The 72,089-nt window shown below is 37.1% G+C and overlaps 2 protein-coding genes across 6 annotated transcripts; one reads left to right on the top strand and one right to left on the bottom strand.

The window, feature by feature from the left end:
- Nucleotides 1-19,431: 19,431 nt before the first annotated feature.
- Nucleotides 19,432-49,142, top strand: rgs19 (regulator of G protein signaling 19). Of its 4 annotated transcripts, XM_022763342.1 has the most exons (6): nt 19,526-19,597; nt 27,617-27,727; nt 44,116-44,288; nt 45,525-45,611; nt 45,806-46,040; nt 48,489-49,142. In XM_022763342.1, exons 2-6 carry the CDS (start codon nt 27,713-27,715, stop codon nt 48,675-48,677), a joined length of 699 nt encoding a protein of 232 aa, XP_022619063.1. In that variant the 5' UTR covers nt 19,526-19,597; nt 27,617-27,712; the 3' UTR covers nt 48,678-49,142. The 4 variants fall into 4 exon arrangements, with proteins under 4 accessions (XP_022619062.1, XP_022619065.1, XP_022619063.1 ...); XM_022763341.1 differs by lacking the exon at nt 27,617-27,727 and having other exon boundaries at nt 19,432-19,597; XM_022763344.1 differs by lacking the exon at nt 27,617-27,727 and having other exon boundaries at nt 19,432-19,730.
- Nucleotides 49,143-56,054: 6,912 nt separating this feature from the next.
- On the bottom strand, nt 56,055-66,723 carry tcea2 (transcription elongation factor A2). Of its 2 annotated transcripts, none has more exons than XM_022763382.1 (10): nt 66,549-66,723; nt 62,059-62,121; nt 61,216-61,321; nt 60,584-60,677; nt 60,326-60,468; nt 59,795-59,851; nt 59,234-59,388; nt 58,696-58,842; nt 58,484-58,555; nt 56,055-56,120 (listed from the first exon to the last, which is right to left on the bottom strand). In XM_022763382.1, exons 1-10 carry the CDS (start codon nt 66,615-66,617, stop codon nt 56,112-56,114), a joined length of 915 nt encoding a protein of 304 aa, XP_022619103.1. In that variant the 5' UTR covers nt 66,618-66,723; the 3' UTR covers nt 56,055-56,111. The 2 variants fall into 2 exon arrangements, with proteins under 2 accessions (XP_022619103.1, XP_022619104.1); XM_022763383.1 differs by lacking the exon at nt 66,549-66,723 and adding an exon at nt 66,453-66,464.
- Nucleotides 66,724-72,089: the final 5,366 nt, after the last annotated feature.

Genomic DNA, 72,089 nt, shown 5'->3' with positions numbered 1-72,089 from the left:
TCTCTCTCTTTCTCTCTCTTTTTTCATCTAACCATCATACACCCGTCTTCTCTTCTCCTGAGACAGAAACTGGAAGAGATAATGGAGGATGGAGGATCACAGAGAACTGACATTGATTTAGAGCTGAGACCTCATAATGAACACACACACACACACACACACACACACACACACACACACACACACACACACACATTCAGAGAGATTTGGTCTGAGTGAGTTACACTGATAGCACTTAGCTTAGCCAGGCTCTCCACATTAAGGCTGTTGTGAGTAATATGTTAATGTGTGTCAGTCAGACTGAGACACAGAAGTCTCCTTTATCCTGTGCATCTTAAAGGTCTCATATACATTTTCCTGTGTGTTATTTGAACTGTTCAATCCATAAGAAGATATTTGTGGTTTAAGAACCAAAAGCCATCGGTCAGTCAGCCAATCAGAAGAGAGGCTCTGAGCCTCTCCTTTGATTGGCTGACTGTTTTCTAAATGATAAAATAAAAATATAGCAGATTTCAGGTAAACATTCAGAGAAACCAAATCCTGCATGGTTGGATAGTGGGTCCAGGTGGGCAGGGCTTGGGGCATGGCTGAAGTCCTGACAGCTTACTATACTATGACTTTTTTATGAAGTGGCATGGTGAAACAGTGATTAGAACTTTAGCCTCACACTGAGAATTATGGGTTCGAACCCTGGGATTGGGGCCATTCTGTGTCAAGTTTGCATGTTCTCCCTATGCCTGCATGGGTGTTGTCAACGTAATCCAGCTTCCTCCCGCATGCACATGCACATTAGGTAAATTTGCACCTTACTATACTATGACTTTTTATGCCTTACTATACTATGATTCTTTTTTACATAGTATGCCATGACATGTACATTAATTTTTATGACATACTATACTACAACACTTTTATGAAATACTGTGCTATAACATTCATTGACATAATACACTATGACATTTTCATCAGAAAGCCTGGGTGGCTCAGTTGGTAGAGCATCAGTCTTTTAATCTAAGGCTCCAGGGTTTAAATTCCTGTTCAAGCACCACTTAAAACCTATGTTAAAGCAAGTTGGTATAAGTAGAACTATGAGACAATTTTATGACAAACAATACTATGACGTTTTTATGACATTTTATGACATACTATGCTTTGACGTTTTAATGACATTTTGTGAAATACTAGTATACTATGATACTTTTATGACAATTTACGACGAACTATACTTTGACATTTTTAGGACGTTTTTATGACATTTCCATTCCATACTAAACTATGGCTTTTTTTGCCTTACAATATTATGATGTTTTTTGACGTTTTAATGTCATATACTATGACGTTTTTTGACTTTTTCATGACATACTATATTCATGCATAACTTTTCCATGACTTTATTTGACATCTCTGTCAGACCATACTATGAGGTTTTTGAAAAACTACAAATTGACTTTTTTTCTGCACAGCCTGCATATCTCGGTTCGTAAAGCAAGTTGTTTTCAATATTAAAATTAATGGTTCAAGTCTTGAAATAAATTAATATCACTGGAAATGGCGAAAAGTAAATTTACTGTGAACTGAAATCATTTTTTCACATACAATGAAGTTCATATTACTACTGATACTAAACTGTGACATTTCTTGAGATATTTTTCGTCATTTTAAGGCCATAATGTACTATGATGTTTTTTGTAATTTTTATGCCGTACTATACTGTGACATTTTTATGTGGTACTATACTATGACTTTTTATCCCATAATATACTGTTATGTTTTTTGACATTTTTATGCCTTACGATACTGAGATGTTTTTTTAACATTTTTGTACCATACTATACTATGACATTTTTTGACATTTTTAAGCCATACTATAATATGATGTTTTTTGTAATTTGTATGCCTTAGTATATTATGACTTTTTATGACATAATATACTATGACGTTTTTTGTCATTTTTATGCCTTACTATTCTGTGATGTTTTTTGTCATTTTTATGCCATACTATACTGTTACATTTTTATGTCATACTATACTATGACTTTTTATCCCATAATATACTATGACATTTTTTTACATTTTTATGCCTTACAATACTATGATGTTTTTTGACATTTTTATGCCATACTATAATATGATGTTTTTTTGACATTTTTATACCTTACTATACGATGACTTTTTATCCCATAATATACTATGTCATTTTTTGACATTTTCATGATGAATTATATGATGATGTTTTTTTTAAATGTTATAGTATGACATTTTTTGGCGTTTTTATGCCATTCTATACTATGATATTTTTTCACAATTTTAAGTCTTGATATACTATTACTTTTTATGCCATACAATAATATGATGTTTTTTAACAATTTTATGTCATACTACAATCTGCCTTTTTATGCAATACTATACTATGACGTTTTTTGACTTTTTTATACCCTACTATACTATGACGTTGTTTGACTTTTTCATGACTTTCTATACTATGACATATTCATGCATAACTTTTACTATGACATTATTTGACATCTCTGTCATACTGTACTATGATGTTTTTGAATTACTACAAATTGAGCACTTTTCAACACAGCCTGCATAGCTCAGTTGGTAGAGCAAATTGCTTTCAATATTAAGGTTAATGGTTCAAGTCCCCCTTCAGACAAAACCTAAAACCTATCTTGAAATAGGTTGACATCAGTGGAAATAGCAACAACTAAATGTCCTCTCAACAGCAAGCTTACTTTGAAGTTCCTATGACATACTATAGTATGATATTTTCTATGACGTTCTACACCATGAAGTTTTTATGACAAACTATACTATGACGTTTTTTGACATTTTTATGTCATACTATACTATGATGTATTTTGTCATTTTTATACCTTACTATACTATGATGTTTTTTGACATTTTTATGTCATACTATGTTATGCCTTTTTATACCATACTATACCATGACATTTTTTTTCATTTTTATGACAAACTATACTATGGCGTTTTTTGACATTTTTATGTCATACTATACTATGATGTTTTTTGTCATTTTTATGCCTTACTATACTATGATGTTTTTTGACATTTTTATGCCATACAATAATATGTCCGTTTTTGACATGTTCATGCCTTACTATACGATGTTTTTGAATTACTACAAATTGAGCATTTTTCTACACAGCCTGCATAGCTCAGTTGGTAGAGCTTTGAAGTTACTTTGAAGTTCCTATGACATACTATAGTATGATATTTTCTATGACGTTCTACACCATGAAGTTTTCATGACAAACTATACTATGACATTTTTTGACATTTTTATGTCATACTATACTATGATGTTTTTGACTTTTTTTATGACTTATTATAATATGAGATATTCATGCATAACTTTACTATGACGTTATTTGACATCTCTGTCATACTATACTGTGATGTTTTTTGTCATTTTTATGCCTTACTATATGATGTTTTTTGACATTTTTATGTCATACTATATTATGCCTTTTTATACCATACTATGCTATGATGTTTTTTGACATTTTTATGCCTTACTATATGATGTTTTTTGACATTTTTATGCCTTACTATATGATGTTTTTTGACATTTTTATGCCTTACTATATGATGTTTTTTGACATTTTTATGCCTTACTATATGATGTTTTTTGACATTTTTATGCCTTACTATATGATGTTTTTTGACATTTTTATGCCTTACTATATGATGTTTTTTGACATTTTTATGCCTTACTATATGATGTTTTTTGACATTTTTATGCCTTACTATATGATGTTTTTTGACATTTTTATGCCTTACTATATGATGTTTTTTGACATTTTTATGCCTTACTATATGATGTTTTTTGACATTTTTATGCCTTACTATATGATGTTTTTTGACATTTTTATGCCTTACTATATGATGTTTTTTGACATTTTTATGCCTTACTATATGATGTTTTTTGACATTTTTATGCCTTACTATATGATGTTTTTTGACATTTTTATGCCTTACTATATGATGTTTTTTGACATTTTTATGCCTTACTATATGATGTTTTTTGACATTTTTATGCCTTACTATATGATGTTTTTTGACATTTTTATGCCTTACTATATGATGTTTTTTGACATTTTTATGCCTTACTATATGATGTTTTTTGACATTTTTATGCCTTACTATATGATGTTTTTTGACATTTTTATGCCTTACTATATGATGTTTTTTGACATTTTTATGCCTTACTATATGATGTTTTTTGACATTTTTATGCCTTACTATATGATGTTTTTTGACATTTTTATGCCTTACTATATGATGTTTTTTGACATTTTTATGCCTTACTATATGATGTTTTTTGACATTTTTATGCCTTACTATATGATGTTTTTTGACATTTTTATGCCTTACTATATGATGTTTTTTGACATTTTTATGCCTTACTATATGATGTTTTTTGACATTTTTATGCCTTACTATATGATGTTTTTTGACATTTTTATGCCTTACTATATGATGTTTTTTGACATTTTTATGCCTTACTATATGATGTTTTTTGACATTTTTATGCCTTACTATATGATGTTTTTTGACATTTTTATGCCTTACTATATGATGTTTTTTGACATTTTTATGCCTTACTATATGATGTTTTTTGACATTTTTATGCCTTACTATATGATGTTTTTTGACATTTTTATGCCTTACTATATGATGTTTTTTGACATTTTTATGCCTTACTATATGATGTTTTTTGACATTTTTATGCCTTACTATATGATGTTTTTTGACATTTTTATGTCATACTATACTTTCATGCATAACTTTACTATGACATTATTTGACATTTCTGTCATACCATACTATGACCTTTTTTGTGATTTTTATGACATACTATAACATGTCATTTTTTAAAATTTTTATGCCTTACTGTACTATGACTTTTTTTGTCTTTTTTTTGTTTTTTGACATTTTTATGTCATACTATACTATGATGTTTTTTGACATTTTTGTGTCATACTATACTGTGCCTTTTTTTACCGTATTATAATGAATTTTTTTTCATTTTTATGCTATATTATAATATGACATTTTTTGACTTTTTTATGTCATACTATACTATGACTTTTTTTGTCATTTTTATGCCTTACTATACTATGGTGTTTTTTGACATTTTTATGTCATACTATATTATGTCTTTCTATACCATACTATATTATGACATTAATTTTCATTTTTATGCAATATTATAATATGACGTTTTTTGACTTTTTTTNNTTTTATGCCTTACTATACTATGATGTTTTTTGACATTTTTATGTCATACTATATGATGCCTTTTTATACCATACTATATTATAACATTTATTTTCATTTTTATGCTATATTATAATATGACATTTTTTGACTTTTTTTTTGTCATACTGTATTATGATGTTTTTTGACATTTTTATGTCATACTATATAATGTCTTTCTATACCATACTATATTATGACATTAATTTTCATTTTTACTATACGATGTTTTTGAATTACTACAAATTGAGCACTTTTCTACACAGCCTGCATAGCTCAGTTGGTAGAGCAAATTGCTTTCAATGTTAAGGTCGATGGTTCAAGTCCCCCTTCAGACAAAACCTATCTTGAAGTAGGTTGACATCAGTGGAAATAGCAACTACTAAATGTACTCTCCACATCAATCATACTCTGAAGTTCCTATGCCATACTATAGTATGATATTTTCTATGACTTTCTACACCATGAAGTTTTTATAACAAACTATACTATGACTTTTTTTTACTTTTTTATGACATACTATACTATGATGTTTTTTTGACATTTTTTTTGTCATACTATATTATGCCTTTTTATACCATACTATACTATGACATTTTTTTTTATTTTTATGCTATATTATACTATGAAGTTTTTTGACTTTTTTTATGACTTATTATACTATGAGATATTCATGCATAACTTTACTATGACATTATTAGACATCTACGTCATACTATTCTATGACCTTTTTGTCATTTTTATGACATACTATAACATGTCGTTTTTTGACATTTTTATGCCTTAGTATACTATGATGTTTTTTGAAATTATTATGTCATACTATACTTTGATGTTTTTTTTCATTTTTATGCCTTACTATACTATGTTTTTTTGACATTTTTATGTCATACTATGTTATGCCTTTTTATACCATACAATACTAAAACGTTTTTTGTCATTTTCATACCTTAATATACTATGATGATTTTTAACTTTTTTATGTCATACTATACTATGATGTTTTTTGTAATTTTTATACCCTACTATACTATGACATTTTTTGACATTTTTATACCTTACTATACAATTATGATTTTTGACTTTTTCTATGCCTTATTATACTATGAGATATTCATGCATAACTTTACTATGACACTATTTAACATCTTTGTCATACTATACTATGACGTTTTTTGACATTTTTATGCCATACTATATTATGCCTTTCTATACCATACTATATTATGACATTTATTTTCATTTTTATGCTATATTATAATATGACACTTTTTGACTTTTTTTTTTGTCATATTATACTATGATGTTTTTTGTCATTTTTATGCCTTACTATACTATGATGTTTTTTGACATTTTTATGTCATACTATATGATGCCTTTTTATACCATACTATGCTATGATGTTTTTTGTCATTTTTATGCCATACTATAAAATGTTGTTTTTTGACATTTTTATGTCATACAATACTATGATGTTTTTTGACATTTTTGTATCATACTATACAGTGCCTTTTTATACCATATTATAATGACATTATTTTCATTTTTATGCTATATTATAATATGACATTTTTTGACTTTTTTATGTCATACTATACTATGACGTTTTTTTGTCATTTTTATACCTCACTATACTATGATGTTTTTTGACATTTTTATGTCATAGTATACTTTGACTTTCTATACCATACTATATTATGACATTTATTTTCATTTTCATGCTATATTATATTATGACGTTTTTTGACTTTTTTTTGTCATACTATCCTATGATGGTTTTTGTCATTTTTATGCCTTACTATACTATGATGTTTTTTGACATTTTTATGTCATACTATATGATGCCTTTTTATACCATACTATGCTATGATGTTTTTTGTCATTTTTATGCCATACTATAAAATGTTGTTTTTTGACATTTTTATGTCATACTATACTATGATGTTTTTTGACATTTTTGTGTCATACTATACTGTGCCTTTTTATACCATATTATAATGACATTTTTTTCATTTTTATGCTATATAATACTATGATGTTTTTTGACTTTTTTATGTCATACTATACTATGACGTTTTTTGTCATTTTTATACCTCACTATACTATGATGTTTTTTGACATTTTTATGTCATACTATATGATGCTTTTTTATACCATACTATGCTATGATGTTTATTGTCATTTTTATGCCATACTATAAAATGTTGTTTTTTTTACATTTTTATGTCATACTATACTATGATGTTTTTTGACATTTTTGTGTCATACTAAACTGTGCCTTTTGATACCATATTATAATGACATTTCTTTCATTTTTATGCTATATTATAATATGACGTTGTTTGACTTTTTTTTGTCATACTATACTATGATGTTTTTTAACATGTCATACTATACCATGCCTTTTTATACCATATTATAATGACATTTCTTTCATTTTTATGCTATATTATAATATGACGTTTTTTGACTTTTTTATGTCATACTATACTGTGCCTTTTTATACCATATTATAATGTGACATTTTTTTCACTTTTATGCTATATAATACTATGATATTTTTTTACTTTTTTATGTCATACTATACTATGACCTTTTTTGTCATCTTTATAACTTACTATACTATGATGTTTTTTGACATTTTTATGTCATACTATATTATGCCTTTCTATACCATACTATATTATGACATTTATTTTCATTTTTATGCAATATTATAATATGACGTTTTTTTACTTTTTTTGTCATACTATACTATGATGGTTTTTGACATTTTTGTTTCATACTATACTATGATGATTTTTGACTTTTTTTATGCCTTATTATACTATGAGATATTCATGCATAACTTTACTATGACATTATTTGACATCTTTGTCATAGTATACTATGTCGTTTTTTGACATTTTTATGCCTTACTATACTGTGATGTTTTTTGACTTTTTAATGTCATACTATACTATGACGTTTTTTGTCATTTTTATACCTTACTATACTATGACGTTTTTTGTCATTTTTATGCCTTACTATACTATGATATTTTTCGACATTTTTTGTCATACTATATTATGCCTTTTTATACCATAGTATACTATGACATTTTTTTTCATTTTTATGCTATATTATACTATGATGTTTTTTTGACATTTTTATGTCATTCTATATTATGCCTTTTTATACCATACTATGCTATGACATTTATTTGTCATTTTTATACCTTACTATACAATGATGTTTTTTGACTTTTTATGACTTTCTATACTATGACATATCCATGCATAACTTTTACTATAACATTATTTGACATCTCTGTCATACTATAATATGACGTTTTTGAATTACTACAAATTGAGCACTTTTCTACACAGCCTGTGTAGCTCTGTTGGTAGAGCAAATTGCTTTCAATATTAAGGTCAATGGTTCAAGTCCCCCTTCAGACAAAACCTAAAACCTATCTTGAAATAGGTAGATATCAGTGGAAATAGCAACAACTAAATATACTGAACAGCAAGCTTACTTTGAAGTTCCTATGACATACAATAGTATGATATTTTCTTTGACGTTCTACACCATGAAGTTTTTATGACAAACTATACTATGACGTTTTTTGACATTTTTATGTCATACTATACTATGATGTTTTTTGTCATTTTTATACCTTACTATACTATGATGTTTTTTGACATTTTTATGTCATACTATGTTATGCCTTTTTATACCATACTATACCATGACATTTTTTTTCATTTTTATGACAAACTACACTATGGCGTTTTTTGACATTTTTATGTCATACTATACTATGATGTTTTTTGTCATTTTTATACCTTACTATACTATGATGTTTTTTGACATTTTTATGTCATACTCTATGATGCCTTTTTATACCATACTATGCTATGATGTTTTTTGTCATTTTTATGCCATACTATAAAATGTTGTTTTTTGACATTTTTATGTCATACTATACTATGATGTTTTTTGACATTTTTGTGTCATACTATACTGTGCCTTTTTATACCATATTATAATGACATTTCTTTCATTTTTATGCTATATTATAATATGACATTTTTTGACTTTTTTATGTCATACTATACTATGACGTTTTTTGTCATTTTTATACCTCACTATACTATGATGTTTTTTGACATTTTTATGTCATACTATATTATGCCTTTTTATACGATACTATACTGTGACATTTTTTTTAATTTTAATGCTATATTATACTATGACATTTTTTTACTTTTTTTTGTCATACTATACTATGATGGTTTTTGTCATTTTTATGCCTTACTATACTATGATGTTTTTTGACATTTTTATGTCATACTATACTATGCCTTTTTATACCATATTATAATGTGACATTTTTTTCATTTTTATGCTATATTATAATATGACATTTTTTGACTTTTTTTATGTCATACTATACTATGACATATCCATGCATAACTTTTCTATGATATTATTTGACATTTTTATGACATACTATACTATGATATTTTTTCACATTTTTAAGCCATAATATACTATGACTTTTTATGCCATACAATACTATGATGTTTTTTAACATTTATATGCCACATTATAATATGATGTTTTTTACATTTTATGACTTTTTTTTACTTTTTTTATGACTTACTATACTATGACATATTCATGCAAACTTTACTATGGCATTTTTTGACATTTTTACGCCACAGTATACTATGACTTTTTATGTCCTACTATTCTATGACCTTTCTTGACATTTTTATCCCTTACTATACCATGATGTTTTTTGACATTTTCATGTCATACTATATTATACCTTTTTATACCATACTATACTATGGCGTTTTTTGTCATTTTTATACCTTACTATATTATGACTTTTTTTGTCATTTTTAAACCTTACTATACTATGATGTTTTTTGACATTTTCATGTCATACTATATTATACCTTTTTATACCATACTATACTATGATGTTTTTCGACATTTTTATGTCATAGTATACTTTGCCTTTTTATGCCATACTATACTGTGACGTTTTCTTTCATTTTTATGCCATACTATACTGTGACGTTTTCTTTCATTTTTATGCCATACTATACTATGACATATCCATGCATAACTTTACTATGACATTATTTGACATTTCTGTCAAATTATACTATGACATTTTTATGACATACTATACTATGATGTTTTTTGACATTTTTATGTCATAGTATACTTTGCCTTTTTATGCCATACTATACTATGACGTTTTCTTTCATTTTTATGCCATACTATACTATGGCGTTTTTTTTGACATTTTTATGCCTTAGACATTTTTAAGCCATAATATACTATTATGTTTTTTGACATTTTTATGCCTTAGTATACTATAACTTTTTATTCCATACTATACTATGACGTTTTTTGACATTTTTATGTCATATTATATTATGCCTTTTCATGCCATACTATACTATGACTTTTTTTGTAATTTATATGCCGTACTATACTATCACTTTTTATACCATAATATACTATGATGTTTTTTGACATTTTTATGCCTTAGTATAGTATGACATTTTTAAGCCATAATATACTATGACTTTTTATACCTCACTATATTATGATGTTTTTTTGACATTTTTACGCCTCAGTATACTATGATTTTTTTTGACATTTTTACATCATGCTGTCAATGTATTATGCCTTTTTATGTCATACTATACTATTCCTTTTTATGCCATGATGTTTTTTGTCATTTCTATGCCATATTATGATATGACGTTTTTATACATTTTTATGCCTTATGATACTATGACGTTTGTTAACATTTTTATGTCTTAGTATACTGTGGTGTTTGATGACAGTTCTATGCCTTACTATACTATGACACTTTTATGCTTTTATACAGTATGACTTTTTTCACATTTTTATCCCTTAAAATACTATTACACTTTTATGCCATACTACACTATGACTTGTTATGACATTTTAAGGACATACGATTCTAGGACTTGTTATCCCTAAATATACTATGACATTTTCATGCCTTACAATAATATAACTTTTTTTTTAATAATTTTATGCCTTACTATACCATGATGTTTTTTGACATTTTTATGTCTTACTTCACTATGACGTTTTTGACATACTACAAAATGCAATACTACTACTATGAACTATGAAGTTCATATGACATACTGAACTATGACATTTTTTATGACACACTATACTATGAAATTTTTTCACATTTTTAAGCCATAATATAGTATGACTTTTTATGCCATACTATATTATGACATTTTTTTGTAATTTTTATGCCATACTATACTGTGACTTTTAATGCCATAATATACTATGTCATTTTTGCCATTTTTATGCCTTACTATACTATGATGTTTTTTGAAATTTTCATGTCTTACTATACTATGACACTTTTATGCTTTAATACACTATAAAATACATATCACACTTTTATGTCATACTCTAATATGACATTTTTCGAAATTTTCAATATTTTTTTGACATTTAAATGCAATAACAGATTATGACTTTTTATGCCATAAAACTATGAAGTTTTTGACATTTTTATGCTTTATGATACTATGACGCTATTTGACATTTTTATGTCATACTATAGTATGACGTTTTTTGACATCTTAATGCCTTACTATCGTATGACTTTTTTTGCCTTAATTACTATGAATATTTTTTAAATTTTTATGCCTTACTATACTATGACGTCTTTTGACATTTTTATGCCTCATTCTACTATGGCACTTTTTTCCATACTGTAATATCATGTTTATGCCATGTTATGACATTTTTATGCCTCAGTATACTATGAATTCTTTTAACATTTTAATGCCATATTATACTATGACTTTTTATGACTTAATATCCTCTGATGAGGCATAGAAATGTCATTGTATAGTAAGGCATAAAACATCATTGCAAGGTAAGTCCTCCGACCAATGTTGAAGACAGAAGCCCAGGTTAGCTTGCTAGTTAATGCTAGCTAACATGGTTAAATAACAACATTTTTCTGGTAACGTTAGGTACCACTGTGATATTCTCACATGACTGGAGCCTTCAGCTATCCCTTGCCCTTTCAGTCAATCAAAAGCTAGCATGCCTAAATTGGTTGTCTTGGAGGCTCTTGGCTGATGACTGATCTAATATGACTCCACTCCAAACATAGTGTGAACGAGTTGACTCAAATATCATTATGGCCAAATCTGTCCTCCCAAAATATTGGTAGGTACATGTCCCTACCATCCATATGCCAACCTATGTCCTTGAATGAAACCAAAATTAACTGTGAAAAATGGGTCATGCACAGTAGTTACATCTTGGTGTGCTCAAGAGATTTTGATCATTTTCATGTTTTACTTTAAAATAAAGGATTACATTTCAAATCATCCTCTTTTGGTCTAAGGTAATGTTGTCACCCATTGGCTTATAAAACCTTTCCAAGATTAAATGGTCAAATTAATAATTCATTTTCATCAATCTGACAGCATGGCTGCTTCCTCTGCACCAGAAAATACATTTCAAAGATGCCTTCCTCTAGGCAGTGACAGTGCATCTTCACATTGCTAAAACTTTACTTTTTCCTCTAATATTAACACTCAAATGCAGATTGGTGTATTTGCATTTCTTAAACCCACCATTTTCCAAAATGCTAGTCTTTTCAGTAATGAACTATTTCTGACTGTTGTTGTACGTTTATTACCATCACTAATCAGCGATAGGACAAAGAATGATATTTGTCAGAAATTTAAGTATTTTAGTGTACTGTGGCAAAAAGGCTACAGCATATTTTTGCATAGTTTGCCTGAAAGTTCTGCCCTGTGTGGTCTCAGTTAGCCGACATGAGGCTGTCATTTGAATGTAGGTGCTCTCAGAAACCAGTGTGGGAATCTGTGGTACAGACATTTCATCTTAGTTTAGCCTGAGGATGTGGGTTTGTTCACATCCAGCACAACTCTAATAAACTGCCTGTCTATGGGTGACTTTCGAAGGAGCTGCAGTGACGTGTCAGTAATGTGATGTGTCATTTTGTGCCACATCATAAGCTCCATTCAGACAAGATTAGTGTCTGTAGGGGAGGTCAGGTAGTTTCATTTCTGCAGCAATGATGTTAATCCAGTCCAGATTGGTCGTGTCTGTGTTTTTCACCTTCAAGCCTTCAAAATACTTCAGCCCCAAAACACCCACTGTGTGTAGACAAACTCTAAAGTTTCTCCTATTTTAGTCGAAGGTCACGCAGTCAACTGTACATCAGCACCATTTTATCAGCCCTTTTTCCTGTAAATTATATTTTATAATCTACACTATACTACTAAATTCTTCTGGCAGTTACGTTTTGATGGGAAACTAACTGCTTTCTTGATTCAAGGTTGACCACTTATTTGGCTGATGTTTTAAGTTCAGAATCAACTGAACTTTTGTTGATGGCGGGGACCTACGCCAACGTCAAGTTAATGTTATTGTGTACTTGAGATAATTTATCTTTATATTGAAATTAACTTTTTGTAAGACAGCTTCATTCATAAATTATGAGAATGATAAGATTGTTGGTTATAGTAATGTATTATTAATCAGACTGAAGATAACTGCTGCTCTGCTGAGAGAATGCTATTTCTGTTTAGCTAGCAAGCATAGTCAGTAGTGCATATATATATATATATATATATATAAATATATAAATGCACGTTACCTTATACAGCTATAGACTGACAGAACTAAATAGAGCACATATCGAGTGGAGCATAAATGTCCCTTTACATAGTAATTGATCACACTGATTGAGTATATCATTCAGCCCTAACTGCATCTACGTTTTCTTTTTTCAATGGTATTTATGGCTGACATCTTGTCAGCAGAATCAATTGAATGTATTACATTTTTTACTTGCCTCTCCTGCTTAGTAGTTTTTGAAGCCTGAACTTGACCAAGAAACCCCAACAGATAATGCCAAACTTGAGATCAGAATCAGTCTGATATAAATGCTCTATTTTATCCATTACACCTATCCATTTCCAGGCTGTTGCAATGCATTGACTCCACTCTCTTTCCTTGTCTATACAGTTGATTCTATTTCCCATATTATCCTGAGAGACCCATCCTGTCTGGGTCAGACAGACAAACTCTGTACTTCTGTTTCTTTTGCATTAATTCAGACTGAGAATCGAAGACTTGGAGATTTCATACTGGAGGTCACCAGTCTTTCATCTACATGATCAAAAGACATCTTATGTAAACCTGCATTTATAATTAGTGTATGTGAGTACATGTGCCGATGTACATCTACTTCACATGACTCTGTGTGTGTGTGTGTGTGTGTGTGTTTTTGTGTGCGTTATGTCATGACTTTGCTTGAAGTAAAGTACAGGTTCATCAAAATGTGGCCACTAGAGGGTAAACTCCACAACCTTTATTTGTAAAACACATTATCAGACACAGAGGTCATTCAATGTACTTAACCAAAATAAGAACGCATAATAAGAAAACAGCATAAAAACAGATTGTAAAACATGTAATATCTAATTAAAGTGCATGAATAAATGATTAAATGAAGGCAGTGAAGAACAGCAATTTTAAGCTTCTTTTTACATCCAGTTACGGTTTGAGCTGAATTGATGCTGAAAAGCTGATGAGACTAACAATTTAGCAAACATTAAACTTAAACTCATACTCATTCATTTTGAGTGTTTTGTCCACCTGTTGAATGCAAGTCCAGTGGTCTCCACGAGCTCCTGAGGAGTATTTGGCTCTTCTCCACTTGATTCCTCAGCTCATTGCTAAATATGTCTGTCTGCTGTTTGGTGCTATATTGGATTTATCACTGTTGAAAACAGGTGCCTGCTGCTGCAGGAACAAGGTTAAGGAGAGCACTGACACTGAACTATATGTGCTGTACAACCAAAAGTATGAGGGTGAGAAGAGCTGCAGAGTTGATGATAATTACCTGCAGATTCGTCACCACACTCTGATTCAGTGTCAATGTCAATATATGATATAAAATATTGATTATTGGCACTTTAAATGATAGGAGAGCTCAGCAAGCAAATGATCAGAAGAAACTGCTTCTTGGCGTCTGATTGGATTCACAAGACTGCTGTAGACTACAAGTTAGAGAATTAAGGCTTCTCCTGATGGAAACTCTTGGTCTGTCTGTGTTATTACACTCTGTCTACAGTGTGTGTGAGTATGTGTGTACGTTGCTCTTTCCAGTGTGAATAATCTGCTGTTCTCTTTACTACAGCCTGTGTTCAAAACTCAGCGGGGGACTTGCTGATTGTTGTGCCACAGTAACAGGAAGAACAGAAAGACACAGCCATCACGGTACAAAGGAATTTGGAACATTACAGGAAAGCAAATGTGCAAAAACAATTATTTTCAGTGCTTTCAGTGAAGAAGTGTGAATGCATTTGGAGACAAAACTGTAAGTAAGAAAGTGAGTGGGTGTGTGTTTGTGTTTCCTGTTTTTCTGCCACGGGTGGAGGTTTCACTTCTTCCTCTGCAGCACCAACTTCAACCTGACTAAATCTGCAGGTAGAAAAAAATATAGAAGACACACTCTGTGCATAATTGAATTCAATTTCTCTGAGACAAGATGACCTTAGACCTCAGATTTAAAAATGTAAATTTGATATATTTTAGCTTTGTAGCTTTGGCGTTGTAAACATCACATCACACGACTCATAACCATAACCATGGTTTCATGCTGGAAAAGGTATTATATTTTTTCCTGTATTTTATAAACTGATAACAGGACAGTTTGACCTGACACTTAACAGCACAGTTTATTTAAGCAAATCCTTTTAGAGATGTGGCATGACACAGGCAGACTGACGCATTTTTGTTTTACGTAAACTAATGAGGTAAGTGGAGGTGAATCACCAAAGCTTCATGTTTCTGCCTCGTCATGTTTGTCACTGCTGGAAATCCTTCTTGAAATTTTCCTGCTTCAGGCTTTTAACACGTTTTACATTAAAGAATTTCCCTGGCATTTTGTGTTTCCTTGTTTCTCCCCTTATTTTACTCTGCTGCAAAATCTACTCAGTCATGCTGTTTTGTTAATTAGTCAGATCTCTGTGACATCCTCTGAGACATGCGTGTGATGAAGAGGGAAATTAAGTTGACATCAAACTCAATGAGAAATACTCCTCTTGAAAAATGACTAGTTCTATCCTCAGGCAAAGCAATTAGGCCCCTGATTCCTCCAGTGAAACTAATCACTATAAGATTATACTTGTATAGCCAGCTCTCAGGTGGTGATTCATATGAACAAAATAGCACAGATTCAGGGTGGACCTTACCTGGGTTATAAAGGTTATAAAACAATACAAACTGCAGCTTTAGCTCAGGTTCTGTGAGGATGAATCAAACGTGTGGAGTACAAAGAGCAAATGCATCCTGGATGAAACTGTTGGTCAATATCTGTCTGTAGAAAATGGCACATCTGCATAACCTCAAAATGCTGTGTATCAATGGCTTGATATGCAGCTTTAGTGCCCCCCTGTGGTGACAGAGAGCACTGCAAAGCACATTCAACAAGTGGCAGTGCTCAGTGGATTTCAGTGTTGTATTACAGCAAAGACGCGCTCATGTTTGCATAATTTTAAATCATTACACCATTTTAGCACATTTTACTCATATTAACACCTGAGATATTATTTACATTTGTTCGAGAGCCCTATCGAGCTGTGTGTGTTTCTGCCCTGTGTCGTTATATTGGTGAGTTTCATAATAAATCAAGGCCTTTCTGAGTGTTTTCATGTCACCTACACACAGAGCAGCAGATCAGGTAGTGGAAATGCATTTGATAAGACTTCACACCTCTATCAGAGGAGATTTGTGCTGCTAGATATGATTCAGAATTGTATCACCGATCAAAGGTTAACCTCTGATAACAGGCGGCGGTGGAGACTACAGCCACCTCAGGCCAGTGTCTGCAGCAGTGCACCAACAGGGAGCGCTGGACTGCAAAAACACATTTTACACCCAGTATTTAAAGTCAAAAGTTAGGTATTTCTTGAAACATTATATATAGCTGATTCAAGGGAGGTGAGATGTCAGTGGTTGTTGTACCCTGACAGTGTTCCTGTGATCCAAGATCATGATTTAAGAGAGGTGTGCCTTAAGAAAATAATGAAAAGCAGAGGATTAGGCAGTGAAATGATGGATTTTGTAAACAGCAATAGCAATTGATTCTGTGAACTCACTACGTACTTGTAGCTTTTTAGTAAGCTGATTGTTAGAGGCCATATTATATGATATCTTATTCAGGACTCACATATGACTGAAAATGAGGCAGGACACACTTTAGTGTCCGACAAAAGTGACACAGACACCAGTGTGTTTTTGACATTTTCACTCGCAGTTATCAGGTGCTTAAACCCATGCAGGGAGTGCCATTCTGCAAGACAAGAAGTATAATAGAACATGGTATTCAATTAACATTCAGTTAAATGCATGTGTCTGAATGAAGTTCCTGCCATGTATTCTTAAACATTTTATTGTTTTAATAATTTGTTTGCTTGATTGCCTCTCTCTCTCCCTCTCTCTCCTTGGTGTATGGCGCCCCCTCCTGTTGCTGTTGGTCCATTCACATCATATGAAGCAGTCACTTACCAAACAACATAAAATGCTCCCTGTTAAAACTCAGCTAATTGTATATTTAAACTGAGAAAACGGTGATTTCTTTTTTCTTTTACTTATAACCAAACAACAAAACAAAGAAATCATCTAGGGGAGCAAAAAATCTTTGTCCTTCAGCTTTTCAAAAGTTGCAGCATTTTCAACTCAAGAGGCAGCATGAAAAAATCAAGACCTCTAACAGATGAGCCTGTTAATAAACCTGAGGAAGCAAGCATGACAGGTGGATATTGAGCTTCAGCCACCTTCAAATTACTCTTCCTTTACACTCACTGAGTGTCAGACTCGGGCCTGCACAGCCTCGGGGGTCATAGAGGTGAACCCAAGAAACATTGTCATTTTTGTTCTTTTAATATACAAGACTTTCATTATCTCCTTACATGACCATATGGATGGATGAATGGATGAACAGAGAGATAGAGAGGGAGAGCAAGGACAATAGTGGTGGCTGCTGAAGCTGATTGTACTGATTCTCAACATGTGAACCTTGTGATTCCTGGAAAGAAGGAACTGTAGCTCATGGAGGAAGCCTACATTTGATTGTCTCCCGCTTTCTAGGTCTGTGTGTTTTTCTTATCAACCAACGACCCATCCCAACAAACTCAGATTGAGAAGAGAAGAGAAGAGAAGAGAAGAGAAGCTGGAGGCCTCTGCGGTTTGAATGTGTATCTAATGCTGATCTGTGGTGCACATGCAAAGCAGGATAGTGATGAAAACTTATATTTGTGTTCATTTGAATTTTGTCATTTCTTAAGCCCTTGTCTAGAGTGCAAGTATTAACAATTAGTCATGGTGTACTGTGGTTATATGAGCACATAAAACATTAAAATGAAATTTTCTCATTACACACTGCACACGTGGTACCTTTGTCATCTTTATTATTGTATCTAATATTCTATAAATGAACATCTGCATACTATTTAAATTGCTTTCCATACAGAAAACATACACCTGCCAAAATAAGGTGGCTGTATACAGTGACATATATGCATGTGTAAAGTTACATTCAAATGATTCCAGTATCGTTTATGTATGAATGTATGAATATATATAAATAAATAAAAAACAAATCTACAAAAAAAGTATTGCATAAAATCTAAAAATAAAAAGAGTATAAAAGTACATAATAAAGATACTTTTATTAATAAAAGTCCTGGTCTGGTATTTAAATGGCTCTCCATGATGTTTTATTATGTGCAATAAAATGTTGGCAACAACAAATAAAAATTGTTATATATAAAGTTTTATTATAGAGAACTCCGGGTCTCCTCCCGCTTGGATGGACGTGTGAATCCGCGCATGCGCTCCACCGCCTCTGTCCGCCAGGGCGGTGATCTCTCTCCCTCTCTCTCACACACACACACACTCTTTCTGTCTGTCTCTTTATCACTCTCTCTCTCTAGCTCTGGGAAAAACCCAAGCAGGAGGAAAGCAGCAGAAGGGGGAGGAGGAGGACTCCTTCTTCTTCTTCTTGTTCTTCTTCTTCTTCCGATACAGCGGCGGCGGCAGCAGGATATTTAGAAAAAATAAATAAAAAAAAAATCCACGCACCAAACCCCCCTGGTGCGGAGCGGCAGAGGAAGAAAAAAAAACCACACGGATGTGCCTCCGAAAGCGCAGCGGATACCGCCCTCCGGACCTTATTAATGCCAAGATTGTGAGTATCTGATCGGCTGCAGAAACGAGCTTGAAACGGGGAGGGGAGGGGTGCTGGTTTCAGTGTAATTTCCCCTTCCCCGGTCTTCAGTCAGCGGCGGGGCTTTTCCTCGCTCCGCGGTGTTGAGGAAAAGGTCGGTCTCCGTGATTCTTCCCCTCCCCTCCCCTCCTTCCTTCCTCACCCCCTCCTTTCATTTCCTTCTTTCCTTTCTTTCCTCCTTGATTCCTTCTCAAGAACGAGCGGCAGGCAGGCAGTCTTTGGGGGGGAAGAGGAGGAGAAGGAGTCGTAGTCGAGTGACCCCTTGTCTTCTCTCCTTTCCGTCTTTTTCCGTTTCTTTTAAACGGTTTCCTTAATGACACTGACACCAGCAGGGGTGTTTCAGACCAGTGCTCGGTCTTCAGCTCTTCTTTTTTTCTGTAACATAAAACAGGACGCGCAAAGCACACAAACAGCTCACTGGTAGAAAACTGAGGAAGAGGAGAAAAGGGGGTTTCTTACTTTTGTTTCTTCCTACTTGTGTTTCTTTTTTCAGTTGTCATATGTAAGAAGTCAATGACTGTTAGACTAATGTTTCTGCTGTTGATAACCATGAAGCTTTCAGGGGCATGCTTCATAGGGGAGAGTGGGTTCAGTTGTAACACAGGTCAATTGTAAAGGCTCAGGTCAAACTGGGATGTATGACAGTTTCAGTTTGTACCAAACTTCATTCATTGTAATGGAATCTTTGCGAACCTTGAAATATTGTTAATAGCGTTTTTCCACCACATGGTACCAACTCGACTCTGCTCTACTTGACTCTACTCGCCTTTGGTACCATGTAGTACTTCCACAGAGTACTTTCTAAATGCCTCCTCAGTTGACCGCAGTGTGGTGTTCCAGGTCGCAATACTAAAAGTATAGTAAAGTAACTAACAGAAATGGCTTGGCTGTGTAAAAATGGCAGGTTTGTTCAGAATGTCCAGTCTCGTACAGCTATAATGCAGTAGTAGCGATTCTCTCAGACCAATCAGTAATCTGCAGTCTTTTCACGTCACCTTCTGGTTATCGCCTCAGCTCGCCTGAAACCTCAGAAGAAAAAAAAGGTACCATAGGTATCAGGTACTATCCACAACTTTTTCCCAGAAAAGCAAAAAGGCGAGTAGAGTTGAGTCGAATTGAGCCAGTACCATGGAGTGGATTTACTTTGACAAGTCAGTTTTTCTCTGTCATCCAATAGAAGGCTGTCTTTACTGTGTTTGTCTGTAGATAAAGTGGCAAGGCAGATTTGACAAAGGAAGAATGCTAACCTAGCTAGATGATTTATAGCGATTTCCATTTACAATTCTACAGTTCTTTGTGACATAACATTGCATAGCATAACCTTACATTGTCATCTTCTCTCTTCTGATCTAAATTTTCAACCTTTAGGTAGCGCACTCTGCTCTTGTTTTTGTGTTGCTTTCCAGGGGGAGAAAATACATTTGGAATTGGTGATAGCTACATTGAGTTTTGACGATTTGTATGCCTTCATCTGTTTTTTTAAAGGATGAATCATTCTGATTCCTGTGCATGTCATTTTAGGGCACGGATACAACTTTTTCTCTCTGAGTATCAATTATTTCTGCAAGTAATTATCTGATACCAGTGCTCTCTTTCTTCCATATTAGAAATCTGTATACCCAACTATGTGGAACTCGTTGGGATAATTTTTATGTACGGTAACATGAGGCCAAGGATTGATGATGCTATGGTGCTTGAAAGTTATTTGGGGGCCCGCTGCATTTGTCAATGAAACTGATAGTGGAAACATAAAATTTAATGACTGACCAAGAGAAGTATGTAATGTGGATCCTTCACATCTGGCCAATACATGATACACTTAAAGTGCCTTTATTATGCTCTTGCCCCCCCCCCCACTGGCTAATTTGGCTCACCCTCAAACAAAGCTAGTAAGAGCGGAAGCTGGGAAGAGTTTGGTTAGTTTTTAGCCTGTTGCTGTGTCGAGAAGATGCTGTTTTTTTTTTTGGTGCAAATACAGAAAGAGAGCGAGCGTTTATGGAAGCCTGAGCTAATGTCAACTGAAGGGCTGCATAACAGGCAGTTTGTGATTAAATAAGGACTTTTTTGAACTTTGAATCATGCAAAGCTGCTCTTGTGGGGTCCCAGAATAAAAATATAGAGCTGGAAATTAGCATAAAAGGTCAGTGTTATCGCAGATTCTAATTCAGCTGATTGGATTGGTGCATCTGTTGTAGGCTCTCCCGTTGCTGTTGACAGCATAATGTGATTGGATGCACCAGGTAGTGGCAATAGATGTACGACCAGTTGCCTTTTTTGGCCAATTTAAAGCACCAAATTTAATGGGAGGGAAAAACAGATTCAACACACCAAAGTCTGCTCAAACGTCCTGGGCATATGTATAAAAAGTTGTATGAAGCCTTTTGTGGTTCCAGGATCACAGGTTTGAAAAAGGAAAAAATCTGGGGTGTGGATTTGGACTGAAGTAATCTTACCAGACCTCTACAGCCTGCTCCTCATTTCTGCTTGAGGCCAACAACTTGAGGCAACACAGGCCAATACTAGTGTTGTAAGTGGAATGTGTAGAAGATTTCTCTTTTGCACAGCCAGGGAATGTTCCACCTTTATTCCTCCTCACCATTGTGTATAAAAGCAATGAATATGGAATGGTAGGCCGTTTTTGTTCCGCCTTTATGCCAGCAGTGGAGTCAGTCACAGAGCCGGATCGACATCTGTGTAAAAGGGAGAGCCATCATGGCGGTATGTCGACGCTGTTGTGTTACATGTCAGCATGCTATATAAAAAAAATAATTATGCCAGCTTTGTTTGGTTCAGTGTAAACAAGCAAAGGCGGCACAATGAGGGGGTCTTCTTAATGTCAATATAGAAGGATCTGTCAGGTTTAGGGGAAAACTGAACTCAACAGTAGCCAACATAAAACGGTTCGTGAAAAAAGAAAAGAAAAAAAAAAAAAGGTATTTTAATAAACAAAAAGAAACTTACGAAACTGGTGAAATGGCAAAGAACTCAAAATCCAAAATGAAGGTGAACAGGAACTAAGCTGAAGTACATCAGGATACAACAAGGGAACACTGGAGCAAAACAGGAGTAAAACAGGATTTCAACAAGATATCAACAGACAGACTGACAAAGACAAGTGGGAGCAGAGACTAAATACACAAGGGAGGCAAGGGTGATTGAACACAGGTGTAACAGATTAGGGCGGGGCAAACAATCTCAAAGGAGGGAAACAGGACAAAGACAGGAAAAAGATCTTACTTGAGACACACAAGGGAAGTGATTACAAATTAAAATATGAAATAAAACAAATGTCCGAACATAAAGATTCCAAAAGTCCAAACATCTGTCTGTCACAGCAAACCATGGCAGGATCTCTATAAAAGGGTCACATGGTACAATGTGACAACCTTTTCATGAAGACATAGTTGCTGAAAATTGTTTTGTGGCCTGATTTTTACTTATTTAGTTGGGCTTGACTTTGAACCTGATCTTGATTACCAAAGTTTTGTGTATTTCTCTGGATCTGAGGTTGACACAAGTCTCAAGTCCCTTGAGAAAATTATAGCGAAAGTTATTGTGATGTCACAAGTTTCTTTAACAGGAAAAGTGATAATTGACAGTGATTGCTGTGACATGTATTAATGAGCTCCATCAACTGATATGTGGAACAGTTAGGACAAAAACAAATCACCACAGTGTCCCTTTACTTTTCTTAGAGTGTCTCTGGTTTGTGAGTTTATAGTGACCTTGCTGTACTCAATGGTATGTTTATGTATAAACTGACACTATGAAGTTCCTGCATACTGCACTACAGCAATGCAGTGGTAGTCTTATTGTATACATTATTATCCCATATAGCACAACTTTAGTATAAACTAAAGCTTTAATATTCCTACTTGGACTTTCAGGATTGTGCTATAATTCCTATTTATGACTATATAAGGTGTACCCTCTGGTCAGGAACTTTTAAGAGGAAGAGACACAACAAAAGCAGAAATGAATGTGTTGCTGCGTTTGAGTACACTTAGTTTGAGCAGAGATGGTATTATACAACTGATCCCTTATTTTATTTCCTCCAGTTTCCTCATCCCTTCATTGTGTAGTAAATGCCTGTTCATGAATCATGCAGGACAGCTGTGGGTGAAGGTATTGCACAGGAACGTGCTTTTGAAATTAGAAGTTAAAGGTGGAAGGAAGTGTCAGACATGACAGGTTTTGAAAGTACAGCTCTTTGCATTTTCTTCTCCGTTCTCTGAGCATGTGAAAGTGCTGGCTATCAAATGTCAACATCCAGCACCTTTAATCCTCATAAATCCTCGTGTTTTGGGGTCCTTTCCCGTAAGCGGGTTTGAATTACACACTCAGTTGTGAAAAAAAAATCCTCTTGAAGAAGTGAGATTTGTTTTTTGATTTGTTTGCATGTGACTGAATAAACCAAGCACCTTCAGAAAGCAGAGGCATCCACATTCCTCCTCCATATGATCTGCCATTTATTTGCGAATTTTCACCCGAAACAGCAGTTGAATACTGCGTCACCATGGAGATCAGGATAAACAGTATCAGCTCTCAGAAATCGTGGTCTGACACCATTTTTGGGGTCCCAAACCTGAGATTACGAGACAGACCTCAGATCTCAGATACTGACTTGTACCCGATCAGGAGTCTAGAAGTGTTTTTCCTTCTTCTTGCTGCCAGTTGGTACACACTTCCTGTTCCTGTGTCTTTCTTCATTGTGTCTGTTGCTTGCTTCCTCTTTTTTTCAAGCTGGTCATCACCTTTCTTTCCTGCGTTTCTCTCTCGCTATTTCTGACTTCCCATTCGTGCCTCTTTCTCTTAGTCTCTGTCTGTCCATCTTTACTTTAGTGATGTGTATCTATGTATGTGGTTGCCTTTCTTTTTAGTGTGTGTGTGTCTTCATTATCATATTGTCTTATTAATGTCCTGGTGGTTTTACTGAGCACTTTTACTGTGTTGCTGGTTTGACGTTTAAGTCCATAAAAATCCAAACCAGTGTTCCCATGTCTTCACTGTTGTCAGACTAAAAACTGAAGAGCTCAAATGTTTGTCCAGGACCTAAAAGAAACCTGCCCTATTTTTAGTTTGACCACCACACATTTTTGAGGATATCCAGTGGGATTTTGAAAGGATCCCATCAAGAGGTCGTAGTGTTTCTTAGCCCATAGAGGACCGTGCAATTCTTCAAATAGCATGAACTCACCAAAAAGTCTACGAAAGTGGAGTTAAAGTGACATGCTGTTTGTGTGGCTGTGAAATCAAAGTTGCAAGACCGTTGCAAGTTAGTTTCAACATTGATTCATTTGTTAAAAGTCCCATATTGTAAGAGGTTAAAGGTAGATGTCCATGTCTTTTTTGATTATAAGCAGGTCTAGCTTCTACATTAATACTGTGAAAGTATCAAAGTGCTCAGTCCACAAAGAAATGGACACAGCCTGCATTCTGAAACTGAGCCTTAAAACAAGCTGTCAGGACTTCTGTAACTTTGTGATGTCACAACAAAGCAGTCACCGCTCTCAGTCAAGCCCAGCCTACCTGGACCCACCATCCAACCTTGCAGGATTTGGTTTCTCTAAGTGTTTACCTGAAATATGCTTATTCAATCACTCAGAATACAGTCAGCCAATCAGAAGATTGGCTCACCGACCTAGAGCTCCGAGAGAAGCCTGAGAGAGGAGATATAAAACTAACTAAATATTGAGATGGTTTTTGGTTCTTAAAACCACAAACATATTTTGTTATTGATATCAACACTTCAAATACAACACTGGAAAAGTGCAAAAATATGGGACCCTTAATTATTTTATTGATTATTCATTTGGCCAAGAAAATGTCAGAGAATAGTTAAAAGAAATGCTCATCACAATTTTCAGAATCAGATTGTTTGATTTCTCCAACTAAGACTCCATAGTTTAAAGATGCAGATTATTTTTTCTGTTGGTTGATTAGGTAATAAATGAATTGTTTCAGCTGTAGTTAAATCACATCATGACTGTGCAACTGAGATTATTACTCTTTCTGCACTAAATCAAAATCTTAGGATTCACTTTGTTTGCCCAGAAGTTATTTTTATGTTGTGCGCTTACTGGCTGAAAATCTTACTGGCATGCCTAAACAGAATTATATTTCTATGTGACACAAATAGATCTGAAAATGTTCGAACCTCAAAAATCTATAAAAGGCAGCAACTTCCACAAGTGTTATCTGTGTTTACATGTTCATGATACATATCTGATCTGTGACTCAAGTCAACTAAAAATCTGAAATTGGTCAACTTGGAGTGCCCACATAACTACATAATCACAACCATCAGTTTCAGATGGGGAGTTTTGCTCCATATCACACCCCTCTCTATGACTTTTTTCCTGTCTACTCTCTTCACTATTGACTTCCAATAAAAGCAAAAAAAGCCCCCAAATGTAGTTTTAGGCTTTGTCATCATTTAACTGGGTTTCTGGGTAATGAGGTCTTCAAAATTCTTTACTCTTACATTGCAATCATTAAATCAAAATAATACAGGGTGGTCATATGTTGCTTATGGGGATATGAATCTAAATTTGCCCGTATTTCTAACAGTATCAGTAAATCTCTGCTTGTCAAGTCTTGTTTGACAGCCATAATTGTCAGGTTGGAGTTCCTAAATTAGTCTTTCTGTTTCCCCAAGATAACTTCTTAGCATCATTAGCTTTCCTTATTGAAACTAATTGGCATGATATGCAACAACCTTACTGCTAATCTGTGTCTCATGGTTTCAATGTGGAATTCAAGTTACTCCCTTGAGGCAGATTTCAAAGGAAAATGAACCCTAGAGGTGGATTTCCACAGGGCAGCTGCTTTTTCAGAACCTTACAATGCCAAACTAACTTTTTTCACTCTCATGTCCGTGTACAACTGCTTTACAATTGCTGGCCAAACCAAAATTAAGTAGTTTCCGAAATCCTGAAATTGTTCTGGTCCAATATGAATTTTGGATCAATCCAACTTTTTCTCTCCCGAAACGATACCTTTTCTCAGTTTATCTGCCAATGCTAAGTACCAATTCCCCACTGTGTGGAACTCACTGAGATCTCAGCCAACCATGAGTCAATTAATTTAACTCACAGCGAAAACACAGAATCCTATGATGACATCAATGAGGCATCTGTATATAATGTGGATTGGTCACATCATGTCCGAAACCCAATTTGCTTAATGAAGTCAGCATCAGTGCTGATACAGATTCAGTGGATTTTCACGTTACAGGGAGGCAGCTGATTCAGTGTTCATACTTATCACTGGTGTGATGGAGTTTTCAAAAATAGCAATCACACACCACAATGTACCAAGAGAAGACTTTCTGCTTCTCTGGATTAGATAATCTTGTTAGGACATATTCTCAGAAAGTTTGCATAAGAGTTTGCATAAGATAAAGTTCATGGATGCTCATTCTGCTTCACTTGTTCTTTCATTGAATCTTTGGAAATTAAAATTTCAGCATAGTTTGAATGGAAACTTATTTTCTTGATTATCAGATATTTTAAAAATGTATGTCTTTTTCAGTGTGTGGTGTAATAGATGGAGGATCCACAGGTGACAGGTGGATGACTGGATGACACACACACTCACTGTGGCCTTTTTTCTCTCCTTGTGTGTGTGTGCGTGTGTGTGTGTTTGTTGCCTGTGTACACCCATGTTTTTGTGGATAAATGTACTTTACCCTGGGATTTTTGGTCCATTTTGTGGGTGTTACATGCTGTGTTGGCTGTGTTGGCTGTGTATGCTTTTATGTGTGTGTAAATTGTGTTTTTGGCCCATGACTGCATGGGATTTCACACATATATGTGTATGTATGTATGTTTTTTTATTTTTTTATTTTTTTGAGATGCATTTGTATTGTGGCTTCTGCGTGGCATATTTGCGTGACTGCACGTTCGCACGTACATTTGTGCATTCCCCTCTGTGTGCGTACGTGTGTGTGTGTGTATGTATGTGTGTGTATTTATAAAGGAGAGGTCCGAGGCAGAAGGGGGGATGACATGCATGTGTCCGGCCTGCTAACATCGCTGACGACTCGCACACTAACTGACTGCCCGCCCTCACGACATGACGGACGTTCTGGTAAACCAACTGCACCTCTTCCTCTCTCTGTCTCCCAAATATATATTATTTATACTTTTCTTCTCTGTGTTCATCTTTTTATCTCTCTAGATTTCTTTGTTTCTTTGTATCGGGGAAATGTTTAAATACCTATCTGCTAGCAAAGAAACAGGCTTATGGAAATAACAGAAACAATTAACAGGTTACCCCAACAAACTTGTGTACTTGCCAAGATTGATAAGTTGGCACATTGCTGCATATCCTGGCATGTTAACTGCCATCTGTAGATCAGTGGAATGGTGTCCTACTATTGGTTGGACTGTACATTACTGTGTATTACATAGGGGTGGGCGATATGACGATATTAGATCGTGAAGGATTACAACGTGAAGACGATCTTTCAAACTGCAGAGATCGTGGGATCGTCTAGGGCACATTCTATAAATTGCAGTTCTATGCTGATGCACCGACGCACCAGACGTATTGACGTCGTCAACCTGACCGACCAATCATAGCGAATTACGGGCAGTGACGCACTTTCCTACCCGCCTCCTTGTTTGTGTGTGTAGCGGTAGCACATGGAGAGCGATGGCTGAAAGCCAAACGAATTTGGTCGGTAAAAAAAATTCCACCTCCATTATATGGAATTGGTTTGGATTTTCCGCAACTGATCAAGCGCAAGCAAATGTAATTTGCAAAGTTTGCACAGAAACCGTTCGCACGTCGGGTGGTAGCAGGACGAACCTGAATGTTGTTGTTGTTTACCTTAAACTTTACGTTGTCTGCACATGCAGGCAAAACTGCGACTATTTGAAATAAAATCTGTTAAGAAAGGTTCTTTGGTCTAAATTGTCTGTTTTTCTTTTTCCAATTTAAGATCGTGATAAAATCGAAATCGTGATTTTATTTTTAAAAAATCGTGATATGATATTTTTGCCATATCGCCCACCCCTAGTATTACATCACCCATGTGTGTGCGGACAAAGCCACTATGGAGCAGTATTTACAGCCATCATGATGTTATTCCCTGTTACCAGTTTCACACTATTCCGCTGATTGACAGTTGGTGGTGATAGCGCACAAAGAAATGTAGCCACGCACCAACAAAAGCAAGCAAGAAGAAGATTTCAAGCTAGCAAATTGGGATATAAACAATTCACAGATTTAAAAAGGGTTGGGCCATATCTGAAATTTTGCGATATACAATATTATTATTACAATATTTTCATAATATCTTTTTCTATATTATGAAAAAAAATTGCCTATGGGGGGAAATATTGCGATATTTAATATTATCGAATATTGGTCCATGCCTACTTTTAAATATTAAAAATTTTTCTTGACAAATGTTTCATGAAGGAAGAATAAGAAATGTATTTTGGTAAGATACATTATATGTAAACATAACTTTTGTTTGTTAACATTAAAACTCTATAGGGCAGCTTGTAAATGTACCTTCAGACAACCCAGTATGACTTTAAATTGTTTTTATCTTGAATCTGAGATTCGTTTAACTTTCAAAGGGAATATATATCTTATGTCTTACATTATATTTAAAACACTATGGAGACACCAGCCACCATTACATCAGCTAAGGGCTTGCTGAGATAAGTCTGCTCCTCATGGAAGAAGACTATGGATGCTAACTGGTTGGTTCTCACAAGTGAAGCGTCTAGCGTTCTGCTAGCTCCCGAGATTACCGGCCAGTCTTGCCTGGCAAGCGCATCCTCACATTTAGAGCAGGTATTATGTTTGATTAAATGTTCAGAATTTAAATGGTTAATTTCTTGCCTAAAAAAAAAAAAAATCTATAAACATACAGTATCTCCCACCATTGTTCACAGATGTGAAATGCATGCTGGGATACTTGTATACCCAAAGTCTGCAGACACAAGTCATGTCCCAGAGCATCCGGGGTAAAATGGGTAGAGCCAAGAACCCTTAGACTGCATAAGGCTAAATTTGGAATTTGAATTTGACAGTAGTTTGGCCATGACATTTGAAGTGTCCACCAGAACACAAATAAAGACGAGAATGTCTGAGAAAGGCCAAGGGTCAATGAGCATGATGGCTGAATTTAAGTACAAAAAGAGAGAGATCAGAGAACTGAAAGCTACCAATACAAAGTCTAACTTTCTTGCTTCTAAGTGATAGTTTGATTTATCTAGCTTAATCAAACTGATATATCCTTATCATAGTTTTTGGCTCTACTGTACTCTACTTTTCATTTGAATGTTTTTCTCTCTCTCCTCTTGGTCATTTCTTCTAAATTAAACTGTCACATAATTCCCACATGTCACTGTTAACTATATATAACTGCTGTCAGCTTCTCTCCCTCCAATCTGCTTCATCTGTCATTTCTCTCTCTCCTCTCTGTCTCTCTCTCACTCTTTCTGTCTGTCTTCTATCTTTTCCTCTTACTTTCGTTCGCTCTTTCCCTCTCTCATTTTCTTATCTTGTTCTCCCTCATTCTTCCCATTCCCTTCACTATTTTTTCTCTCATTATATTTGCCTCTCACCCATTTTCCCTCTTCATTCCCCTATCTCTTTTTTTCTAACTCTCTCTATCTTCTTTACATTCCTATCATCCTTCATTTGAATGTTTCCTTATGCAGTGTTGCTGTTAAGGGAACTAAATGCAGGCCGTGAAGTACAGTGGAGCAGTGTCTGTATTCATGTCCACTTGTGGCTCATTGTTTGAGGGCAACTTAGTAGTAAGAAGTTCACTGAAGTAATCAAAGACTTGAACATTGGTTAACAAGAGCAAATGTATCTGACAGGTTAATTTGTCCAAAAAAGTGTCCAAAAATAAAAGGGGAAAAATAACCGTGACTGTCAAATTTCAATTTGGCAAGAAGTATCCAATCAGAATTTAAAATATTGTCATGTGAGCAGCTGATGGCAGGCAGGAACTAAAGATTATGCTGTTGGGAAAACTGAAATGAATTCGCTTTTAAGTTCTGGGTCAGTTTAGGTAGAATTTAACAGCCATAGCTTCATGTTTGTAACAACAGAACGTTTTCAATTCTCAACTGTTCAGATTTGCACCTCTGACTGCTTTCTTCTTCACAGCAGATGCACTTGAGGCTCATGGGTATTGTAGTCTTGAGACTGGTGCACCATCCCAAAATGACATTCAATATTGTTTCTTATCAAGAAATGATTAAAACTAGCGTACTGGCGCATAAATGTATAAGGTCGTTACATTCTCCAGGAGGGTCCTGTGTTTCTGTATGAAATAATATTAAGGATGTTTAATAAAAAGTTGAAATGGAAATACAGAATGGTGATAAACACCAGTGGCCCCTCCCACATCACAACTCTATTTGATAAAACTTGTAACCAAATGATGATTATCAAAATAACTGAACTGCAACACATATTTTTGTCACACTTTAGCACCTTATTGTGACTTTTCGGGCTGTTTGTCTAAACCTTTCCCAGCCTTACGTGGTTTCCTGTTTCCTGACATTGCGACATGCTACTCTGATGGATGACTGCAAAGCAAACGTACATAGTGATGTATCTAATCTTTCTATCAAAGTTATTAGATGACAGTTTAAACAATCGTCTCACTCATTAAATAGATGGCATTTGCTGTGTGGTGCTGCTCCAGAACGTTAACAAGTGTTGCATTTCATAAAATTGTAATTTCATCTGACATTTGTGGGAGTGCACTTTGTTTCAGGCAAGGTGCAGCACCTCCATTTTTATACGAAGCAGGAAACCCTGAGCCATATCTGATTGTTGAACATCTCATAGTGAAACCATGGGCTGCTGCTATAACAGCAGTTATAGCAGCTGTATATAACAGCTGTAGCTCTAATCTTCTAATAGAGCTACAAGAGCATTAGTGAGGTCCAACACTGATGTTGGATGATAAGGCTCGCAGTCAGAGTTGTAGCTCATCTCGGTGGTGTTGGATGAGGTTGAGGTCAGGCCTCTGTGCAGGCAAGTCAAGCTCTTCCACGTCAAACTAGGAAAGTGGGCATAGTCATGTTGAAACAGGAAAGAGCCCTTCCCCAAACTGTTGGTGCAAAGTTTGAAGCATGCTACTATCTGAAATATCATGTAGCATGAAGATTTCCCTTCTCTGTAACTAAGGGGCCTAAACCACGAAAACCAGACCCAGATCAGGGGTGCTCACATAAGTTTGGCCATATAATGTGCATTCTCAGTCAATCAGAAGGAAACAAGCTACTCTCAGCAGTCCTGCAAACAGCTGGCCTCTTTTTTCTTTTTACTGTCGTTTCCGTCAAACAACAATCAGAACGACACAGCAGAGTTGTTAAGATATGTTCCTATGTGATACATGGATGCCTGAAGCATTTGTGTAGCTGGAGGGATACACAGTCAGACTTTTGAAGTTTGGTGTTCGTGTGAAAGAGAGAGAGACTTTGACAAGTCTGGACTGGACTCCAGTTGTGTCCAAGTTCAGAGAAAGAAGGAATGCAAGTGCTGGTTTTTAGCAGCTTTTCCCTTTAAGCCATAACGGCATGAATAGGCCCATGCAGTCATGACGAGTAGGGTTGGGTTTGTGTGTGTGTGTGTGTGTGTGTGTGTGTGTGTGTGTGTGGGTCTGATTCATCAAGTCTCAGAAAGAAACGAAGAAGCCCTGTGTGTCACAATACCTCTGATTCTGTTTCCTCCCCTCTGTCTCTCTCTCTCTCTTTCTCTTTCCCTCTCTTTCGACTGCCTTTTGTCTCTCTTCCTTCTTTACTGGAGTGAAGGTGCGTTGATTGATGGATTCATCATAGCCATTAGCAAAAGAAGGACCCGTTTGTTCTTTCATTCATTCATCCATCGTTGACCCGCCATTGAATCGTCTCGTCTCTGGTGAGCTCTGCTGCTGCACAAAGGTTATTGAACAGAGTTTGGTTATTTCGTGAGCTTTTAAAAGTTGTGACTTTAGAGCTCAACAGACAAATACCAGTGTTAGTGGTTGGATTTCCTCTCTGGCTGCTCATGCTGTACTATCAGTAAGAGTGTCTGTTAAACTGAACGTCGCTTCATTACTCAAATTTATGCCGTTTAATGACCCCTCTGTGGGTTACTGAGGAAATTCTCTGTTGTCTCTCTGATGAAACTCTTTCAACACCCTGTTAGATAAACTTGAAATTGCATTGTCATCAAGCTTTACACCAGGCTGTTTTTCTCAGTTCCTGAAAAGTGGACATCTTGTGGATTTGTAGTTTTGCATGTTTTTGGCTGAGTAACAACAAATAATCGACGTATTTTACATGTTTCACATCACAAGGTTGCAGATGGATTTCCTACTTACCAGGCAAGTGATGGATTTAGTTCATCTTTTTTAGTTTATTTGATTCCCTCTTTTGTTACCTTGGCAACAGCTTCTGTATAAAAAATAGGGTAGAATTAGCAAATGTTTACATACTCTGAATAATACATTATATCCAACACAAGAAAATCATTTTTGAAATAAGTTCAGAACGTTAGGAAACTTGACCTGCGCGTAATGCAAATGGCAGCAGGGAGTTTTGCTACATTCAAGGATGCTCAGAGAGAGTCAGATTTGGCAACAGGAAATGCAAGAGAAGTCACGTGTTTGTTTCCATGTTCATCTATGCTTATTGTAAAGATGCAGCTAACGGTTATTTTCATTAATCTACCGGTTCATTTCTCAAATTATTGATGAAATATTTGGTTTACAAAATATACCCATCACTATTTATTTCAAAGCCCAAGGTGACATCATCTGGTACAACATCTTTGTGCACCCAACAGTCTAAAACCCAAAAATAATTAACAGTCAATGCTCACATTGGAGAGACATTTAAAAAAAATTTAAATAAACTGTCTTATCTGAGCAATGTTGTCATAAATCACTGGTGATGTTGAGGTGCTGCTGAGACTTCGCATAATCGACGCCCCTGATATTACCATACCAGGCCGTCTGTTTGTGGGCAAATTTCATTCACAAAAATGTAACCAAGGAGTACAAATTTCACACTGCAGAGCTTCTCCTCAGAAATTAGCCAACAAAACTTTGAAAAGTTGAAAATAAAATAAAGATGAGTAGTTTCAGTAGTCTTATTAGGGGACCAGGAACAAATGGAAAATATTAATCGCACAGCTGCCAGCGACGTGTCATCAGGGCAGAGCTGTGACAGGAATAAAGAAGGAATTGTTTGACATGAAGTTAAATGCTAAAAACATCTTTCTAAAGCAAAGCAGTCCATGACTAATATGAGAGGTGGTCATGGGGACGTGACAGTCATGAAGAGAATGGTATAGCCTACAGCAGGGGATGTTACATGTGGGTGCAACAGAGGATGATACTGGACAGTGACCTGCAGGAAGTCCCTGAGGCAGCTGTTGGAGTGAGAGAATTTTAATACTGAGATGTAGAAGTTGCTGTGATGAAATGCGATTATAAAAAGTGATCTAGTCCCGTTATTTTTTTCCCCCGTTTAAATCCTGTGACTCATACAACAGGTCAGCATCACTCATGAATTTCGTCTTTACCCTCTCAAGATTCTCTTAAGTTAAAGATTAGATTTGTGCCTCTGTATCTATGTTAGTAGAGGTGAAGGGAATTTCTTTTGTGGCGGTCAAAACACTGAAATATGGCTTTTAGAAAACTTTGTAACAAGTCTTTCCTTATAATGTTGAGTATAAAGTTTCTTTTTCCTCATTTTTTTTTTTTTTTTTTTTTTTTTTTTACAGTTTTAGTGGGATGTTAACATCTTCTTGAAATGGGCCCTAGCTTGTTTGGTTGTAGCAGTGTGTGTGTGTGTGTGTGTGTGTGTTTGCGTGTGTGGTTGTGGTGTGATTTTAAGTCGGCATGTGTACCTAGTTCTGATTGTGTGGGCATGACAGTGAGTTAGTGTTCCATAACTTTGAATGCATGTCGCATTTGTAGCTTAATTGTGTTTATCTAGCCTGTGTGTGTGTGTGTGTGTGTGTGTGTGTGTGTGTGTGTGTGTGTGTGTGTGTGTGTGTGTGTGTGTGTTAAGACAGGCTTGTCCATATAAGGAGAGGAGTTGAGATGAATTTGGGAGCTGATATGGTTTGTCGGCGCAGCCCTCTGGTGTAAAACCTTGAATCTGTCACCACAGCGCTGTTAGGCTGGATTTATAGACCCACTTACTGTGTGTGTGTGTGTGTGTGTGTGTATGTGTGTATGTGTGTGTGTGTGTGTGTGACTGTGAGACTGTTATAAAGTACGAGAGAGTTTTACCGTGAAAGCGAGGGAGTGCGTGTGACATTTTCAAAGAAAGACTAAATGAAGAGAGACAGATCAAGAGCAGGATGAGTGGAGAGGAGAGGAGCAAGCTGTATAAAGCATGTGTGTTGTGTGTGTTTGTGTGTGTGTGTTAAACAGCGCATTAGCAAAGCTTTAGCTGTGTTCAACATGTCAGGACAGGAGTTTGGAAGAGCTCCTCTCCTCCATAAAACATTTCCCCTTTTTCCTGAACTGGATCTGGAGTCTGACTCACTGAAATCCACCTGTACTGTTTGAAACAAGAACCAGTGACCTGCCTTTACCTACAGTGACGTCATACAGCATTTAATATAGCAAAGTTCACACTGACCAAAGCAGAAACACACTGGAACACGTGTCTGCTTACAAAGTTGAGTAAATTTACCATGTAACTGAGAGGAAATGGAGGCAGTGGCATCAGTAACTTAAGGCAGTGGTTCTCAAAGTCGGGTCCGGGGACCCCCAGAGGTATTTCTCCAGCAGAACTGGGAGTAATTTATTTTTTACCATAATTCCATCCATGAGTGAGACAATGACAGAATCCATGAATAGTTTGGTCATGGGTTTTACACACTTTCTGTAATAAAACATCTACAAGCAAAAATCAGATGGGGCTGGTCTACGTGATGTCAGTTTAGGGGTCCTTGATATGAAGTAGTTTGACGACCACTGACTTCAGGATTTAAGTCGTTTTACACCCAGTTATCTACTGCTGAAAATAGGATGTTGGCTAAATCATGGTGATACACAAACTTGATACGAAGAGGCTTGACAAAAGAATTAAGAGTTTTTTACTGTGCCTTGTGGATATGTGTAGTTGTGTCTTATAACCTGAAACATCCATGATCAGTCGAACTGTTGAAAAATTATTGCCATTTTTGATAATCATTTGATCTTTAGAGTTTATTCAAACAAACAAAAAAAGGCAAATATTGTCTGGTTACACCGTCTCAAATGTAAATATTTGCTGGTTTTATATTATTTCACACTAAAAGTCTTTGGGTTTTAAACTGAAGGTTGCACAAAACAAGGCATTTAGGAGCTCTCATAACTTGGCATTTTTTATCATGTCAGAGACTAAAAAATGCAATAGTCAATAATGAAAGTAATCATGTGTTGCAGCCCTAATATTTTAGTTTTATGGTTTTTGTGCTGCAGCTCATTTCAGTCCGACCTCAAGTCTCAGTTCGAGTCAAACTCTGAGATTCACTCACCTCAGGGCTTTACATCACTGTGATTGCACCGACAGGATAAAAATCATTTACAGAACATGACAGACAGTTAGTTAGAAATGGACTACTCACTTTTAAGGAAATAATGCCTGAAGAGGTAAGGAAGTGTAACATGTAGTGTAGACTGTTGCTTGTTTAGATTTGGTAGTTACAGAAACACGGTGTTGCATAAGTTTGCATAAGTTGTTGCATAAGTGTTGCATTCAACAGGTGGATATCGATCACTGAAGATCGCTCCAAGGTTACAACTAAATCTCCAACAACAGTGCTCTTGTTCCTCTAACCTGTCACCATAATAACATGCCAAAATGGCTGCATGTGGCTGATTTTTCACTCCCTGTCACCGCACAAAGAAGTAACCTCATGTCTTTAACAGTGGTTAGACGCTCCATTATAATCTCTAGGACATAAAACTGGTAAGAGGCTACACTGAAAAACTGAGGCTCAACTGATTCTTGATGATTTGCATTTTGTTTTTTCCACCTCAAAGATAGTGTACCTTTAAGAGGAATTGTTTTTCTAAGAAAAATATTACCACTTAATCCAATAAATTAAAAAGGATCTGATGAATAAAATGAATACTACTTTATATATGATAAAAGTTCTGTTTTTAAAATCAAACTTGATTCATGAAGGGAAATTTTGGGAATCCAGAGAAAAGATATTTTCCCAGGAAGTCCAGAAGAAAACCTTCCACCTTACGTTTGTTTGATTCTGTACAATTCAAACAACATAGGATATCTTTTGTTTTCTTAAAGGAGCTATTTGTAGGTTTTGTTATTGCTACATAACCAGCATTTGCATTAACAGCTATTTACTTACCAGTACTTACTTACCTTTTACTGAAGTTAGTATGCTAACCAGCTAGCCCCGGCCCGTCTCGCCACTTTCCGATAGCAACTCACTGTATCCTCCAATCTGCCCTGAAGACGTAGCGCTGCACAGAGGGCGAATTATAACCTCGTCTTCTAAACACAACAATGGCCGAAGCTCTTTTCAAGAGACAATCACCATCACCCACTCCCGACAAGAAACAACATTCAAATTTACAAATAGCCCCTTTAAGGGTTGAAGGTCATAATCTGAAATTAAGTTCAGTATTAACAGTAATGATACTATTAAAGTAAATGAAGTCAGTTTATTAGCTGTCGTCCTTTTAGCATCCCACCACCTCCCATTCATTTCTTTGAACAGCTAGAAATGTGGGGAGGATCCCTCATTTCCTTCGTCCTGTGTCCTCTCTGACACTGCAAAGTGAACTCTGTACTCTTTCCAGTATTCAGCAAAAAATATGCTACAGTTAACAAAACTTTCCAGGCTTCCATAATGTCAAATATTAAACCTCAAACACACACACTTACACATGCACAGAGGAGCAGCAGCTGTACGCAGAAAGAGTATTCGTTGCATTCGTTGTCTGCAGGTGGCCCTTGAATCAGAACTGCAACGTGTTTACTTTCATTGCCTGTAGATGGCACACATTGGCATATCTACATCAGCAGGTCAAACTGCTGCTAGGTTACCTCTCTGATTATCAGTTTATCACATTTTGTCCTGAGAGTTCTTCCTCTGAGGAGCATGAATGTAAAGTTTTGTCACTAGAGGAAGGTTCAGGAGGTCACCAGAGTCTGAGTCATCCTCTCAGTACAATAAGATCCATGGCCAATTTCATGGAGAGAGAACTCGTTAAAAATATCTGGCTCTGGATTAAGCATTGGATGAACTGACAACTAGCAGATAATTACCATCCTCGGTTTGTTCTGCTGAATCACAACCAAGCAGCAGTTTCATAACCTCCTGGCTGTTAAAACGTCCTGATTTCAGGACTCTGTCTTCATGTTCTGCTCATTCTCTTTGTCTTTTGCCTCTCTTTATTTCCTGTCTCCCTCCCTTTCCTTCCGTCTGCTAACCTTCAGTTCGGTTCAGCGTAACTTCAACACAAAAGGTACTAACACATTTCAAAAGATGGATGAGAAAAGATGGATAAAAATATCGAACTTGTTTACTCTCTTTCTCACATACGTCCCCTCGTTCTATCATATCATCTCTCTGTCTCTTGATCTGCCATTGTGACCCTCACCTCTCTGTCACTGACACACACACACACGCGCACGCACAGAGCGAGGGCTGTTGGCGATCAGGTGGTGAGATTATGGAGCAGTAATCTCTCAGATTAATACTTCAAGTGAGCGCTTAATTACTTAAACCCTGCTGGCAGGCGCAGCTGCACGCGTATGTGTGTGTGTATGTGTTGATAGATGTACTATACATGCAGCACACAAAAGCCCTGGCAGTGTCTCTCACTGAATTTAAATTTCATCTTGCTTTATTGGCATGGTATGTGAGTCCATCTGTGCTGACAAAGCATGCAGAGCTGGTAACACACACCGGTGCAGTCCAAAGACGGTGATCACAGTCAAGCTATAACAAAGTAACCAATAGATTTTAATGGATGATAGTATAGAGAATACAACGTGATGTGTGTGCCTTTAAATACACAGTATAAATTTGATTGTTTTCATTCATGTTAGCAACAGTATGAATGAGAAAACACTCAGTTTGCTTGTTTGTCAATGTTGCTGTCAGAATAGCAGCCCGACAATTATGGGATTAATTCTTGACATATACTATGAAAATATGTCTATGTGTCTCACCATTCAAATTTTACCCTCCAGTCCAGTATTAGATACATGTTTCTCATAGAATATGGATAGAAGCAAGACTTCCACAATGGCTAATTAAAGCAAGGAAACCTGTGAAACAGAGACTAGTGCCCTTTTTGCACCAAAATTAGTGGGTGTACGTGGGTTTTTTAAACATGCTAAAAAAAAAGGCAATTAACTCCTTTTTGTGCTGCCATGCCAAAAAGAAAGAGTGAGCTATCTGCTGCTGTGCTGACTGTTAAACGGATCCGTAGCGTATCATCCCGGGCTTGGAGCGCCTGTAAAAGTGTCAGAGCCTCCGTGTGTGACGCTTCTATCAGTTATTTTTCAAACATACTTTATGTCGGGGCTGCAGCTCACTCGTGCAGCCCAGGGTGCTGCGTAGCCGCTGTGCTTGTGGTTTAACAGCACCGTGCTGGAGGTGCTGGTAAACAGTTGTGTTTACAGTGTTTGTGCTCTTAAAGACCTCACAGCACGATAAAGGGGGGCGGGGGGGAATTAGCATGTTCTCCCAGATGTTGTGTTTACATCAATGCTGGGTCAATACCTGTGTCTCCTGCAGAGTCATTTGACCCGAGAGTGAATATGATTGTACCCTTTTCCATTGCAGACAAAAGCCAGTGGTTAGTGGGTCTTAGCAGGTTTTTTGACCAGTGGAAAAGGGACTTGAGAGGCTATGTAAGGGTTGTTGTATGCCTGTTTGACTGGCGAGTCTCTCAGCCTATAACATTCATGCTGCAATCACACCCACAGATAATAACAGTCTCTGGGCCCCCGTGAGTCTGTAGCTCTGCTCCAGCTGAACACTTGTTTGATGTAGCTGCTGCACAGCGGTCGAACAACTGTGTTCGTTGTGCTGTTGAATTGTTGTCAGGTTTAGCTAACTATCTGAGGCTCATGCCAATGCTCAGTTTAATGCAGGCCGGAGACAGAGTGTCAGACAACCAGCAGTAGCTACTGAAAGACCTGTAAATAGACACTGTGTCACCAAGCTTCCAGGAACACTGTTTGTGAGAATGAGCCTTGGATGAATTTGTGGCCACCCTGAGTCTGGTTCTACTTGAGGTTTCTGCCTCTTAAAGGGAAGTTTTTCCTTGCCCCTGTTGCCAAGTGCTTGCTCATGGTGGGAATTGTTGAGTGTCTGTAATTAATACTACACAGAGTACGGTCTAGACCTGCTCTATTTGAAAAGTGCCTTGAGATAACTTCTGTTGTGATTTGGCCCTACATAGATAAAAATTGACCTGATTTGATTAAAAGAACTGTAAGGGTCGGGTTATGCCTTAAAAAAGTCACGGATGTCGCAAATTAAAAGTGTTTACAGCTGTTATGAATAAGAATTCCAAAGCCGTCCATCGTAGAGAGGGTGACATGATGTCGTTAAAATATGGGGATATATGGCAGAAGTTCAAACCCTGGTTCCTTTTTCACCTCTTCACATCACGGTGTGAAGTGTGTGTGTGTATATGTGTGTAGTAAATTCAATAAGAAACTGTCTGCTGTTTCTCCTCTTTCTTGATAGGTAGCCTGTGCCCTTAAGCAAGGGGTTTACACTCCTATCAGTTGTTAGGGTGCTGCGAGAAAACAACGTGTGTGCTTAGTCAACCTTACCCGAATAAATAGAGGTTAAAAAAATATTTACAGAGATGGAGTCAAGATGATAAGGAAGTGAACTACCGTGTGTATGTGTGTGTGTGTGTGTGTGAGAGAGAGAGATGGAGAGAGAGAGTAATTTCTAAGTCTTTCTAATGTCATCTAGTTTAATGAGATTAACACTCCAACTCAAATCCTGTTAAACACACACACACACAGAAAAACACGTGGGATAAAAGAGGAAGTGAGACATCTGCTGAAAAGGAAGTGTACACTTTGGTTTCTTTCTTTCTTTCTTTCTTTCTTTCTTTCTTTCTTTCTCACACACAGTCTCTCTCGTTCACATTCTCTCACACACACACACACACACACACACACACACAAAGGCAGAAATCTGATAGCTGTGTGTAATAAAAGATGGTGCGGGTGATAAAAGAGAGAGGAAGGGAGTGTTCCTCTGTCTTTGCTTAGACAGGGCAGCAGGTAAACGGTGACATCAGTGCAGTGTGTGTGTGTGTGTTTCTGATAGTGTGCGGTTGTCCATGTAATTTGTGTGCGTTTCAGCAGTGAGTACACTCACACACACTGTACACCTGTCAGCAGTCTTCTTAACCTTTGATCAACCAGCATCTGTTGTTGTTTTTATTGTTTTATTGTTTTAACTTAACTTGTATTTATACTCCTGCTGAAAACCATGTAAACCACTTTGAAAAGTGCTGTACAAATGCTGTACAGTTATTATTATGTAACAACTGTAACTCAGTTGGTTTTCTCTATGGGTGTAATAAGAGAGCTGGATATGGCACATTGCATGATGCCAAGACCACACTGCTTGCATAAAATGCCACTGTCTCCACATACTGCTGCTAAAATTATTATATTATATGTGAATATGATATCAACAGTCTTTTCTCTGTCTATTTCACGTGGGAAAGTAGGCGAGACACAGAATCTGCAGCCTGTTAATACGACACACATACAGTGTGTTCTTGGCCTTAGCTTTGTTTCCAAGTTGTCCTAGTGGCCAGCTGTGGTACTGTAGGTGTTAAACATGTTTTCCCCATAGCCCACCATTATAAAAAAAAAAATGTCTAAACTGTTGGCAGGACACCTCGAATAAAAACTGGGTAGTTGAAAAGATTGCAAAACTTTCCAGAGCCTAGACACTCAATTTTCATGTAGATGATATTTTTAAACTAGGTCTAAGAAGATACTAATTAAATATATGTTTCAGCTCAGTGACAGAGTGACGGCCTGGTGTTGTGTGTGCATGGCTGAGGGTGGTGACTGTACAGTTGTGTCATAAAAATTACAGAAGTCCTGACGGCTCGTTTTAAAGTTCAATTTCTGAACAGGCTGTGTGCATTTAACAGCATCACCAACTACTCTGTCCCATTCACCCGCTCTCAAACACACACACACACACACACACACACAGGTCAGCGGACCACGTCTGTCCCTGTGCTGGCAGATATACAGACAGAGTCGACAGCTGGAGGTTAATGTTAGCTGAGCTGTAGTTTGACCATTTTGGAGAAATTTAAAAATAACAAACGCATCCAATCTAGTGATGATAGAATCAACATGGAATTATCTGCATGTATGTTAGTGTGTATGTGTATGTGAAAATCTGTGTGCACCTTTATATGTGCTATTTTATTATGTATGTGTATATATTTGCTGTATTTCGGGGCAAATGTGTGTGTATGTATGTACATGTGCACTCATACTATATGTTACTGTGTGCGATGATACAGTTTGTGTATATTTGCCCCTATGGGTGGATTGAACTCTTCCTGGCCCGTAGGTCTTAAGATCATGTATTTGAGCTTTTAGTAGTCAAAGCAAATATATACAAATATGGTTGCATTTTAAATGTCTGTAAAAAAAAAAAAAAAAAAAAAAACTGTCGGTCCTAAAAAGCTCCAAAAAACATCTGCAAATCCAGCAACTTCTGACTGCTTAGTCTAGAACCCAAAGTAGAGGAACCTGTGTGTGTGTGTGTGTGTGTGTGTGTGTGTGTGTGATTATTTTTGTGTGTTTGTGTGTGATCACAACTTAATCACATGATGCATCACATTGCCCAGTCTGCCTCCATACCCGCTCTATTTCACTTCCTTTATTCTACATGATCTCTCTCTCTCTCTCTCTCTCTCTCTCTCTCTATACCTTCTCTAAAGTTGATGCAGAGGGTTTGGAATTTGTTAGTCTCTCCCTTCCTCTTTACTGCAAAATGTCCTTCTTGTCATATCTGTCTCTTTCCCCCAATCTATTTATTTATTCTCTCTCTCTTGCTGTGTCTCACTTCATAATTTAACCTCCCTCTCTTGTTGTTTTTTTCTTTTTTCCATCACTGTCTCTCTCTCTCTCTCTCTCTCATTATTTGTGAAGAAAACTATAGTCTGTTCAAGCCTGAATGATTATTTTTGCGTACAGTTCTTTCTTGTTCATGTTAATCTAAATCTAATGTTAGTTAATGTAAACAGTTCCATCTCTTTTGGAAACCTCAAAGCAGGTTACACTGCAGAGTAACTGTGTCTTCAAGTCACTGAAATCTGCTGCTTCATCTCACTGACTGATCTTTTTTTCTTCTCTTCTCCACTTTTCCTCTCCCTCCCATCTCAATACACAATTAAATGATTATTATTAGCATGTCTGATACAACAGAGACACACGGAGTGTAAGGACTGAAGCTAATGCTGCTAAAGCAGTTCACATAATGTCCATGTTGTAATCCAGTGAGTCAGATCTTGCTGAGAATATTTATTTTTTGACTGTAAATTTGTCTTAAACTGTGACCTTATAATCATCCACCCTGTATAAGAACAAGACTGACACACACAGGACTGCCATATTAACTGTGCTGTCTCAGTGTGATTACTGTAAACAAACATGGTCACGTGAAGACAATTTTTAGCCTCAGTCTAACATCAGTGGTGTTGTTACAGCTCAGGTTTCTCCAGATTCAGACACATTTACTGTATGTTGGGGCATTTGCTTTCAGGAACATTTTAAAAGCTCTTTGTTATCTTTTTTTTATGCTGTTAAGTAAAAATTTAAAAAAAGTTTAGCCCCTCAGGTTCACTGCTTGCATCTGTGTCTCATCCCAACTGACTGAACTTTCCCAGACCTCAGCTCTACAAAAGCAAAAATGCAACTTGAAACTTTTGTCCTAATATCTCAAGAAGGCTATTCAGTCATTTTGAAGTTTCTGTGGTATCTGTACTCAAGTACAGTCCTTGAGAGATACTTGTATTTTACTGTAATTGTATTTCTATTTTATGTTACTTTATATTTAGAGATGGTTTTTGTGTCCTTTTCTACATTATTGTTTTACAGCTTCAATTCTAGTTACTTTTTTTTCCCCTACATCTTCATCTTTCCCACGACATTAATCACCTCACGACACCCCAGGTTTATCTTGTGACCTCTTGGAAGGGGCATGACCCACACTGTGGGAACTATTTAACAACTTAACAGTATATAAAGTAGTTAAAACTACAGTAGCTCCACCTCAATCAGCTGTAACACTATAACTCCGTGTATGAATAAAGGACTTTAACTTGTAATACAGTATTTCTACATTGCCGTATTGGTACTTTCAGTAAAAGATCTGACAACTTCTTCCTCCACTGTAAATGACTCGTTACAGTTCAATTACAGTCTCTCTCTCTCTCGCTCTCTCTTACTGTGCAGTACACAGGTCCGATCCCGGCCGAGCGAGGGGGCGAGCTGGCCATGGGGGGAGGTCGCAGCGAGACCTCGGCACTGAGCGGGACGGGAGGGGGGCGAGGCATGACCACCACCCAGAACTCCCAACGGCCCAACGCCTGCTGCTTCTGCTGGTGCTGCTGTTGCAGCTGCTCATGGTAGGAGAAAAACACACACACACACACACACACACACACACACACACACACACACACACACACACACACACACACAGCATTTACACAGACATCTACACATAAAAGCCTAGGAGTACTGTTAACACAGCTGTAAAAGACTTGAAATAATGATACATTATCATTGTCGTAATATAAATTAAATTTATCAAGGAACAACAAATGTAAAAAGGACCCAATAAAGTTGTTTTAGTTTCTGTTAATAGTTTCTTTATGGTTCTGAGTGAGATGTTACAGTTGTCCTGCTGTTGAAGCCTCTATTGAAAGAATAAATATTTTGTTGTGTAACATTTCACTCGTTGATTATCACCTATACTAGATGTTTGTTTGAGCTTGAGCACAAGAGTGTTGCTGTGATGTCACTACTAACAGCAGCCACCATGTTTATGTTCTTTAATTCAATCATATATATTCCCTCCTCATTCATCAGAGGGAGCAGAAAGTTTAGCTTTAGCTTCGGCTACATTTTCTGTATGACAGAATTTTCAATGTTAATCAGAGGGAGCAGGCTGCTGAGGCTTTCTAACAGTGGCTTCGTCTTGTCTTCCTTTGCAACAATCTCCACCAGCATCAGAAATATGTAGCAGGAAACAAGTGCTGACCAGTCATGCTTCTTGCAGTTTTTCACTCTGTGTACTTACAGCCTCTGCAGCCCTGACACATACAGTATATATTTCTTAGGAAGTACACATCAGCTGTTTTTTTGTTTTTTTGTATTGTTTCGAGGCTTTGTTTGAGAGCTGCACAGGTTTTAGATTTACTTATACTTTTTTTTTTTGCTCATTCACTCTTGCTACATCACACACACTGAGCATTAGTCAGCCAGTAGCTGCACAGTGATTAGGTCTCTTTAGTTCCCACAGGGGAACTAATTATTTATAGCGCGCTCTCTCTCTCATTCGCTGTCTCTCACACACACACACACACACACACACACACACACACACACACAAAAGGTGTAGACACCTGTAACTCCTGCTTAACTTGGCTGTTAACATAACTGTGGTTAGTGTCATTAAATGGGGTAGTGACATCGTTGTGTGTGATTGTGCATGTGTTTATGGGCTCTGAGAGCAATTACTCTCCTGTCAGCTGTGGTGTGTGTGTGTGTGTGTGTGTGTGTGTGTGTGTGTGTGTGTGTGTGTGTGTGTGCGTGTTTCCTGTCTGAAAGCTGTTTTATCATGTCAGTCTCACCATCAGGAATGAAGAGGAGCGACGGAGGCGGAGGAGGAGGAAGAGAATATCACAGGACACCAAGATGGAAACCATACCAAACTGTGAAGCTTGGTGAGTCTGCAGAGCCAACACATCTGGCCTATACTTGGGCCACATGCTTGTTTTCTTATGGCCCAGTAAATGCCCGGTTCAACAGCCCAAAACTGGCCCACATACAGCGTGAAAGTCATTCAGCACATAAACACAAAACAGCGGATGAATTTGTAAACAAATCCAAAACCATCTCTCCACTCTTCCCTCCTCAGCACCAAACCCTCAATGGAAGAGATTCGGCTCTGGTCTCAGTCCTTTGACAAGCTGATGAGGAACCCGGCGGGCCGGAACGTTTTCCGGGAGTTCCTGCGGACGGAGTACAGCGAGGAGAACATGCTGTTCTGGCTGGCCTGTGAAGACCTCAAACAGGAAATAAACAAGAGCACTGTCGAGGAGAAAGCACGCTCCATATATGAGGACTATATTTCCATATTGTCGCCAAAAGAGGTAGGTTACAATAGCTTACAGAAAGTTGGACAGTTGAAACACAATCTATTTTGTGATCTGTTGCTATCCATGTTTAGATTTTTTTTGTCTTTTAGATTTGATTTGAAGGGACGTGTCCGAAATCACTCACTACTTCCTATATAGTCCACTATATAGGGAGTTCCCCATTTTGTAGTGCTGTCTGAATGTATAGTGAGAGTAAGGGGTGGGTGATCTGGCCAAGAGATCATATGACAATCTTTTTAGTTAGAAGTCGTATCTATGCGCTGCTTTGACGCTTCTTTCGGATGTTTGTCTGCTTGCCACTATTCCTCGCCAACAATGTGCTGTGTGTTTACAAATTGTGTCATAACCAATCTCACATTTTGCTCAGTTCATGTGGAGTATTAGTTCAGACGGTGCTGTTATTTATTTATGAGGTGCTCTATATAAGTACTTTAATTTGAAAGTGAAGTCGCTGCCCTGGCTCGTCCCGCTTCATGTTTCCCTGCCTGCAGACATGTCTCTAGTCCCGCAGATGGACTGTAACTCCACCGTCTTGGACTGCAGCTAGTGACAATGGTTCTTGTTCTACTACACTTGTTCTGCTACATGTGCTGCTACGCCAAGCTCGCCGAGGCTGCAGAGCAGAACAAGGATTGCCGTCACCAGCTGCAGTTAGCGGGCAAGCTGTTTACCAGTAGACAGTGGGCTGACGACTGAATTTTTTTAATTAAATATCTAAATATAGAAACTTTTAATGATAATGATGAAGAAAAACGGCGCAGAGAAAATGACCCGAGTGTTGTCTGAAAGTGTTTTTTAATTTTGCCGATGAACTCACTGTATAGTCCTCTACATAGCACTCCCTGGACAGTGAGTTGGGGGAAGTGAATGAGTGAGTGATTTCAAACACAATCTAGGTCATGCTTTCTGGCAGCTGACTCAAGGATGAACTGATTAGATTCTGGTGACCAAAGGTCAAAGGTCAAGGTCACTGTTACCTTACAAAACATAAGTTTGGCCACAACATCTCCGGAATGTCTCAAGGGAATCCCTACAGATTTGGCACAAACGCTCACTTGGACTCAAAGATGAGCTTATTAGATTTTGGTTCTGAAAGGTCAAAGGTCACTGTGACCACACAAAACACTGTTGTGTAACTGTAACTAGAGTGGTTGGCGGAGGCGTACAACTGCGAGGTGGTAATTCTAGTTTCTGCTGAGAAATGGGGGAAGCATTGTCTGCTTAACTGCTATTTTTAACTCTGTATGTGTGTGTATGTATGTGTGTTTAACAGTGGTTGCTTTATTTAGCATTAGTGCTGGAGGGTTGTCAGGCTCCATCATTGGAGAGTGTGTGTGTGTGTTGGCATGTTTAGACACTGGTGTGTTTATAGTTGTCTGCATGTGTGTTCGTGTGTGTGCGTATAATGTGTTTACAGGAAGCTATAAATTGCTGCTCTCATCACCTTCTAGCAGTGAAGGCTTTTTATAGACACACACACACACACACACACACACACACACACACACACACACACACACACACACACACACACACACACACACACACACACAAAAATACAGAGATATCCAGACATGTGAGTTTGGCAGAGAAGATGCATGCCTGACTGTCTGGATGCATGTCTGACCTTGGTACAATGCCTATTTCCCTGTGTGTGTGTGTGTGTGTGTGTGTGTGTGTGTGTGTGTCTTTCCTAAATAAGAGCAGAGGGAAAACATAAAAGAAAGCCTCTCATACTATAAATATCTGCCGGTGCTGTGGTTGCGGAGCCACTCTGTATGTGTGTGTTATGTTGTTTTTGAGTTCCAAGTGAAAGTAGGTGATATGTGAAGGCAAAACAACTAACGATTACTTTCATTATCGATTAATCTGTAAATTTTTTTAATTAATCATTTAGGTTATAAAATGTCAGAAAAATATAATTGTGAAAAATGCAGTTTCCCAAATATTTAACTTTGTCTGACCGTCCTACAGCCAAAAATATTGATTTTACAATCATGAAAGACTAGGAAAGCCAGTAAATACTGATTCAGTACATACTGAAAAAGCTTCACAATTGCCCCAGATCTCACCACTCTCTGCGCAGCACCCTCACGAAGGGTCCAGTCACACCCAATGCTCAACTGTAATAGTTTGGTGTGATAGGTTTCTTTACCAAAAACCTCACAATCTCATATTCTCGGAAGCTGGATAACAGAACTAGAAAAAAAAAAAAAAAAATTCTGTTGTTACACAAAAGTAAAATTTTGTATGAAACTAGCCTCACATCTGAAGCAATTCTCTGTCAGCAAGTCTCTGCTGAATACGGAAGGGTTTGTTTTTGGAAAATGGTTAAGTGTCATCTACAGTTTATAGTTGTGCTAGAACATGAAAACCCTGCACTTTGTCCTTTAATGCTTCGTCTTCTTGCTTCACTGAACTAAACTAAATTTCCTCCCCCAGGTGAGTCTGGATGCCCGGGTTCGAGAGGTGATCAACAGGAAGATGCAGGACCCGACGCCTCAAACGTTCGAAGACGCCCAGCTGCAGATCTACACGCTGATGCACAGGGACTCCTACCCACGATTCCTCTCCTCCAACATCTACAAGACGCTCGTTCACGGCGGCTCGCGTACCTCCTCTGAATCCTAGTCCCACACCGCCTCCCCCTCATCCTCCTCTTCTCTTGATCCTACACTTATAGGATTGACGCCAGACCATTTCATCGCTTCTCTCGCACACTCCTCCGGGTCCAGAACTTTGCAAAAATGATCAGACTCCTCCTCAGTTCTCTTCTCCTTTTCTCAGAATCCCAAATCTCTCCAATTACTGCCAAGACTTTCTTCTCTTTTTCGTTTCTCTCCCTCCTCTTTTAGTACTGTTGCCAAGACCTCCTCTCTTCTCATCTCTTCTCTCCAGTTGACTCTTCTCTTCTGTAGTCCATCTATTCTCTCTTTCTTGACATTTAATCTTCCTTTTCACTCTTGTTCCTTTCTCTTCCACCTTGATCCATTCTCTTCTCTCCAGTCTAGTGTGAAGGCCTTCAAAAGCAGGAAAATGAAAAAAGCGTTATATTAAAATAAATGGTCAACATAAAAAACATGGACACATTAAATATAAAATATCTGTCTTGCACTTATTGTGAAAAGAGGAAGAAAAAGCAGTTGAATTAAATTAAAAATATAATGTTGGGACAAGGGTTCAAGTTTTTGTAATATGGACAATATATCAAAATGTAACAATTTTTTATGTTAATACCCACAAATACTTCAAATGTCCACAGTTAGATTTTGTTAAGATGAAAAAACATATTTAACAGCAGTGAAACCATCATAAAGACACACACAATTTATATTCATGAAATTCTAATCAACATTTTCTCAAGTCTGAAAATAGAGCCGAGCAATGCTGTATTTTTAAAAGGCAGATAGTATTGAATTAAGTCAGTGATGATGTATGGACAGATTAGATATTAACATAAACAACATTTTGGATCAGTTTGACAAAAAATAAATCTTAACTGAAGGTCTGACAGGCGGAGACATGTGGACCAGTTTAAAAAAAAAAAAAAAAAAAAACTTTAACAATATATCAAGCTCCACTTACTGACTTATCCGAAGCTTTCAACCACATCACCCTGTCTTCCTCAGCGGCTGGTAGTTGCACAGTTTGACAGTTCAGAGCAAATTGAAAACTTTGGAATAAACCATTTAATTGACCAGTTAAAAAAAAAAAACAAAACAATAGATCCATTCTTTTTCTCTAGATATTAAGATATTTACTGAGTTGAGAATAAACCTGTCATTTCTTTCCTGGCCATGCAGATGTATCCGTCAGACTCAGTTTGTAAATGTCCTGGTTTCAACTTGTCCTTAAGATTCCTAAAGTTACTATCCTTATTTCTGTCATCTTCTTTTCTTCCACATCACTCCTTCTATTCATCCTTTCCTCCAGTGTTGTATCGTAGAGCCTCTTCTCCTCACTCACCTTCCTTGTGTTTCGTAACTTTTTCCCTCTTTTTCACCTCGACAACGACTCCTGAATGGAGCAGGAAGTGATCTGGGGTGTGAAAGTATTTCTTAGGGATATCATCTACTGTTACGTGGAGATGTATGTATTACTTTGGGAGATTTTCATGCATTTCAAAAGGGGAGAAATATTCTTCTGTGCCATGGATTCTTTGTGGATTTTTACCCCCCCCCCCATGACTGTCCAGTCAACTTTAAGAGCCAATTAAAGGTGGATGTTCCTGACCTCCGCCCACCTCATCGCCTTGTTTTTCATGCTTCGGTTGCCTCTACTTCTGGACTGACGGAAGGCAAAACAAAGAGATTGATGCTGGCTCATTCCCCTTCTTTCTCTCTTTTCTTTTTCTCTCTTTCAACTGGAAAACACAGGGTGCTTGTGCTACAAAGGACAACAAACTTCAGTTTCTTCTTCCTGTTTTTATTTCTCCCTCACCACTCGTTTGCTGGATTAATCATTTCACTCCTGTGATAAACAAATGGACGAACGGATGGATATCAATTCCTTCCAACTACTGATTTACAAACAGACAAGACGTCTATTTTTTAAGAGAAAACTATATGGAACATTTTAATTATGTTGATTTTTTTTGTTTGTTTTTTGTTTGTTTTTTTGTTTCTCCCATTCTCTCCCATTCCTGGATGTTTTGCAAGAAGAGGAGGATTCCTCTGAGGCTGTACTGATCCCCACCCAAAGCAACACCACAGACACTGCAATAAAACACTGGAGTTCAGAAAAACAACACACATACATGTGTACACCTGCACACATTTAAAAAATTTGTGTTACTATACATCCGGACGACTTTCAGTTTCAGCCTATTAGTACAATTCCTCCCCATTCAAGCCATTAATGTTTAGCAAAATTTGACAACCAAATTAGGAGAAAAAATTAATCCGTAGTAGAGCTGAATCAGTTAGTGGATTAATTGATCGGTTGGTCAACTTCTCAAATGTGAAAATTTGCTGCTTTATTTGGTGTTTTATATTATTCTAAATTGAATGTTGAATGTTTTTGGGATTTGGACTGAGACAAAACAAAATGTGAAGCACTTTGGGTTATCTGAACTTGTAGTTTGCATTTTTTTAGACTAGAACAATCAAAAAATAACTCAAAGATTAATCAGAAATAAAAATATATTTTAGTAGCAGCCATAAATCCAAGTCAAACTGCATCATCTATCAACTTAAAGCTGCACCAGGAAAAAAAGCCCATGTAAAATTGACACTATATCAACTTAATAAACAACTAACAGAACAAGGATCCACAAACAATTAATTTTTTTTCTGTATGACACGGAGGAAAACGTCTATATGTGGAGGAAGAAGTGAATCAAACTGTGATATATTCTCTATATGATATAAAATTTAAAACAATTCCTTCCCTATTCACCTCCGGTTACAAATACAGTGAAATTTATGCTGTGTTATGTCCTATGGAAATCATTTCCAATGTGAAAACACTGTTCAGACCATTTTGTAGTTGGTATTGAAAAAATAAATTTCATAAATATGAAAAATAAATTTATGAAATTTCCAATATTTGTATAAGTGTTTTCAACTTAAAAGTATAAGTTGTCCTAATGAGTATAGTAATACAAACACACACACACACACACACACACACACACACACACCAGGGTGGCCTACCTGGGCACTGCTGCTGCTGACCTCTGCCTTTGTGACCTCTCACCTTTGACCTCACCACTGTCCGTCACCCTCTCGGGACACCTGCTCCTGATTGGCAGCAGGAGGCCGCAGGGCTGATCTGTGGTTGGTCGATTCAGGAAGGGGAGTGGAAGGAAATCCCAGGTGCAAAAAAATATATAGATATATTAATGACAAACAACTATTAAAAATATATAGAGAAAAAAGAAGATACCTATTATGTGAGATGGGATGCTTACACCCAGTGCTTCATGGGAAATGTAGGTTGAGGAAAACAAATGTTAGTAGTTGTCTGCGGAGGCAGAGACAACAGATTTGAAAAAAATAGAAAAAAAAGAAGAGATGCCTAGGTCTTAACCAGACTGGTCACTCAGAATGCATTTATCTTAGTATTGTTAATGTTATTTATTTTATATTTTGTTAAAACTGTGATTTTAATTGTACATATATAAACGGAAACCCTTGAACATCCAGTGAGAAGCAGCTTCGTTTGTTTGATGTTTGTGTCTAAGTGATTTTTCTTTCATCAGAAGTTCCATTCCAGCAGCTCAAGTCCATTTCTTAGTCTGCCTTTCTCCACCCTGCCTTTGATATTATAATGGCTATAGAAATTTAGAAAAATAATAATTGTTGTTGTTTTACAGTTTGAGTCTTATTTTTATTAGCTGACAGGTACCAAATTTTTGAGGCTTATATCGTATTTTGTGACTTAAAAAAATATGATAATGATATAGTGTAAAATATTATATAAACATTTTTTACATTTTAACATAGATATAACACAATATATATTGTATGATATAACACAATATAAACAATATTGATTTTATTTAATGAAAATAAACTTGCAGGGGCTTTTTGGCAGAAAAACAAACCTACTCTAGTTACTACATTTTCTCTACTTATTTTCTATAATAAGAATAACATACCAAATGGTTGCTGAGATCTGGACACATGGGAATATCACTAAAAAGACATCCAACATGAGCATTCAGATAATAAAATGGACAAACTAATTTTGGAGATAAAACAAACATGAATAGGAAAATTATTACTCAACTCACTCCATCGTAAACATCAATCACATTTTACAGAACCACTTCCTAGTTTGACTTTGACCTACCATCCTCAGTGCAATTGTGTACACACAGTCTTCTTCTTGTGCAGTGATGAATTATTAGCAACATTTCAGGTGCACTCGCATTTAGTTTAAGCTCCAAATAAATTGATTTGGATATTCTGAATAAAACTTTTGGCTTTTTTCAGTTTCTCTTACCTTGATTGTTTGTGCTGGAGGTTTGAGGTTAACCCCAACTGCAATAAGTCCTGCAGCTACTCACTCAGTGTAGCCACTATGTAAATATGAGAACATAAACAGTGGTGAGGGAACTCTTAACAAGCATAAGTCAGACAAAGATCACACATTCAAAATCTATACACAGGAAACAGAAATATCAGATTAACAAACCAGCAAATTACTTAAGAAATCACAAGTGACTCACCGCTGCCTTGATGTAAGAACACGATATCAAAAAGAAAGCAGACAAATGTTCTCCCACTGGCCAAATCCTTATGGAACATAACATGGACTGATCAGCGTACATGGCATCGGCATTGCTATCGCAGTGGTAACAGTGTGATCCCTCACTGGCTTCCCATCCATTCTCTCCAAGTACTTTTTCTCTTGCATCTCATCACCACTGTGTTCCAGGTTCAATTTTCAAATTTTATTTTTTTCATTTTCAACAATCTTTGTCTACATTAGGTCTCAACTTGTGGTGTGTGGACCCTTAGTGGACCGTGAACACAAAGGGTTCAGTACTCAAAGTAAGGTTGAGAAGCAGTGACCTTAATAACCACCTCTCAATCGTGGACCTGCTGTTTGAGTTGATGTTTGAACTGAAAGTGAACATGAACTGAGCAGAGACAGACGGAGGCTTTGCAGTTGACTCTCAATGTTGATACTCTCAACAGTCAGTTCCTCAAGGAAACCCACACACAACACACACACACACACACACACACACACACACACACACACACACACACACACAAACCCTGTGAAACCGTGTATTTGTAGTTTGTGTGTCTGGTCTTTTTCCACAGTTGACTGTAACATGATCTGTTTGTGTTTGGGATTAATTTCTCGAAGTGACACAGACTCACACATACCTACAGACATACAGTATATATACACACACACGGTTTCATACTTAGTCATACCTCCACATTCACACTCACTCCCACACTCACTAACAACACTCATGTTTTTTATCCCAGCATTTTCCAAGTTTTCGGTTGATCTGCTTTGATAATTATCACTTTCAGAAGTTTCCCCTGAGCTGTGTCAGTGAGCACCTAGCTTTTTCTTCTTTTCTACTTCAAAAGTTTCCTTAACTCTTATTACTTTTAATATATATCACTCTACAGCTTTTAAACCATGAACAGTCAAGTCAACTAGTCCAGGTTCAAAAAGACTGATCTGCTGCGAGACTTGACACACAACATTACAGTAGATTATACACACTTACTGTAAACTTTCTACACGAGTGCTAAACAGTTTGGTAATGCTTAATTTCAGGAGTCCATCATTTCCCAATAATTAACCAATATTTTCTTATTTATGGAGAAAACAGAAGCAATGTTCTGAGCTTGGAATTTTGGTAGAGTTTATAGTCACTTTTGTTGAGTGTAATAAGCAGATGTTTATTCCAAATAATTGCTATAGCTTAAACTAACGAGTCCTTTAGTCAATGCACAGAGGTCAATCACCTTGAAAGGAAATGGAAAATAATGGCCACGTAAAAGGGATATCAAATTGTTTAGCACTATTGTTTGCTAATCAGCTAACGCACAAATTCCCCTAGTGTTACATTTTTTGAGTTTAGCTAGCCACAGTGACTAGCTAGCCACTTGTTTTTGTTTTTATCAGTTATGCTAACAGTATCCACCAAATTATTTGCCGAGATCACCAACATAGTGATATTGCTACTACAGTACATGTGGTAATATATGACTGATCAGAAAAACACACTGGTAGTTTAATTTGCCACAACTTCCATCAGTTCTGATGAAACATGTTGTAGCCAAATTTGGTTAAAATCAAGAGTGACTCTGTCAGTGTGTAGCCTGTCAGTTCACTAAGTGAGCCATATTTCTCTCCAGGCATCCTTTCTTCTCCACTGGATCAAGCCACCCTGCGTTCTGTCTAAACCACATGACCTCAGTCTGTTTTCCATCCAGGAAGAAGAGACCTAACAGAACCTGGTTCTACACGGACTCGAGAGTCTCTCCAACTTCCTCCTCTGTCTCTCTCCCATGCTCATGTATGGAAAGAGCTCAGCAGTGTTTCCACAACAAACACAACAGGAGCTTTCTCTGCTCTGCTTTCTCACCACTTTTCATCACCTCTGTCAACACGCTTGCACCACCAGCATCATTTGGAAAACTGAGTTAGCCACTCTTGTGTTTTTTTTTTCCTTAGGTCAATTGTGATTTATTTTATTTATTCTTTCAGTTGTAAATCTGGTTCAGGTGACACAGGCATTTCTGGTGTCATCCCAATGATGAATATCATCAACAGTGATTGTGTTTACATGTTCTGTGTATTTAACCTCAAACTTAAACACACATGGATGTATCACATCAACAAAAATACATCACATGAGCCAACATCCACCATTCAGTGTAATTAAACCCAAGTTTAACATATACAGTGTTATACTGTCACACGACCAACTCTGTGATCATACAAGCATCTTTATGACATGAATGCTTCATTGTAAACATGGTTATCTTTACCATCTTACCATCCATCCCATATGTCAAGAACACATCAACTAACTCCAACATATCTTTGGCATTTCTTGTTACGTATTTGTCGATAAATGATAGACACCGACATCTGAAATAAGCCCAATATCTACTAAATCAGTCCTAAAATCCTGATTAAATGGTTTTCTGCCAACTATAAAAAAAACAAACGAGCCAAAAAGAAAAAAAAGAATACAGTGATTTGACGATTGGTTCTTCATCCAAGAGCAACTTTAATAGAAATGTAAAGGGCAAAATATGTGGCAGCAAACATGGCAAAGAAAGGCACATCCACTGTTTCCACAAGGCATAAATGTGATTTAAATTTGGCTTAAAGCTTCATCTATCATAAGAAATAAACTCTAAGTGTTCCATACAAAACAAATGAAACCAATAGACAACATGAACTGGCATATTTTTCTCCAAATATATTACAGCTTTTAGTTTTATATATACATACATATATATATATATATAAAGAAATTATACGAAAATAAAAAAGAAACTAAACTCATTTTTTAAATCCAAATTCAATTCACTTTAGTTTGCTTCATGATGGAATAATATACACACATCCTCTTCAACAGAACTGAAAGACAGAAAGAAAGACTGTGATTAAACTCTTGAAAGTTGGATCAGTAAAAACTTTCACTTCTCAACAACTTAAAAATGCTAAAACCCTAGAGTTAAAGGTGCCCTGTGGAGTTTTCTCTTAGACAGACGGTTATGTTTAAATTCAGTTTTACTCACCAAACTCTTTGTATCATTTGCATCCTTCAGGTGTATATCCAAACGTGTTGAATCTTTACCGTCAATTAGCGGATTAGCAGGAAACCAGCAGCAGGTTGTGAACCACTGTGCCAATTTTCTTGCACTGACCAATATGTAAATGCATGATATAAATGGGCATACACATGAAACAAACAAATGGTGGTCCAATTGTTAAAAACGTTGCTCCATAGGCATGTTAGTAGTTAAAAAAAAAAAAAAAAAAAACTCCACATGGTACCTTTAACTTGTATTTCTTGCCTCCAGTTTTCAGCTACTAGAGGTAGAATGTCAAAGCTGCTGAGCCTGAGTGGAGCTGAGGTGGGATGAACCATCTTTGTTTTACACATTTTACTTAAAATACTTATATAATATTTGCCAAACTTAGAGCATTTGCCAAGATTAAAATTGCACTAATCAATAATTTCATATATTAACAATGGATCAAGTAAATTTGGAATGTGAAAGATGTTGCTTGTAGTGATGAATTCACCAACTCTGCCGGTCTACTGAGCTTTTTAGCCTCTTTTAGCTCATTGTTTTGGTTTCATGGCACATACAATGTTTGGTTCAGTCACAGCGCCCTCATCAGCCCCATCCTCAGAGAGCTGTTTACATCTAACAAACTCTGATAAACCCACTCTACGCTCCATGCTCAGCTCCAAAAACCAGACAGAAACACTTGAGACTTGAGTGGTGAAGAAAGTGGAACATATAGCAGATAAAGAGCCAGATGTTTCTCTCTGGACTTGGTGGAGACCAAAACAGAGCTAAAAAAATTGAACATACATTCATCAGGTGAACACATTCACAAAAACATCATAATAAGGTGGATATCCTGTATGTTAGTGTTCTGTTTTCAGGTTGTTCCACTGCCCTCAACTCACCAAAATAAAGAAATAAAATAAATAAAAAGAAAAATCAGTGCAGCATTAAATTTACAATAGATTAAGCACCTTAGCTCTGGTAACTTGAATCTTTAAACGTTTTACCATAAATTTGCTCATTAATTGCTTTAAAGCTGAATAAAACGGGCCCTTTCGTGTGTTTTGTTTGTTGTTGTGTTAAACCTTTGCATCTCCAAAATGTAAACCAAAAAAATAAATAAATAAATAAACATTATCACTCATGAGATCATGAGAAAAAACAAAAAAAACAGCCTTGTTTGAAAAGATGAGAGCTCCTAAGGTTAAAAAGGTCATAAAAATTTATGTAGCTTTATTAGAATTATTTATTTCGGTTCACAATGCTGAAGCCCACCACAATTTTTCATTCTCTCAAGTGTCTAAGAGTGTTGAACTAACAAAACAGATTACCCACACACCATCAGCTTCGCAAATTAGTTGCTTCACCTTGACCTAGAGCCAGGAGCTAAATAAGGGAGGGAGGAACCAGAAAAACTGCGTGGAGAAGGAAGGAGGAGTAAACACAGAGAGGAAAAGGATAAGATGTAGGGAGGAGGGTGAAAAGGACAACGAATGAGGTGTAAGATGTAAACAAGAGAAGAGGGAGTGGAAGGACGAGAGTTGAGACGTATAAGAGAAAGACAAAGACGAAAGGAAGAAGATGGAGACAAAGAAGGAAAGAAATAGACATAAAAATATATATAGAAAGAGTGAGAAAGGCATGAAGAGGAAGCAGAAGTTCTGACTGAAGGTGAGTAGAGGCAGGGCTGTGAGGAAGAGGAGGAAACTGAAGCGCAGTCTCTGCTGCCATCTTGTGGTGAACGTTTGTTACTGACAATTTTCCCTCCATAACTGGTGGAAGAAAAGAGAAACAAAAGAGCTGCTGTTTACTTATTCGGTGAGGCAGCTTTCCTCAACATCCCTTGCGTACACCACATGTTTTACTTCAGCTGGTCCTATATTTCCCACAGTGCCTTTCAACTTTTGTGTTGAAAGTTTTCACAAATTTCATAAAACCAACAGGTCACAGATGAATAAGCAGTAATCTTTAATGTACATATTGAGTTTGAAGTTGTTGTTTTTTTTTTTTTTTTAGGTGTCTGTTTATTCCTGTTATCCAAAAGGTGAGGGTGGGATTCTTTATTTCAGACATGCACAGTTTGCTGTGTATCATATGGATCCTCTGTGTACTTACTTCATGTGCGAGTTGTCTCGCTGACATGTTTGCAGCATTAGTCATTTATCAAATATGTAACTGTTAATAATGGTATTTCTTTACCTTCCATCGGTTGCCACAGCTATTACACAACACAAAGGTCGTCATGGGCTCATCAGCGCTGCGTGTCTGCACCTATAACATACGCCAAGAGAAAAAAAGTGAGCGATTTTAGTCTAAACTGTGTCCAGTAACGGTTGTTATTTTGTGTGTGCATGTATGTGTGTGTGTGTGTGTGTGTGTGTGTGTGTGTGAGAGAGAGAGAGAATCGATACCTGTGTGTACGTGCAGCTCTTTCCGTGACACTTGTTGCAGATGAACATGTCTGTCTCACTTCCTCCGACCTTCGACAACTGATGTTCTCTGATGGACTCTTTGGTCAAAGCCTCTCTTATCTGCTTTAGCTCTGCACTCGCCATCTCCTACACACACACACACACACACACACACACAAACACAAACACTTTGAATGCTTTGTCTGAAACAACCAGTTGCATTCAGGTACACAAGATTCAAATATTTACAGAGATTAGATACATTCTCTGATATTTGCAATCAGGGACTGGGTGGTCCTAGATCTGTTAACCAGAAAAAGCTGTGGCCTTCATCTACACACACGCACGCACACGCACGCACGCATGCCCACACCCACACACACACACACACACACACACACACACATACACACACACACACACACATTACTAATTAGAACCTTCATTGACATAATACAATGTTTAGTCTTTTACTCTAAACTAATCTAACCATGAAGTCACTCTCAACATAACACTAAACCATGTGTGAGTGACTGACCTCTGCCGTCATGCTGGCGATGCGTTGAGGTGAGATGTTTCCACACAGGACGTTGCGCCGCAGGTCGGGATTCTTCTGGTCCTTCAGGTTTGAGATGCGGCTTCGTAGACGACTTTTATACTTCATGTCTGTAGACTTAAACTCCTGGAAGATCTGTGAGCACGGCGAGCAGTCAAAGACACAATACACTCACAACTGATGAGCCAATACCCAGTGGGTATCAAATAATTCATTTAGCATCTTTCTTTAGTGTCATAATCTTGCACAATATTTAGCTTGAAGCCCGACTCAAGGAGGATTAAATGTGTATAGGCACAGTAGCAGCCCCCACGAGGCTGTAATGGTCTGTTGGATGGACATAAAATAGAAAGATGGCCTAACTAAAGATCCAAAAGTTCCCTCACACTGCTAATATAGCTCCAGTGTTTATCTATCAAAATAAAACACACCCTGTCAACACATTCAGATTAAGATCTTCCATTCAGGTGTCAAGTTCTGTTCTGTTTGTGCATGTGTATACTGTTTAATGAAAGTCAAAGTGTTGATCGTGTGAAAGGATATGTTCTTCAATTTGTGCTGCAAGGTGCTCGCAGTCAACTCCAATGGTCTTGTGGTCATCTGGAACACACACAAACACACACACACACACACACACACACACACACACACACACACACACACACACACACACACACACCCACACACACACACACACACACACTTAGCTTTCTGCACGTTTTCAGCTTTAGATACTAATTAATTTACATTTTTACAAAACTGCAAAGCAAAATAATGACACTGATGAAAAAGACTTTTGTGGTAAAAAAAAAAAAAACGCAAAAAAACCTAAATCTGAAGTTATTGATTGATTATTGACGTGTTTAAATTACTTACATAACATGCATTTGTAAACAAAAACACATCTGCTGCCGCCATCTGAAGCTTCAATACAGACATCCAAACATTGTGTTCAGACAAAACATCAAACTGACATTAAACCTCTGTCTAAGCTGCCGTCACGTTTTTGTTTTTTAGGTCTTCTCAACATTTTTGCATTGTGAAAACACCGTGTACAGACACACATCTCCTCACCGTCGGTCTGCAGCGCGGCCACCAGCAGCTCTCGACACTTGTTCCGTACGCTGTCGGTGGTGACGGGGGCGGGGGGGAAGGAGGTGACCCGAGCGGGAAGGGTGGGAGAGGTTGGGGTGGTGGGGGTCTCCCCACACTTCTTACTGCTGACAAGGAGGAGAGAGGTTAAGTAGGGTTTAGCAGGGCGAGACTCAACTCTGTGAATCTTCAACGATGACTTCCTCCTGGAGCAGTAGGTGTCATCACTGTGCGACACACCTTTTTTCGCTGCTGTCACAGTCTTTGGAAGTGGATGATGACCTCACAGGAGAGCCTTCCCCCTTCTTCTCCTCCGACTTCCCCTCTGATCCATCTGTGGGGTGATAAACAGAACACACACACACACACGCACACGCACACGCACACGCACACGCACACACAGACACACACAGACACAGACACACACACACACACACACACACACACACACACACGGAGCAATTAAGGATATGATTTAAATATTGATTTATAAAAGGTCGCCCACATCACAGCACAATTTCTCTAACATCATTTTTTCACATTAGGCTTATACAGACAAATTGATGAGCAGAAACTAAGTACAATTTGTTAAATAATCAATTTATCATAATTAACACATTAAATTGATAATTAAAAAAAAAATATTAATTCAACCCCTAATTCACATACAGTTATACTTCTGTATTTGTCACTGACATAATAAGAACAACAGAACAAAACGGCCCTGGCTCTAAAACTCTAATGGGTCCTCACAATGATAGAGGTACAAGAGCACATAACACACGCACACACATGCGCACACACACACATGCGCACACACACACATGCGCACGCACACACACACACACACACACACACACACACACACACACCCAGCAGTTTCTTCCAGGACTTGATGAGAGCTTTGGCCAGAGTCTGAACCTCTTCATCTGAGCTCTGTTTCCTCACCGCGTTCACTGACATCCCGACTCTGGTGGACTACAGACAGAGAAGAAGAGAGAGATCAGAAACAGAGGGAGGGAAAGAGGAAATACAAGGTGTCCATGTAAAGAAATGTACACAAGTTTTTCTGTTAATATAATCCATAGAAGCTCTGGAGATGAATGTTTGACATCTATTCTGTTTAAATGTGCATACAGAGTCAAAAGATTTTGTCTTTAGCTTTAACAGTAACAGTTCAATCATTCCCACAGTAGTTCTGTTGCAGTGCATGCAGCTGCACGCCCTGTGCACAGAAATGTTGTTCTCGCTGACAAGTACACACAAAGATACACAAACATGGGATATAAAAGATGAAGCAGAAACAAAGCTGATGCTGTGAATGGATGTTAACCTGGATTTGAACTAGTACCCGGTTTGTTTGTATTCCAACACTGACAATTCAGATGTTTGTGTGGTTACAGTGTTTGTGATGGCAAGATGTGAAGCGTTTCACTGCATGTGCTCACAAGTGTGCTCTGTTGCGTTTTGTGACCACATTCAGCAGTGATGTCACAGTGTGTGGACACACCCTGGAGTACACTTCTACATAACTACAGCGAGGTAAGAACCTAAACCACTGCTGGATGTCCATGCCTTGCTTTAACATTCATAGTAGCAGCAGTGCTAGTAGTATACTAGTTACAGTAGTAGTACAGGTAGCAGCAGTGACAGCTGGTCTACATCAGGTTGTGTCTGCTTTCAGGTGCACTTGGCAGAAGGGTGGAGTTAATTACCTGCAGGGTCTCCAGAGACATCTTGATGTTCTTCAGTTCCCTCAACATGTCGAGAGCACCGTCCTAGAGACAAAACAACACACAACGGCCTTCATATTAATTTCTTACCCAGTAAATGTGCAGCCCACTCACCCCACTGCAGTATATGAACACATGGTGGATGAACAGAATGATAATGCATGGGTCTCCGCCAGATTTGTGTCTGTTTAATTACCCAGTCAACTCTGAGTTATGACATACATAACATATACATCTGTACATTCAGGTTGACTTATACTTTCTAGGGATGCAATTATTGCAAATCCACACCCATAAATCCACTTAGAAATCATAAAAAGAAGATGCTCCTTATAACTCCAGAATTTGCCTCAATTAGCACAATTTTAAGATTTCCTCAGTATCAAAATCATACAGTGATATTTGTCAATACATCCCTGGGTACACTGCAAACAGGAAGTCCTGTTTGCTAACTCGGCATACTTTTAATGGCACCAATTTGCCAAAATTTAAACAAATATAGGCTAACATGACAAGGAGTAATGTCAGAAGTAATAAAATCTACTGCACTTATAAGTATTTTTTTTCATCAGTAAGACTCAGAATGTCAAAGGGTCAAGATGCCATTTTTTACTGCTCATGAAGATTCATGGTTTCTTCCCATTAAAACAAAATTCCCTCCCACGGCTGAACAGCTGTCACCCAGATGCCCTGAAATTCAATGTATTGTAAAAGGTTACCAAGAGAGTGATGGAGCCACAAGATCAACTCTTAGCAAGAGCAGCGTTCTCTGGGTGGAGCTCCTCCTCACTGTTGTTGTCCTGCTCCGTTTTTAATTTGTCACTTAATGATACCAGGAAATTTTATTTTGGTAAATGAAACACAACAGCTGCACAAGTCAGTGATATGGGATGGGGTCTTTGCAGCAGCTGTTGTGATGCGATTTAGGCCGGAGAAAAGGTGATGCAGTAGGTTTACATTAAAGAAATTCAGTGGAAACAGGGGAAAGAGAAAGAAAGAAATTACAAAATGATATGACAAATGAGATGGTCCAGCAGTGAAAAAAAGCTGGACGTGTTCCCACTTTGCCACATAAGCGACACAGATCCAAGGAGACATGTAGAGATAACATGACCTAAGGATGGATAGAGTTGGAAAAAGACAACAGGAACCAGATCTGGCTTTAGAGAGGGAGTCAGATGAATGAGAGGTGAGGGAGAGCAGGGCGAAAGAGAGGTGAGGAGGAACAGGAATAAAAGCAGCAAAGGAGAAGTGGCTGTTAAAGAAAGAGGAGATGAGTGACAAACTGTGTTGTATTATTCATGCATCTTTTCCCAAATCCCGCTGTGACATTTAAGACAAACAACATCACTTCATTTCTGTGCAAGCTGTTAATGTGAGACCAAGAGTCCCCAAACAATGTTTCTTCCCCCCAAGCTAAATTAATAAAAAAATAGATAAAAAAAACTTTCCATTATCATCATTCCGCAATCACTGAGAATTATACATAAGGCTGGTTTCTGCTGCTACGGTTAGCCTCAGAATGATGCATTGGATTAATTAACTGTTTGCATATCACTACCTTCTTTAGATCTGGTAAAGCAAAGAACAATTTCACACTCAGTCATGTCTGTTACACTGGCAGTGTGTTCAACAACAGTGAAGGAGAGGGTTAATACGGTTTACATCCACCCGCAAACTAGTGTAACAATGGTTACTCTTAGCGTTAACTATAAACTTAGTTCTTACGTAATCAATCTACATTGGGGTCATGGCTAGAGCAACGACACGGGGACAGCCTCTTTAACACTTTAATGTCCACTTCCAAAGTCGGACAACTAAACACCGATAGCCATCATACATCACCTCACTGCCTTACATCATATCACCCCGCCAATCTTAACACTAACTTATCACTAACTTTACAGGCAAAGTGGATTATGTAGTTTCCAGTCCTAAATGAGGGAACAAAATACAATCTATATGTACTGTCTCTGTACTGAAGTTGCCATTACTTAAATTCTTCCAATTCTCTCAATAAACCTGAAAAAAAAGAGTTAATCTACAAAATAAATCTTTACAAAAATAAATCGCATCTTACACCATCATCTAAAGTCAAACCTCAATCAACAAATTTCTAAAGCAAAAACATGAATGAAAAGAAATCCCGCTCATTGCTGATAGAAAAACTTGTATTATTACACTCCCACAACATGTTGATATTGCCTTTTTTATTTCACTCAGTCTTCTTCCTTCCTATGTTACCCACAATTCAAAGTGACAGCCAAGAATTCAGTCAGAGATTTAAGGCATGTTATGCTAGTAGCAGCTAATCAAATCAATGCTGTGGAGCTGGCTAACGAGGTCTAGTTAACTCACCTCTGTTTATATATCAAACTTACAAACATGTACAATATACTAACAACATGATACAACACAAATGATAAATATCTCACAACACACACACTATCAATGTGTGCTTGAGTAGTATAGCAACGGCAAATACGTGGTGTTGCTAGCTTGACTTTCCTATGTTATTTAGCTGTTGCTTGCTACTCTTTTCATATTCGGGGGGGCTCACTCCACCCTGTGGCCAGCGGTTGGAAATACAGCTCTTCACATTAGAACACAGAACAGCCAATTCATCCAAAATCACAAAATCATAGTTTAACCAAGCAGCAAAAAGACAGTTATCAGTTATGTGCTGAAGCTAGAGGAACAAGATTTTTGTTTTTTTTTTCCTCAGGGGTTGGTGGAGATCAAACCAGAGCAAAGGGGAAAGTGAATTTTTGAGAATTAGCCGACATTCATCGGGTGGACACAAATACGACTCCAATAGGATGATAAAGCTCTGTGTCAGCTGGATGTGTAAACAGGCAATTCTTTTCTACCTTAACCATAAGCACTTGATATATAATAATATCAAGATTATCATTAATCAGAGGTGGACAAAGTACACAACTCTATTAACTGAGTCAAAGTATAGATACTCCAGGTCAAATATTACTCCTAAACAAGTGAAAGTTGCTCAGTCATATTTTTACTTGACTTAAAGTAATGGAGTAGTTGATTTTAAAAATATTTAAGAATACAGTAAATTTTTAATATCATTTCACCAACATTTTTCATTTTTTCAACAGTGCATTTACAGAACCAAATGACTCTGAAACAACCTAGTGAATGAACTGACTGACTGTAGAACCTGTAGAATAAAAAGCTTGTAGAATATAAGACAAACTGCTACGAACACAGCGTATGGCCTAATCGCATTTTTGAAAATTAAAGAAAACTCATTCAACTGACTAAAAGCTGCTTCAAAGTAACAAGTACTTTATGAAATGCAGTGGACTGTTACAGTACAGTACAACATTTTTCTTTCAAGTGTAGTGGAGTAAAAGTCATAAGTTTCCAACAAAGTAATACTCAAGTACAGATACTTTTTAAGTACAGTATTCAAGTAAATGTATTTCATTACTGCCCATCCCTATCAATATTATCAATTTATAATATCATTATCTTTGTTGGATTTTATGTTGTTTGGGATGTCTTTCTTCCCCTTGAGCTCAAAAATGGCCAAATGCTGCTTGAAATAAAAAAGGGACATTAAAAAGTCATTGGGGAAAAAATTATAGGTTCATACAAGTTCATTCACTTTTTTTTCATTTAAGTTTTGGTTTTTCTGCCTCTACAGAGTTCAGAGGTTGAAGCCATCTAGTGTCCACACTGTTCTGCTGATGTGATGTGTTGACAGTCAGTCAAGACCCCATTTATGACTCAGTCAGTAAACAAGAAAACAAATAAATATATTGAAACTAAATCAACACCCTGTTAAATGTATTTTTACTTCAACTGGAGGCAGAAATTATTTAGTTTTTGTGCCATTTCTGGAAATGTAACTTTCATAATGGATTTGAAGTTATCAAATTAGCACCCAGTTTTCAAGTGTCACTGTAATGATCTTGTTTATGATGATTTCATTCCATATAGATTAAAGCCAACAAACCTCTCAGCTTGTGTCCAACTGTCCCAAGGTTTCTCATCTCATCAGATTTCAAAATAAAGTGCAAACAACACTTCCAAAATTAAAATGATTTAAAAAAATTCCCTTAGTCATCTTTTAACGTCTGTTTACTTTTCACCTCTATAAAATTTGGATGACTTTTGGAGCAAACTGAGGTGAATTGACAGGATAATTGACTCCAGGTGTGGATGTTTGAATTGGCAGCTGTGATTTACGACCAATTATTTCCAATCATCACAAGAAAAGGAAAAAAAAAAAAAACAGCAGCAGCAGCAGCAGCAGCAGCAGTGTGAGATTTTCAGTACAGATTGGTCCAGATACAGATTATAGATAGAGTCTAAATCCTCCTGCACAGGAGCAGCTAAAACACACTCACCGTGTTTCCAGAATTTTCCCTCTCTCAGCAGTTAAAGGTAGAGCCCATCACCTGATCGCATTTTTCTGCACATGCAGCAACTGTTGTTCCACTCACCGTATTCTTCTTGTGCACCATTTTATCCAGCTTTTTGGCGATGCGCTCCACTTCCTGGTTTTTAGCCATTTTGAGCGGAATCCTGTCCGTCAGCTCTGCTCCTCTGCAGCGGAGAAAACCTCCACCGGTGTGGAAGCAAAACTCTCCCAGTCTGTCTCTCTCTCTTTGCCTCTCTTTGCACAGTCAGTCTGCCTCCTTCTCTCCCAGCTGCTGCCTCCCTCTCGTTTGTTGTTGTGTGACACCGTGGGACGCTGGGAGTTGTAGTTTTCTTTTAGGATCTTTCCAAATTCAGCCTGGAACATCCTGGAAAAACCTGAAGAGACTCAGAAATATTTCACCACTTTTCTAACATTTTGTAGTCTGCCATCAAATGCATAGCCTATCAAATTAAAAGTGTGCTGTACTCACTTCTTTGAGATGTGTTTCAGCTTGTATTTGATGGAGTGATGGAGATAAGGATTTGACTGCTGGTAACTGCCCATCTACAAAATAAAAACACTTGCAAGTGAGTCAGATCGGATGAGCTGCTTGTGGTGAAAATCTAAACTTGTGACACAGTTTTCTGTTTCAGTGTTTCCATCAAAAAAACACTATCATCCGATTTATATTTCACAATCAGAAAAGAAAACAATTCTCCAGAAATCTCTTCTCCCCTTGTGTGTACAGCCTTTTCACTCCTGATTTGAACACAGATCTTTAACCGCACACATGGTTTGCATGAGCCCACACATCCTGAAGAAACATCATTTCATTTTGACTGTTTTTTATAGTTTGAATGACACATTTCTGAGCTTGAATTTCATTAATTTATCCACATCAGTCTATACCTTACAACCAAAATATAAATCCCTCTTCAGGACTAAATTGTATTTCTATGGGTGAAAAAAAACAACGTGGTGACGTAGAGCCACATCTGTATTATTTCAGAGAGCAATTTAAGCAACGATTTATTTGTGATAATGGTGAAATGCACAGAAGCTGATTGGAAAATGAAAACAAGCAGGCTGCTCAGAAATAACTGACTGAATGGAAACATTTGTTGAATAACTGTGAAGTCCGTTTCAATTCCTCCAGAAGAAGATGCGATTATGATTGACGCTGATAGATCCTTTCCATGTATTTACTGCGTTCTTCCACTAGATGTCAGTGTCGTAAAGTTATTTTATACTTGGTGAACACTAGGAATATTAATGAACAGTGTACAGGAAACTGTAAAATACACCATTAATTTGGAAACAGCTTCATTCTACACAGAGAAAACAAGGCACTGCCCACTTTGGTCCAGTGCAAGTATGAAACTGTAAAGCATCATGTAACCCAGTAATGGGACCATTATGACTTAAGGTTTGGCTTTATCATTGAATATTTGCAATGGACAACTGAATTCTTTATATATTATTTTTTGGTCTTCAACTGTAGCATTTAAAAAAATAGTAACAGTGATCTTTATTTACTAAGAGCAGCAATGGCTCAAGTGGTAAGTGGCAGGTTAGTTACCAGTCACGGCTTTAGTGGTTTGATCGCTGGCTCCCCTGAACCTAGGCTGAGTCACGAAGGATATCTGATAAAAATAACCTGTGCCAGACCCAATGTGCCGGTGGTGATCCATGGTGGTGACCGCTCACAGGAGCAGCCGGAAGACAAAAACAAAGTTTCTTTACAGAACACTTTTCATATATAGTTGAAAATAAATTATAAAACCAAATATGACGTTTGATCAATAAGATTAGATTCAATTTTTTACAAGTAACATAAAATATAAAATCAAATTCACAAAATTCTTGTGATAGAAAATACAAGAAATAATAAAAAAAATAATTTTGATTATACAATTCAAAAACTCAAATGAACTCAGAATATGTGGTGCCAGTAAAACTAGATTTAAAGAAGAAATTAAAAGATGATTCTGCTTATCCAGCCTCATTTCCTTGTTTCATTCAACATGAAAAAAATGATTCTGTATTTTGTTAATCTGTTGGTAGATTCCAATGGTTCTCATTTGGTATATTAAGAATAAATAACCTACATATCTTTTCTGTTCCATGACCCTCTTCATACTCCCCATATTTTCTGACAGTGTCATATGTATCGGACATGCTGTGTGACAGTTCTATTCTACATTCAAGAGTTTAAAAACTTCAAACTGTAAATGTTATATAAGAACACAAACAAATACCAATATATATTTGAAACATCTTGCACAGTAACACAGAACAGTCAGGCCAGCAAACAGAATGATGCTAAATTCAAATTGAGGTTCAGGACCCCAATAAGGGTCCTGACACAAATGTGAGGTGTCACAAGATGATTTATGGAATAAGTCAGTAAAAGATTTTCGCTACACAAAATGATTTGAACTTTTTCTGACTTTTTTCAACCTTTACTTTTTTCTTATGAAATACTGGATATTTTGGAGCCTCAAACTTCAAATGAAACAATCTAAGAAGGAAAAATCTCTCCAAATCTCTAACTGAACTGTCAGCAGTCGAGTTGCATTGTGGGTAAATGTAGGTGCAGACGAAGGTGTAGGTGGAATGAAAAAAAAAAAAAAAAAAAGTCATATCTCTGGTTCTGCTTCATTGATTCTAATCCTGTTCATGACTGTTAAGCAGTGTTGTAGGAGTGTACTGTTGAATCTGAGAACTCTTTAAAGACACGAGCTGTGACAAGGTGTTACTTCATTTTAAGGAGTCACAGCCAAAACAGGTAAAGAACCATTCCTCTAATAGCAGCATCGATGCACGCCGGCTGACAGGGGCTAGTGATTTATGTCAAGAAAGAGCAAAAAATAATTGGAAATGTCCCATATGTTTCATGTAATTTACAACAGATTACATTTTTAAACAACCTTCCCCCCGCACTGCCTGCCAGCAACAACTCACTGAGAGTCGACTGTAGTGGTTCTGTCTCCTTCTAAATTTAAATCAGACTGTCCTCCCTCCATTTGAGACGAGTAAATAATTGTTGGAGAAACTTTTTTTTTTTTTTTGTCTCGTGAAGTCTTGCAGCTTGATGTCGGCAGCCAAGAATCTCCTCCAGCTGAGGATCTGCAGAGCAGAGCTGGCAGTGACATCAACAGCTGCTGGATGAGATAGCTGCCAGTCTGAGTGTGTGAGTGTGAGTGTGTGTGTGTGTGTGTGTGTGTGTGTGTGTGTGTGTGTGTGTGTGTGTGTGTGTGTGTGTTTACTACAGAGAACCTGGAGAGCTCGGAGGTATGCAGCAAGGGAGAAAAAGATGCAGAGGAGAGAAACTCATCCAAGAGATGACTGAAAGGAAACAAAAGCAGCTTCTTCCTTCTCTTTTCTTCTTTTCATCATCCCCCTCTGCTTTTCTTTTTCCCTTCCCTCCCCCCTTCTCATCTCCCACCCCCCTCCTCACTGCCTGCTTCTTCCCTTGATCCTCTGCTCATCAGATTTCTTATTTGGTCTCTCTCTCTCTTTCTCCTCCCTTTGTCATCTTTTCTTTTTCTTTTATCATATTTTTTTTGATTTTCATTCTTTCTCCTCATCTCTGATCCTTCCCATCTTCCATTTTACCATCACCCCTCCCTGGTCCTCATCTCTTTCTCTATCTCTCTTTCTTTATTCTCATCTCTCCCCTTCCTTCCTTCTTTTCTTTTCCTTTCCATATCCTTCATCTCTTCTTTCATTTCTTCCTCTTCCACCTTGGTCTCATCTAATCTATTCTCTCCCCTCCCTCTCTTTATAATCCTCTCTTCTTTTTTCTTCTTCCCCTCATCAGTTCTCCTCTCATCCTCTTCGCTCTTGTTCCCTCATTGCTGCTTATCTCATCCTTTCTTTTCTTTTTCCTCATCCTGTTTTCTTTCCTGATTTGTTTTTTTTCACCTCTCCTCTCACCCCCTCTTCCTCTCTTTTCTCCCTCTACAATATTTCTCCTCTCTCCTAATTCTTCCTCTCATCAATTCTCACTCACTTTCTTTTTCATCCATTTCTCTCATCCCCGCATCATCTTTCCTGTCCTCTCACCTTCTGTCTTCTCATCATCCCTTTGACTTTTTCTTCTTTTGTCTCATGTCTAGTCTTTTTGGCTTTTCCTTTCCTCTCTCCCGTCTTCAGACTTCTCATCTCTTCTCTCTTCTTTTCTCTTTTTCCTCTCCTTTCTTTCTATTCTTAACTTGTATCAGTTTGAACCAATGAGTTCTTGAATTCTAACTCTGTAAAGAATCAGGTTAAAGTTAAAACAATAATGCTGCTCATTTTTGTTGATTTGACGTTTTTACTTTATAAACCCTCGATTTCCACTGACGCTGATTCATCAAGTTTATTCTGCAGAAAGTGAAGAGGTACAGAGAGGGTTTACTGTAGCTGCAATGGGAGTTTTATTTAGCTTAAATATTTTTTCACTTCCTACATAATAAAAAAAAAAAAAAGTATATTGAGCTGAATTACATTTGTAAACCGACCTTCTTCGAGTTGTCTGAGACTCTAGTAGTATACAGTACTTCACAGTTTGTGAAGTGGCAGCGATGGGGGGCTGGGGATGGATGGATAGGAGGAAGAGGTTCTAAAAGAATAGCCCGCAGGATCTCATTAAAAAACAGAAGAAATTAATGTGAACTATTTAATTTTCATCTGTGTGAACTGACCTTTGAGCTATAGCTCTTATGAAGTGTGAACTTCCACTTCCATATAATTCAATAATATAATGTAAGATTCTGAAATGGGCCATTCTTTATGATGAGTACCGAAAAAATCCTCCCTTTTTTCCAATTATTATGGCGGCACCGATCAGGAAATGCTGGGAGAGAGAGTTCGGGAATGACATGCAGCAAATGGAGTCAAACCGGGTCAAACTCGCTGCTCAGGATAGTTGAGCATTCGGCTCTCAGGTTTCCCTCCAATAAAATCATTTTGACTACAGAGTCACTAGCCGCGTTTCCACGAACCTGCTTATTGTGCAATTTGAAATTAAGAACTAAAAAACGAGTAATGTCGCAAAAAAATGTACATGCTTGCATGAGGTGGTTTGTCAGCCTTTTCGACAAAGCAATATTTCGCAAAAGTGAAATGGAAACACTTTTTCCGCAGTTAAGTCAAATGACATGACTTGAGTAGTCACATGACATCCAAAAACATTGCAAACTATTTTCTACCAAAAAGCCCTGATGCGCGGCCACTGCCGGATATAAGCCTTTCCGTCATTATGTTAAATACCTTACGTCAAATGCCCTCGTCGCCTTCGATTACTACAACAGCTACTGCGGTGGATGCAATCATCCCCTACAATTAGCGGATGCTGGAAATCCTTCGCCATGTTTAATTGGAATGATTCCGCGAGAGGAGAAAACTCAGCTTTATTCATATAACATCACTCAATGGAAACACAGAACATTTGCAGGAGTGTTTTGTCAACTTTTCTCTTATAAAAAAAAAAAATCTCTATTAAAAATCTTCTATTTTGCTCAAAACTGCAACAGAAATCCGGCTAGTGAACCACAGCAAGAATCATCTGAAGCTAACATTATTCACACCGTATCTTAGTTCATTATAGCCTTAAGTGTGTTACTCATATGTGAGGTAA

This window comes from Seriola dumerili, unplaced genomic scaffold, assembly GCF_002260705.1.
Source record: "Seriola dumerili isolate Sdu_G_001 unplaced genomic scaffold, Sdu_1.0 BDQW01000468.1, whole genome shotgun sequence".
NCBI classification, from domain to species: domain Eukaryota; kingdom Metazoa; phylum Chordata; class Actinopteri; order Carangiformes; family Carangidae; genus Seriola; species Seriola dumerili.
Note: the sequence above shows the minus strand (reverse complement) of the source record. Positions and strands in the feature narration are given on the sequence as shown.

Coding starts and splice junctions, on each gene's coding strand:
- rgs19 (XM_022763341.1), top strand. CDS start 19,541: ATGTGCCTCCGAAAGCGCAGCGGATACCGCCCTCCGGACCTTATTAAT. Junction 19,598..44,115: donor ACCTTATTAATGCCAAGATT/GTGAGTATCTGA, acceptor CTTACTGTGCAG/TACACAGGTCCGATCCCGGC. Junction 44,289..45,524: donor TGCTGTTGCAGCTGCTCATG/GTAGGAGAAAAA, acceptor TCTCACCATCAG/GAATGAAGAGGAGCGACGGA.
- tcea2 (XM_022763382.1), bottom strand. CDS start 66,617: ATGGCTAAAAACCAGGAAGTGGAGCGCATCGCCAAAAAGCTGGATAAA. Junction 60,469..60,583: donor TGTGACAGCAGCGAAAAAAG/GTGTGTCGCACA, acceptor CCTTGTCAGCAG/TAAGAAGTGTGGGGAGACCC. Junction 58,556..58,695: donor AGAGCTGCACGTACACACAG/GTATCGATTCTC, acceptor CGTATGTTATAG/GTGCAGACACGCAGCGCTGA.